Source organism: Vipera berus, assembly GCF_964194415.1.
Source record: "Vipera berus genome assembly, chromosome: 12".
NCBI lineage: Eukaryota > Metazoa > Chordata > Lepidosauria > Squamata > Viperidae > Vipera > Vipera berus.
This window is the reverse complement of record NC_138215.1, coordinates 7,472,292-7,544,380: the sequence shown is the minus strand read 5'-3', so window position 1 is coordinate 7,544,380 and position 72,089 is coordinate 7,472,292.

Genomic DNA, 72,089 nt, shown 5'->3' with positions numbered 1-72,089 from the left:
TACTTGACAATTTCCTTGAAAGTTTTTATAGTTTTGTTTTATTTTTGATCTGGCCTCAGATCCTTCTGAGTGGCTAAAAGAAAGAAAATCAGCAGGCTTTTCAGCACAAGGCAGTGGTGGGATTCAGCCAGTTCGCAACGGTTCATCAGAACCGGTAGCTAAATTTTGCAGCATTCGGAGAAACGGCTGGCTTCCAAAAATCCAGTCTAGGCCTCGGAGGCCTGCAGGAGGCCTCCCAGGTCTAGAACGGCCCACTGGAAGTTCGTGGATGCCACTTCCGGAAGTCCGTTCTAGGCCTCTTCTTTATACTAAAAGTATGTCTGAATGCTGCACAAATGTTAGCTATACAAAGGTTTAGAAATTCCCCTTTAATTTTAGCTACAAACAGTCTATACAGACTACAGACAGTCCTTGACTTTCAACAGTTTGCTTAGTGCCCATCTGAAGTTACGACAGTACTGAAAAAAGTGACTTCTGACCACTTTTCACACTTACGACCGTTGCAGCATCCCCAGGGTCACGTGATCAAAATTCAGACACTTGGCAGCAGACTCATATTTATGATGGTCGCAGTGTCCTGGGGTCAGGTGATCCCCTTTTGCGACCTTCTGACAAGCTAAGTCAAGGGGGAAGCCGGATTCACTTTACAACTGTGTTTCTAAGTTAACAACTGCAGTGATTCACTTAACAGCGGTGGCAAGAAAGGTCGCAAAATGGGGACAAAACTCACTTAGCAAATGACATGTTTAGCAAAAGAAATTTTGGGCTCAGTTGTGGTCATGAATTGAGGACGGCCGTTACGGAGCTTTAACTTGGCTCTGAATTTGTACCACTGTCCTAACGTTCCCTAATTTTTCTTTTTCACGAAACAACAATTTGGAGCATAGTGACTTGCTTATAACAAATCTTGGGTCTGGAGGATGCGAATGATCAGTGGGGCTTCTTTTAAAGGGTCATAGCAACCTAGACATGGAATAGATTCTGAAATCAGAAGCTGGAAGATTGCACACAGACCAATCAGTATCTCACTGTTGATTGGTAAAATGTTGGGCAGGGAACAAGTGGAATTCCTACCAGTGTCTTGTCTTTGAAAACTTCAGGGAAGGCAAAGACTGAATTATGAGTTCCAGAAAGAAATGGTGAACATAATTTGTGGGAAAAAACAAAATTTAGCATCCTCTCTAGTTTTGGGGATCTAGCTGGACATAGCATGGATAAGCATGTTTTAAAAGGTTGAAAAAGTGGATGACATGATAGCAGTCTTCTAATAACAATAGCACTTGGACTTATATACTGCTTCACAGTGCTTTGCAGCTCTATCTAAGCGGTTTACAGAGTCAGCCTATTGCCCCCAACAATCTGGGTCCTCATTTTACCGACCTTGGGAGGATGGAAGGCTGAGTCAATGTTCAGCAAGGGTGAGAATTGAAGTGCTGAACTGCTGACAGTCAGCAGAAGTAGCCTGCAATGCTGCATTCTAACCACTGCACCACCATGGCTCCTGGGCTGAGGGGTTTTCATTTTTAAACTTTTAAATTTTTAAACTTTGGGCTACTAATTGTTATTTAATCTTATTTTAATTCTATTTTAACTCTTATTTTGTCTTTTAACTTTGCCCTGTAAACCGGCCTGAGTCCTTCGGGAATAGGGCGGTATATATAATAAAATAAATAAAATAATACTTGAGGAACTGCCATAGAAAAGAGGGAGCCAAGCTATTCTCCAAAGCACCTGAATACAGAACAATAAACAATGGATGGAAACTTATCAAGGAGAGACCCAACCTAAAATTAAGGAGAAATTTCCTGACAGTGAGAACAACTAATCAGTGGAATGGCTTGCCTCCAGAAGTTGTGGGTGCTCCATCACTGGCGTCTATTAAGAAGCAATTGGAGAGCCCCATAAAACGGTCCTTTTAGGACAATAAAAGTGATCGTGAAGAAATTGTCGATATGTCCAAGCAGAGACTGGATAGGAATCTCTGAGAGATGCTTCAATTTTAATTCCTGCACTACACGCTGATATCCTTGGCCTCTTCCAATTCAGGATTTTTTTTGTTCTGTTCTTCGAGAAGGTTCCAAAATTCCAGCTACAACTTGGAAATTTTGGCTTCAGAATGTGGTTCTAAGAAACAGCTATAGAGGACAGTAAAGCTTGCTTTGAAATTAATTTGCAGCTAATGGAAAAATAGTGGTGGAGCTGTGTGTGTGTATAATTGCTAGAAGAGTACAACAGTCGCCCTGATGCTGCCTTACAAATTTAATATGCTACATCAGTAGACTCTGACAATCTGACTCTCCCGTTAGCGTTCCGCCCTTGGGAGATCCACAAGCAAGTTGCCTATTTGAACAACTCTCCTTTAGGTACTTAGAAGAATGACCTGCATTGCTCTCCACTTTACCTCTGATATAATAGTGTCACTGTAGTGCAGATGTGTGCTTCTTTCCCAATCATTAAAGCTCTCCTTTACCAATCTGGGCTCCTGAGAGCTTTGTGAGAATGCTCACTTTCTGAGAATTCCTTCCTCTGTTTTGAAACAGAGATGCTTCAGGCTGGGTCTGTGTGTATCTCCTAGCAACTCTTCATCTTACATGTGTTTTGGGATCATGATAGATATTGATATTGGCTTGGGAGGCATGTATGCAGAGAAGCACCAACATAGCAACTTCTGGAGGAAGCAGTGGAGTCACTTGCAAACTTTCCCATAATGGTTTCAGCTACTGACGAAATGAGCAAAGCGGCTGGTCAGAATATGCTGCTACCAGAAGCTCATAGTTCCCACTTTGGAGCATCATCAGAAATGGCCCAAAGTAAGACAGAGCCATCTAAATTTCTAAAAGTTGCAGAGGTCTAAAACACGAGCCTATTGGGAGCTTGCTATTTAAGGGAAGATGCAGTCAGTAGCAATAGCACTAGCATTCATATACCACTCCACAATGCTCTAAGCTGTTTACAGAGTCAGCATCTTGTCCCCAACAATCTGGATCCTCATTTTACTGACCTTGGAAGGATGGAAAGCTGGTGGGAATCGAACTGCTGAACTGCAGGCAGCCGGCAGTCAGCAGAAGTAGCCTGCAGTGCTGCATTTTAACCACTGCGCCACTACAGCTTAACATCTATTCCTTGGCTGATGCCAACCATGTGTGGCATGCCTTACAGATTAAAATATAAAATAAGAAATTCCTTGCTCAGTCATCATCAGATCTGTGCCAAACATGTTTTCTCAGCACTGTCTGGTCTCTCTAACTCCCCCTCTTCCACTAAACACAGTTGGATGATTGATCAGCTCTTTCTGCAAAATGTTGGTCAGAAATAGCACCTAAGTCACCTAAGGTATAACTTGATAGGAGTCATGTCTGGGCTGGTGATTAGAACTGGGGTTTTGTTCCATAGAAAAAGTCATCCACCAAATTCAACTTCAGGTATTGAGGGAACTGGACACTGGACATTGAGCCTATCAGTCTGCAAAGTTCTTTGACCTGCAAAGGTCCTTCCTTTCCTACTTCATTGGATAGAAAAAAAGTAGACGTTGTTCATGGGAATGAATGTGTCCAGAGGATACTACATCATGGAGCAAGGAGGAAAATAACCAAGCTCAACATGAGAGGTCCTCGGTGCTCTCTGAGCTTGGTTGTTTTCTTGCAGACATTTCATTACCCAAACTAGGTAACATCATCAGGGCTAGTGATGTTTGTTTAGCATGAATGATGTACCTAGTTTGGGAAATGAAATGTCTGCAAGAAAGCAGTCAAGCACAAAGATCACTAAGGATCCCTCATTTCAACCCCCAGCTATAAATATTCTCCTTTATTGGACTCAATATAGTTAAATGCTCCTTCCCTACAAACCGATTTTTTTAAAAAATATATAACTTCCTTGCCAACATAGTAAGGGCAGAAATAATGTCTTGAAAAGGACAAACAAATCAGAGAGCCTCGGGTGTGGCCTTGGCCTCCGCTACTCTTACAGAAGTTGTCAGTCAGCTCTAATGTTTAATAGGGTGGAAGGCTAAAATGAGGAAATGCATGGGGAAATTACATTAATTATGTTTTAATTTCCATTCAGTTGCCTTTGCATATTTAGATTTCCCCTTTCTCAGCTGTTCTGGTTTCAAAGACTCCTCCCTTAACACACATGAGAAAAGTCCTGGTACCCCAGCCCCCCGCCCCTGTTTTTTTTTAAGAGTGTATATTTTACTTCTGGTCTACCCTGTTCCCTGATCTGCTAGCTTTCTATACAGGTGGAAGACATGGATATCCTCAGATGCATCCTCAACTTTTGTCTGCAGCCTTGCCACAAGTCAAACTCCACAGGCAGATTTAGGTCAGATTTGTGCAGGAGTGTGACCGAATGCAACCAAAGAAAGAGGCTATTGGAAACTTGAATATTGTATAAACAAATTCCTTCTCTCAAACCCATTTATATCCGGGAGGTAGGTCAATAGGTAAAATAGTGAAAGTTTCAATATGCCTCTGTGTTTTTCTCTGTCTGCCAGACGTTTTTGCTTCTTGATGGATCAAGAGGGCAGTGAAACAGAAAACAATTCAGTGGAAGCAGCAGCTTCTGATGAAGTAGCTAATGGACTTTGTCAGACAGCCTCTGCTTGCTTGCTTGCTTGCTACATAGGAACGACCTGTATCGCATCTTGTGTCCCATTCATTGTGTACTCTGTGCCAAGCTTTTGCTCCGAACCCCGGTGTGTGTGTGGGGGGGAACCAAACTCAACAAAACAAAAAGCTTGCTTTCCCAGCGCTGGTTTCACCACCCACAAGGCCTTTTTCCTCATCTCTCCCCCTGTCGTTCTCTCCTTTAAAAGGTGCAGCATTGTTACACTTGGCTGGCTGTAACAGACTCAACTCCTTTGAAAGTAATGGAATTACATCGCCCTCACAGTTCACTGGGCTGCCTCATTTTGGAAAAAAAATCATCTTTCTTAATGTCTCAGCTGCAGCAAAAGCTCCGTGGTGGCTACTGACATGCAAGATTTGCTGGGAATGCTGACCCAAGAGGCAAAAAGCTAGGTGAGCGGTCCATCCCAGTTCAAAGATGGGTTCATTGGGTTGGAGATGATGGAGAGGGCAAGAATAAGATTCAAGTCCAACTTAGAGCTCTGCCTCTTGTCGGATAACCTTCTAGCAGATCGTTCTGTAAAAAAAAAAATAACATTATGGAGATTTTTTCCCCCTGACTTCTTCCTGCTTCAGTTTCTTTCGAAGTCCCTAAAGACTTCCAATCAGGTTTGTGGAATTGAGGAGAAAGTAGTTGAGTTTTTTTTTTTCCTGACCACTATTCTAGGTTCTGGGGGAAAGAAATTAAAGGTGCCATTCTACATCCTTTTATTTGTCCTCCCCCCCATCAGCATTAGAGTTTCATTGATTCAGACTTCCACCTAGAGGGAGGGAGGCAGAGAGGATGGGAAGAAAGGGAAGAGAGTAAGGAAGGAAGGAGGGAAATTCAATTTGAAAAATTTAATTAGAACATTTAGAAATGGAGAGATAGTGTGAGAGAGAAAGAAAGAAAGAAAGAAAGAAAGAAAGAAAGAAAGAAAGAGAAAGAAAGAAATAGAAAGAAAGAAAGAAAGAAAGAAAGAGAAAGAAATTAAGAAATTAAGAAAGAAAGAAGAAAAGGAGAAAAAGAAAAAGGAAGAAAAGAAGGAAGGAAGGAAGGAAGGAAGGAAGGAAGGAAGGAAGGAAGGAAGGAAGGAAGGAAAGAAAGAAAAAGGAAGCAAAGAAGGAAGGAAGGAAAGAAAGAAGGCAGGAGAAGGAGAAAAGGAAAAAGGAAAGAAAGAAGGAAGGAAGGAAAGAGAAGGAAGGAAAGAGAAGGAAAGAAGGAGAGAAGGAAATGGATTGAATATCTAAGGCACATTTCTTTTAAATGTTCTAATTAAGTCTGACAAAAGAAACTCTGCTTTTGAAATGGACGGAAATCAGTTTCAAATAGTTTCTTCTAAGTGCAGGGTATTGGAGATTCAGCAGAGGTATGAGGGGTGTCCTGCAGACGAGAGTGGCACCCTCAAGATGAAAAGCAAAATAATTAGGCACGGGAGTGGAATCCGAGAAAAGGAGAAGATGGGCAACACCTCTTCGGATAATTGTTGAAGTGAAACTGGAGCACATAAGGATTTGGGTAGAGGTTTTGGTAGGTTGAGCCAGTTGTGGTGTCTCGTGATGACCGATGGAGGTGGATTGGATGGGGTGCAGCTTTTTGCACTTGGGCTTGAAGACGAGACTCCCTTGGTGGGAAAGCAGAGGTAACTTCCAGATTGAGAGAATGAGGGGAGATAACTTGCTTGAAGAAGTGACCTGCAAATTGCAGATAGGGAACGGCAGAGCCATTTAGGCAAGAAAAACCAAACATACAGGTATAGTATAGGGGCTACCTTGCTCAAGGCCACACTTGGAATACTGCATCCAGTTTTGGTCACCACGATGTAAAAAAGATGTTGAGACTCTAGAAAAAGTACAGAGAAGAGCAACAAAGATGATCAGGGGACTGGAGGCTACAAGATTCAAGGAACAGTTACTGGAATTGGGTATGTCTAGTTTAATGAAGAGAAGGACTAGGGGTGACATGATAGCAGTGTCCCAATATCTCAGGGGCTGCCCCAAAGAAGAGGGAGTCAAGCTATTCTCCGAAGCACCTGAAGGCGGGACAAGAAGCAACGGATGGAAACTAATCAAGGAGAGAAGCAACCTGGAACTAAGGAGAAACTTCCTGACAGTTAGAACAATTAACCAGTGGAACAACCTGCCTCCAGAAGCTGTGAATGCTCCAACACTGGAAGTTTTTAAGAAGAGACTGGACAACCATTTGTCTAAAATAGTATAGGGTTTCCCACCTGAGCAGGGGGTTGGACTAGATGACCTCCAAGATCCCTTTCAACTTTACTATTATGATTATGATTATGAGCCAAGTGGAATGGGAAAGTGCAGATTGTCTGTGATGGGGGTGTGGGGGGCAAAATAGCAACCATGATAAGAGAAGAAATGTAGGGTAGGAACTCAGTTCTAAAAGAAAGGGTGTAAGTGTCACCTTCTATCTCAGTGCCCATTGAAGTCAATCCAGAAGCTGCAGGTGGCAGCTTGCATGAAATGCAATGACCAAAGTAGCAAACCTTTAGACCTTGATATGATTTGGAATGAGTTATTTGAAAGATTGTATTAGCACATGCCTTCAACATTTCTTTTGTTTGGTTATTTTATATAACCACCTTACCCCAAACAATTCAGCACATCATACAGAGGAATAAAAAAAAGGTAGAAGTAAACCACTGTAATAATTCAACAGGTAATTTTTAAAAACCCTTTGATGGACTATCTGGATGGTTACTTTCAAGGTCTGAATGAACACACACACACACACACACACACACCGCCAAAGAAGCTGGAACTAACTCTATTTATTTTGTCTACCTGCCAATAGCTAAAGAAGTATCAATGCAGAGAGAATTGAATATAGCCTATGTGTTTATTCCCATTGATTCATTTTTAAGCTTTAATATGACTTCCTTTTAATCTGTATTTTATTGTTGCTGGTTTCCATGACTACTGCTTTTGAGCAGAAAGACAAACAATTAAATAATGAAATGTCATTCAGTTACAGGCCTTGAGTTGGCATGATCATCAAAGCAAGGCTTCAATTAAATGGAGGATTCCATTGATTAGATGGTGAATTCCAACAAAATGGGAAAACCATGATACTAAACCTGACCTCATAAACCCTACATGCCATTGGTATTTCCCAACTTGAGTTGCATGAAATCCTCCTAGAAGCTACAATATTGAGGCTGGTCCTTTTGAATTTTGTCCACTCTATTAAGGTGGTCCTTTGGCTCATCAGAACAAGATGCCAGCACCTCCTAGAGCTGTCCGTGGTCCTGTAGATCCTGTTTTCAACCAGTACTCTCTTGCTCATCCCATTCTCTACTATCTAGTCTGTGGCTGTTCCCTGCTTCTGATCAGCAGTCATTTATTTAAGTATCTCTGAGTAAGAGTGAGGCAATCAACTTAGAGAAAAGGAGGCAGGCCACAGATGGAGATTTCAGAAGTTGTGGATGCTCCATCACTGGAAGTTTTTAAAGAAGATGGATGACCATTTGTTTGAAATGGTATAGGATCTGCTGCTTGAGCAGAGGGTTAGACTAGAAGATCTCCGAGGTCCCATTCTATTCTATTCTATTCTGTCCTGTCCTGTTCTGTTCTGTTCTCTTCTGTTCTGTCCTGTCCTACCCTTCCCTACCTACCCTAACCTTACCTTACCTTACCCTACCCTACCCTACCCCTCCCCTATCCTATCCTATCCTATCCTATCCTATCCTATCCTATCCTATCCTATCCTATCCTATCCACACAGATTTGTTCCCCTGGTATTTCTAATAAGGTTGGACAGAACCATTTGAAATCATTAAGTGCTGGGTCTCTTTTGCATAGCAAATATTACATTAGCTAGAATAATTTGCATTGATATAAGAAAAAGGTGAGATGGTACTTCCTTCCCAACTTTAGATGGCCTGAGTGACCCTGACCTTAAGATAGGGAGAAAGCTTTATAGAGGCTTATACCAGAACTCAATTCATTCCATGCAGGGCAAAATTCAGATTAGTTTCCATTCCTATTTGTTTGCATGATTAACCACTGTCCATGCTTCTGGATGTCTAAGCTGATTACGGTGGATCTGTGTATCATTTCCTAAGTAGGCTGACTGATCGATTGATCAAGGGCAGATGGGATGTGACAGCAGAATATTATGGCAGACTTCTCATAGTGATGAATGGGCCCACCTTGACACAAACTCCAAGGCTTTGCCTCTCAGTAATAAATCTCAGCTCGGAGTCATCTATCTCTGACCTGACGTATGGAATCAACAACTTGGGATACTGAAAATTTCATTGTCTTTATGAACATTTAAGTTGGCTCGGTGGCATAAATGCACACCTTCAGCTTTCAATCTCTTTAATAGTGGCAGGCTTCATATTATTACTTTCTTCTTCTTTTTTTGGTGTGTGTGTGTGTGTGTGTGTGTCTCTCTGTGTTTGTGTGTGCATGTGTATGTCTCTATGTGCACATCTCCATCCTCACCAGCTAGCGGGCGGTGAGATTTTTGCTTATGTAGAGGTTACCCTATTCTAATGAGCTATCATAAGGGAAGGCTGAAATGGTGAAAATAGCATATAAGATTGAATTTAGTAAAGGTAAATTTAGTAATGATATAGCCAATGTCCTAACAGCAGATGCCAACAGTAAGCTCTCCTCGATATTATCAAGTCAGGATTTGAGTATCTTGGGTTTCATTGCATGGGCACAAAATCAAGTAACTCAAGCAACATTTTTCCACTTAGGGAACTCTTTCATTTTTATAAGCAGAGGGGAAAATTGAAATTTTTTATCTAGTGTTATCTGAGAGGTCGACATCTTGAAGCCTAGTAGAGAGGTGGGTGTAGGGATTGGGAAAGGAGACAGGGCTTAATCCAATAATGTATTTCTATTTTAAAGATGCTATTATTTGTGCCTTTGAAACAAAGTTGATGCCTAGTGACTATCTCAGTTAGTCCCTGAAGTCTGTGTCACAGGATTTTCAGAAGTGGTGTGCCATTGCTTGTGCAAAGTGATCGAGTTGGCTTTATGCCTAACAGAACAACAGACTAACGGAGTTGGAAGGGACCTTGGAGGCCTTCTAGTCCAACCCACTTCTCAAGAAAGAGACCCTATTCCATTTTAAACAAATGGTTGTCCAGTCTCTTCTTAAAAACCTCCAGTGTTGGAGCACCCACAACTTCTGAAGGCATGCCGTTCTCACTGTTAGGAAGTTTCTCTTTAGTTCTAGGTTGCTTTTCTCTTTAATTAGTTTCCATCCATTTCTTCTTGTTTCACCTTCTGGTGCTTCAGAAAATGTTTCTTCCCCTCATCTTTGTGGCAGCCCCTCAAATGTTGGAATAATGTTATCATGTCACCCCCAATGCTTCAAACCCAATTCTTCATATGTTTTAGCCTTCAGCCCCCTAATCATCTTTGTTGCTCTTCTCTATGCTCTTTCCACAGTCTCAACATATTTTTTATTTATTTATTGTGAGGTGAGACATGTAGATCATGTTCTCCAAGTTTTTAGCCTGATGGTCTAACCACTATACCCCATTGGCTTCCATTGGGCATGAGTATAGCTACAACTTTTTCCAAAATTTGAATCACAAATCCCTCCCTTCCTCTATTCTGTCTTTAAAGGGGGGGGGAAGTAGTTACTAGGACAGAAGAAGTGCTAGGTTCCATCTCTAATTTGGAATGCTAGATACCAGAAAAAGCAAGAAAATGTTATTCTCCCCCCTTCCCCCCCTCAAGCTACTGTACTGTGAATGCTTTGGAGCATCCTAAACAATGAAGATCCTTAAAGAGAGAGCCAAGCTAGAACGAAGGAGAAATTCCCTAACCGTGAGAACAATCAACCAGTGGCAAATGGCTTGCCTCCAGAAGCTGTGGTTGTTATATTATTGGAGGTTTTCAAGAAGAGACTGGAGGTTTTATAAAAGAGACTGGATAGCCAATGTTCTTCTGCTTGAGCAAGGGGTTGGACTAGAAGACCTCAAGGTCCCAAGCCTATTATTCCAAATCTTGTTCAAAGGGGTGCATTAGAGGGCATTTTCTTTCTAACATTCTCCAGTGCAGTTGGCCACACCTATAAGGATACCTGTGGAGCAGGAGATCAAAGTGGAAGGGGAAGTAGATCAAAGTGAAGGGAATTCAGCTCTAAGAAGGGAACAGAGAGTTGCATTCTTCCATGATGCTGATTTTAATCCATTGAAAAGACTGGGCTTTATGAAATTCACTTACGAGTGTTGTTAGTTTCAATAAAAGCTCTTGAGGCGTTTCTGATAAAGCATCAGGATCACGAGCTGTTTTATTTATTGGCTGATTACCAAGGAGAATGGAGCAAATATGCAAAAAGGAAGGACAGCGTTGCCAATGGATTCTCTTGGCCCATAGAAGTCCATTATTGAAAGCTAATCAATTGGCAGGGCACAATAATTTTCCATCATTTGTACATTCAGCTATTAACCGCTGAGAACTCTTTCTGCTCAGCTTCAGCTCCCATGCACGGAGTCTAAAGAAGCATGTACTGTACAGGTGTTCATTTACAGATTATGCACATTCAACACAGAACAACTGGGTTCAACGGAGAACAACCAAGGAAATGTGTGCTTGTAAGCAACACATTTGTTCCCTGTAAGCTTTATACAGGCAGGTCGCCGAGTATAGAGCACAGTAGTCTTACGGCCACAAGTGAGCCCAAAATTTATGCTACTAAGTGAAACGTTTGTTAAGTGAGTTTTGCCCCATTTTATAACTTCTTGCTACAGTTGTTAAGCGAATCATTGCAAATGTTAAGTTAGTAACATGATTGTTACGGGAATCTGACTTCCCCATTCTGATTTTGCTTGTCAGAAGGTCACAAATGCTGATCACGTGAGCCCTGGGACATTGCAACCATCATAAATATGGACCAAGACAAGCATCCGAATTTGGATCACATGACCTTGGGGATGTTGCAATGGTTGTTTGAAAAACAAGATTGAATAGCCATTTGTCTGAAATTGTATGGGCTTTCCTGCCTGAGCAGGGGGTTGGAGTAGAAGACCTCCAAGGTCCCTCCCAGCTCTGTTATTCTGTTCTGTTCTATTCAGACAACTAAATGCCTGTGTGATGGTCTTTTCAGTACAGGTTTTCACAAATTGACGGGTAAAACACTAAACTAAACTAAACAAAACTGATGCAGAACAGTCTGCTTTGCTACAGTGTTTATGCGGAATATACACCCAGCAGAGACAAAGAAATGAGAAGGAGAAGAAATTCAACAAGCTCTGAGCCACTATGGAAGCTCCATTCCCAAGCCAATTTTGGAATTTTTCCTACTTCAACACCGTAGGAGCAGAATGCAAGGTAGGCTCAACCCCTCGATAAATGAAAGTGCAGAAAAAACATCCAACTCATATGGATGTTATCATTTGGATGCTTGTTCTATTTATTTATTTTTTTATCAGATGTTTTTGATCTATACCCCTGCACATAAGCTCACCCTGCCTCCCCCTCAAGTTAGTAACAGATATCAAGTGCAAGAGTATTTTTAATTGAAAACCATAAATTTGGCCTACTAAATCTACTAACGATTCATTTTAATTAGGGACCCAGCTGCTTCCTGAGATTTTGCAGCCTGGGTGTTAGAACTTTAAGGCGACTTAAATGAGTCTCCAGTGAGCCGCTCCGGAGCTTTTCAGAAAAATCAGCATTTTCTCCAATGGTTAGGGAAGACTTTCCAAATGGAATTGATTGACGGTCCTCTTGTCTCTTTCAGTACAGGGTGCCTCGACAAAGCATGGGCAAGAATTCTCCTTCAGCCCTTTGGATGCTGTAAAACTGACCGAGCTTTGAGGAGAATTCAGATGCTTTGATAAATGTGCCAAGCGAGGTTTGGCTTTCATGATTCTCTCCTTCGATTTTTCTGACATGCTGAATGAGAAAATGAAAGAAATGCGGTGGATACACAGGACTTAACCTCTCCTCCCTCTAGTGGTTCGTCAGAGGAACAGCAACCTTTAAGAATGTTCTTGCAGATAAAAACAGCCCATCATGCCGTACTTGAAAAGCACAGAAGGAAACTGTTGAGTTCCAAAATGATCCTTGGATTGTGTACAACAACATTTGGAAGCAGGGTTTGGCCGAATCTTGGGATACAATTATGCCTTTTGGTCTATTTCTGTATCTGCATCCCTCTCTCTCTCTCTCTCTCTCCCCCCTCTTTCTCCCTCTCTGTCTCTCTCTCTCCCCCTCCATGTCCCTCCCTCTCCATCTCCCTCTCTCTCCCCCCTCTCTCCCCCCTCTGTCTGTCAGTCTCTCCCTCTCCCTCTCCCTCTCTCTCCCTCTCCCTCTCTGTCTCTCTCTCCCCCTCCATGTCCCTCTCTCTCCCTCTCTCTCTCTCTCTCTCTCCCTCTCTCTCCCTCTCTCTCCCCCTCCCCCTCCATCTCCCTCTCCCTCCCTCTCCCTCTCTCTCTCCCCCTCCATGTCCCTCTCTCTCCCTCTCTCTCTCCCCCCCTCTCTCCCTCCTTCTCTGTCAGTCTCTGAGAGATTCTGCGTGGCTGGAGTGTGAGGGATGAGCTGACCAAGGCTTGTGCATGAGAGACAGTGCCCTGTTTCCATCACGCATCTGGTTTTTGCAGAGTCTCTGGATGTTAACACTTCCAGGCAGAAGGAAGATGATTGAGGGAGCTAGGCAGTGCTTTTTTTGTAAAAGAAAAAGGTGCCGGAACTCACACATTTCATACAACCCAACTTGCCTACCCTACAAGGTTCCATCCAAAAAAGGTGCCGGAACTCTGTTCTGAACGTTCTGTGACAAAAAAAGCCCTGGAGCTAGGTATGTTTCAAGCTAAGCCATATGATGAACAATTGGAAGAACGAGGTACGTCTAGCTTAATGGAAGAGTAGAATCAGGAGTGACATGATAGCTGTCTTCCAGGATTTGTCACCAAGAAGAAGGGGGTCAACCTATTCTCCAAAGCACCTGAAGGCAGAAGAAGAAGTGACGAGTGGAAGATCATTAAAGAGAGACCCAACCTAGAACCAAGGAGAAATTTCCCGACAGTGAGAACAATTAGCCAGTGGAACAGCTTGCCTCCAGAAGTTGTGGGTGCTCCATCACTGGAGGTTTTCAAGAAGAGGTTGAACAGCCAGACTTAATTCCCTCAATCATGCATTGTATGTTTTAGCCTCCAGGCCCCTAAGCATCATTGTTACTCTGCACAGTTATACTCATCCTTGGCAAAAAGTGGGCAGCAGGTAAGGTCCCAACTCAGTGGACTGCCAGAAGATGGCTCTATTGCAATGCTGAAAACATCTTCACTTTTCCCAAGGGCTTTTTGCAGGACATGAAAGGAGGCAAGGTCAGCCCACCCCTGACAAAGAGACAGATGGAAGAATTCCCCCCCAACCCCCCCCCCCAACAACCAGGAGTAGGAATAGACAGACAGAACTTTATTTCAATCATTGAGCAATAAAAATACAATTAATAAAGCAAACAAGTCTGTAAGTCATGAGTAGGAATACACATCCTTTCCCCTTTTCAACTTATTTGGTTTGTTGGTTTATTCACTTCGTTTGTTTGTTACCCATCTCGCCTTCTCTATTTTATACTGTTGCAGGCAATGGACCCCTTCTACTCATTCAATTTATATGACCGTCCTTTGTGATCTGCCATAATTTCAGGTATAATGGGAAAAGAAGAAGAGGACATATATGGCAGCCTTCTCTAGTTGGAGGAGTTGCCACGGCTATGATTTTTCTGCAATTTATTTATTGATTGATTATTTATTAAATGTGCTGCCCATCTTGCCACAAGGCGATTCCGGACAGCTTTTCAACGTTAACATGAAACCAATAAATATATTTAAAAAAAACCCTGTAAAATCACATTAAAATTGCAATAAAACGCAAGCTTTCCGTTCCTTCTGGATTTTCTCCCGTTCACCACCACCACCAACACAACTTTCTGCTGCCTGAATTGTTTTTTTGTTTTTTGTTTTTTTGTTTGTTTTCTTCTGATAGAGAGAAAGATTTGCAAAAACCTCACCTTAGGAGTGAAGACCAAGATTTTCAGAGAGGCAACCCAAAAGTGAAAAATGGTGGTAAGCGAATAAGCAAAGAAAACATAAGACGGTGATATTAACTCCTGTAGCCGAAACAAGTATTTACAACAGAAGAGTTGCTATCAACAAAATTGTTGATAGATGCTGCATTGAAAGATCAGGAAGAGCCTGGTAACGTCTTTTCCAACCAACAAATGTTATTTACAGCATCAGTTCACTTCATCTGATACTGCTGGGTGCATCTGATGAAGTCAACATAGAACATAGAAATGGAAGGGACCTTGCAAGTCTTCTAGTCCAACACCCACCCCCCACACCAGCTCAAGCAGGAGACCCTATGCCATTTCAGACAAATGGCTGTCCAGTAGCTTCTTAAAGACATCCCGTTTTGGAGCACTCACAACTTCTGGAGGCAGGTTGTTCCACCGGTTAATTGTTCTCACTGTCAGGAGAGAACAATTAGTTCTAGGTTGCTTCTCTTCTTGATTAAAGCTCATGAAAGCCTTGGATTATGAATAAAATTTGATGTTTGTAAAACATTCTGTCAGACTCCTGATTTTTAGCTATCATAGGCAAAACTGCTTCTCTTCCTACCATGCCCCCAAGGGCATGAAATATATTTAATTTTCCTTCCTTTGGTTTACTCTGAAGGCCAAATGATTTGGAAAGAGAAGCATAAAAGCTATGCGCTCTCTGAAACACCAGATCAATACATTTTGTGTTGGGAAAGGCGTAAAATGTGTTTGTTTCCATTTTAATAGAACCCAATTTGTACTTTTTGAATTATACACCATTCAGAATTTATATATGACAAAGCTGATGGTTCCCCCATTTTGCGGTGGAAGTCATAACTCCAGAATGACATTAAAATGTGTAAATTAAAATGACCCACAAAACACGCTCTGCATACAAATGTCCATGCCTTTAAAAAAAAACCCTGACTGAACTGGGATGGAACAAGTTTAAAGCTGAAAAAAGTAGAACAGCAAAATCTAACATCCAGATTTGCTCAGATCTAACTTTGCACAGAAATTAGAGTAGAATACTTTAGATAACATGATTTTCAGTAATCTTGTATCCTACAGTGATGGTGCTGAATATAAAGTAGAATTAGTCTGGAAGTCTTCAGATAAAAGTTGGATGCAGTTCTGAGAGACATGGTCTCTAGTGGATCCTAGACTGAACAGAGGGCTGGACTAGATTAACTTTTAATTCTGTGATTCTACAGATTTCTGTCAAATGTCTGTTAGTCTTCAGGTTACTCAGACCTTTCAATCTATCTTGGCTAGCACAGACTGAAAATAGTATGGGTGCAAGCAAGCTACATGCCAGGTATGAAAGACCAGGTCCACACATGAAGGTTCAATTAAACTTATTTAAGAATCTTCTCAACTGATTGTTAGCACCTGACTGGAGTTAAATAAGGGGCAATGGAATGTTGGATTTAATTTGCTTGTGGCTATGTAGGGATTCTACAAAATTTCAATCCTAAAATCATGTGGCACATAGCCAAGTCTGGATGCAAGAATCCAAGAGATCATAGAAAGCTTTTCATACACATCCTTGGATCTTCCATTGATGAAATCTGATCACCCAGAAGCTACAAATGCCCTTTGCCTTCTCATTCTATATATTTCTTACAACTTAACCAACATCTGATTATTTCCTCTCTCTGTGTAGTCAAGATCTTGTAGGAGATGACCAGGCTGAGCCCGAGGGAGGGGTCAAATGTATCATCAGTCTCGAGTCCCTTTGTACCCAACAAGACAGCTAAGTTCAGCCCACCTTGAATTCCACTGAATTTTCTCTACCACCAATTTGCTTTGACCGTTAGTAGTTCAGATTCTTGTAGAGAGCATAAGCTTGCAATAAACCTTTATATTCATTTGAATTGCTTGGGCTTCCTGATTTTCCTGTGCTTGACAGATCTAATGTCCTCTGAATAATAGGAATTGACTGAGATTTCAGGCCTACGTTCTCACAACCTCAGAACAGAAACTGACCCATTTCCTGGAGACTAAACTTCTGGAAGAGAAATGTCATACATGGGACAAATGAACTTGTAACTTTGCCTATGCAACTTAAAGACTAGAAACATAACTGCGATAATAGAAATAAAGGAAAGTTTTAGAAGCTGAACTGTCTCAAAGATTTTGGAACTGATGTTGCATCCAATCTTACCTGGGACAACTGAAGCCATGAAAGGAGTTGGTAGCATACAAATACGAGCAAATATAGGTCCATGTGCACTTCAGTGTGCATGTACACCAACGCACGCACAGAGAGAGAAAGAGAGAGAAAGAGCTGTTTGACCTTACACCACTACTTCAAAATTCTTTCTTGCCTGAAAAGCTGCATTAATTATTACATGGCGTTGGCTTTTGTTGCCACAATCTGATGAACATGCTCAGTATTTCTGGCTCCTTGACCTCTGGTTGCCACTGGAGAAGTAAACATTTCACTGATTATCTGAGAAGGCCAATTACTGTATATATAGGGCATAATATTTAATTGGTTTTTAACTTTTGTACTTTGTTTTTAATATTTATTGCCCTGTACACCGCCCTGAGTCCTTCGGGAGAAGGGCGGTATAAAAATTTAATAAATATAAATATAATATAAAATATAAATATAAAATCAGTTTGCATAATGCCTGCCTAGCCCAGAACAAAACCATTTTCAGAAGTGGGAGAAGATCTGGGACTTCTAAGTTTCAGTTGGTTTTTTTTGGAAAACACACAGTTCTTGAGAAATATCAGATACATCTTTGACGGTGTAAGAAATAATTTACAGCGAATTCATCAGAAAACATTGGGCTGTCTTATCTTCATTGGACTTCTCATTAAATGTTTAAAGAAGCTTGGGTATCAGAGTAGCTGCGTTTCCATTGTACAAAATTTGAGGTCTCACTGACTCATATGATTTGGTCTTGTCCGGCTATGCAGTAACACTGTCTTGGTTACAACTTATAGCCTATGGCTGATACAGTTTGGGACCTAACAGGGAAGAGTGAAAGTTGCCTAAGATCTTTAAATCCAAAGGGTGCAAAATTTGAGAACGATGATGGTGATCAGAATGTTGATGGCAATGAACAAAATCAGTGACATTGGGGTGTCGTGAAAATGGGAAAAGCTGATATCTCCACAGCGAAGGAGATTCTATCGGTTTTTAGGCATTTGAACGTTTCCCAAGGCTTTACAACATTCTTGCATCCAGAATAAGAACAACAGAATCGGAAGGGAGCTTAGAGGTCTTCTAGACCAGCAACTTGCTCAAGCAGGAGATCCTATACAGCATTCCAGACAAGTGACCATCCCATCTCTTCTAAAAGCCTCCAGTGATGGAGCACCCACAACTTCTGGAGGCAAGTCGTTCCACTGGGTTAATTGTTCTCCCTGTTAGGAAATTTGTCCTTATTTCTAAATTGGTTCTCTCCTTGATCAGTCCCCATCCACTGTTCCTTGCCTTGCCTTCTGATGCTTTGGAAAATAGGTTGACCCCCCCCTTCTTCCTTGTTGCAGCCCCTCAAATATTGGAACACTCCAGAGAGGGGGAATTTCAGCAGCAGCATTTCAAAGAGGTGGGTCTGGAGTGGGGGGGGTCTTGTCATTGGAGAAACAGGCTCAGGAATTGCATGTGACAATTGACTTCTCTTGCTTGGAATTCAACCCCCAAGTCTTCTGAAAACAAAACAAAACAAAGCAATGAACCCCAATCATGAGCCTGTCCACAGTAGTTCCTTGTGGAAATAATTATGCCGAAGAGAAATTGGTTTGTTTCTTCTTTTGGCAGATGCAGGGAAAGGGCTGGTTTTTTTTTTTTTTGGCACCAGAAGGCAGAGCCCTGATTTTGAGCAGCCGCTGACAATTCCTGGCATACAGCAGGAGAGGAGACTTCTGCCTTTCCCATCAGGTAGGGCTTGTCTTCTTGACTGTAGCAATGATCGATGCCATGGCTAGAAAGCGTAGACTTCTGGGAAGGGAGCCAGCAAACCAGACAATGCAAGTAAACAGGGTCAGTCTGGACAAGGACTCTGGGTGAGACAGGCAGATGATCTCCGGTGTACTAACAGGAAAAGTGCTTTCTTAATAGATCATCAAAACACCAATCCATTTCTGTTCCTGGCTGGAAAAGCCACCTTGAAAATTTTGCTCAGTGTGCCAAGGGCTTTAGAAGCTGAGGCGAGATCCTTTCCCGGTTCCCCAACTTCACATTTTAATCTGTTCTTTAGCCAGTTGGGAGGTGAGAAACATAGGAACGTGTTAACTCTTCACATGCAGTTACAGAACAGAAAGAGAGTTAGATTTAGCCAGAGACATAAGCTTTAAAAGAGCCCAGCCCATCTTAGTACAGCTGTCAGACCCGTCTCAACTTGAAGCTTTAAGCAAGAAGGATCCTTCACTCCATTTGTTGAGAAAGATGGCAAGAAAAGTTCCAAAATGGGGTAAACTATATGGAAGGCTGTAGGTCTATATACGTATGTTGCATGTGGTATGTTTAAATGTGTGTTATGTATGTGTACACTTTGAGAGCAAGCAACCAAATTTCATTTTTAATGTGTGCCATTCTGCCCACAGTTAAAAAAAAAGTCAATAAAGGTTATCTAATCTAATAAATGTTGGGCTCAATTATAGTCATAACTCAAGGATTATCTGTACCAGTGGTTGTTTGGCAGTTTTCTTCTGGAAAGAGAGCGATCAGAAAACACACCTGCCTCCATCCCACTCCCCACCCACCCCCAATGTAGCCATTTCTGGGTACCAGACTGAGAATGGGTGTCTTGAAGCCAATGCAGACCTCCAAGAAGGAAAAAAAAACAAACTCCTTTTTTCCTACTCATGTTGGGCCAGCATCTGTTTTGAGTTTCTTAAAACGTCTCTTCCCCTCTGAAGAGGCATTTGTTTCTGAAGGTGCTTGAGAATTTAGTTGAAATGTCTCTTGATTTCAGGCTTGTTTTACTGTTTGAAGTGGCAAAATGTGGCACAGCTGTTGCTTAGGGAGACATTTTTGTTCCACCCACCTCTAGCCTCTCGAAAAAGTCCCCAGGGAGATTTCTTATAACGTCTGCTCCGGGGATTTAATGGGAGCGTGGGAAGTCAGGCTGGTTAAAAATGGCGGGTGAGATTATTGTATAATAAAAGAATAGGCCATTTGAGTAAACCCTTCATGCAACCCAGTCCAAATTTTAGAAAAAAAAATCTGTTTCTTCCTAAGAAATCACAAGTAGGAGAAAGAAAGAAAGAAAGAAAGAAAGAAAGAAAGAAAGAAAGAAAGAAAGAAAGAAAGAAAGAAAAGAAAAAAAGGAAGGAAGGAAGGAAGGAAGGAAGGAAGGAAGGAAGGAAAGAAAAAAGAAAGAGGAAGGAAGGAAGGAAGGAAGGAAGGAAAAAAGAAAGAAAGAAAGAAAGAAAGAAAAGAAAGGAAGGAAGGGAGGGAGGGAGGGAGGGAGGGAGGGAGGGGAGTTGATGATAAAGACAAGGAGGAGGAGGTGAAGCAGAAGAAAGAAAGAAAGAAAGAAAGAGAAAAGAAAAGAAAGAAAGAAAGAAAGAAAGAGAAAAGAAAAGAAAAAAAGAAAAGAAAGAAAGAAAGACAGAAAAAGAAAAGAAAGAAAGAAAGAAAAAAAAGAAAAGAAAAGAAGAAAAGAAATAAGGAAGGAAGGAAGGAAGGAAGGAAGGAAGAAAGAAAGAAAGAAAGAAAGAAAGAAAGAAAGAAAGAAAGAAAGAAAGAAAGAAAGAAGAAAGAAAAGAAAAAGGAAGGAAGGAAGGAAGGAAGGAAGGAAAAAAGAAAGAAAGAAAAGAAAGAAAGAAAGAAAGAAAGAAAGAAAGAAAGAAAGGAAGGAAGGAAGGAAGGGAGGGAGGGAGGGGAGTTGATGATAAAGACAAGGAGGAGGAGGTGAAGCAGAAGAAAGAAAGAAAGAAAGGAAAAGAAAAGAAAGAAAGAAAAAGAAAAGAAAAGAAATAAAGAAAAAGAAAAGAAAAGAAAGAAAAAAGGAAAAGAAAAGAAGAAAAGAAGGAAGGAAGGAAGGAAGGAAGAAAGAAAGAAAGAAAGAAAGAAAGAAAGAAAGAAAGAAAGAAAGAAAGAAAGAAAGAAAGAAAGAAAGAAAGAAAGAAAGAAAGAAAGAAAGAAATAATTGCAACCTCAAACCAATGCAACCCATCCTGGCACGCATACATAGAATCTTCCTGCTTTCCTGGCCCAAACGGAACGTTGCTTGCTCAATTTGCTCCCTCAGATTCTTCCCTAGGAAAGGGCCATCCAATGTCAACCCAAGCTCACCCAATCCTCCCTCTCTCCCCTGCCTGGATAAAAGCTAAACCAGCTCAGATCTTCCACTTCAGGAACTGTTGCCGCAAACACCAGCCTGGTGCTTGGAAGCTAACAAATTTGCTGTGTCACAACTGATAATCAATTCAAGTAAAAGAATGTCCAAATCAATTGAGCTTTAGCGAGGGCAAACTGACTGGACACCGTTAGGCCCCTAGCAAAAAAGTAGGCCAAGCTTGATAAATTTGCCCTTATTATGGCTATTGATGTTTAAATTTCTTCAGGGACCCAGCTACATGGGTGCCTGGTGGTGACAGAGGTACAGTGACCTCCTTCGATTCTTAATCTACACCTGTTAGTCAGCTCCCCAGTTACTTGTGAGTGTACTCCTGCTTAAAGGTTAACAAAAAAGAAAAACAGGCCACATTTATGTGGCACAGCTACAGATCAATGCAGAGTAAATAACCTTCTCCATCTTATTTCCCCCAAGCATTATTGATCCTAGTTCTTTGTTCTTTGTCATGTTTCTGTCTTCTAATCCTGGGAGACAATAAACAATCGCCTCATATTGGACATGTTAACTGGTGCGTTATGACAGCTACCATTTTGTCACTCAATGTAGCACTTGCTCTATGAAAAAAAAATCTTACTTCAGGTCTTTGTGAGATATTGGCTCTCCAGACTGAATCCCAAAGCTCAGAATGATGGGGATGGTTTCTTTCAATTCATTTCTTTTCAATAAATAAAATAAAATGAGGATTTTTTTTAAAAAAAGAAAAAAAATAAGTGTCCAGGATGGTTTGCAGCATCTTCCCCCCCAAAAAATAATAATAAAGAAAGATACACCATAAGAGCATAAGGGATAAAAGAGCATGAGATGAAATAGGAATGGCAGTAAAATAATAAAAGTGGGAAATTTTAATGAAGCAAAATTTTGGTAACATAAAACATTTGTCTCTGCTTCCCAAAAGGCCAAGAGAAAGACAACAAATAAGGTTTGTATGGGATCAGATCACATAATTTTATAAGTGCCTATCTATAAATTGTTATTGGGGGCTAGATTTTACTACTCTGTAGTCCCAGGTATTTTATGGGAATTACTCACCTGCTGTCCAACATCCAATGTCACCCATTTTAATGGTCATGCTGACTTCATGCAGAAACAGAGGACCACTCGTTTCGCTGCAAGAAGATTGTGCAGATGACAAAAAAACAAAAAACAGCTTCATAGTGCAGTTCATAGTGACTTCATAGACTTATCCTTAAACTTCCTTGTGAAAGCAGCAACCATGGTGCATTGGAAGATTTGCATGAAATATCATTTGCCTGCAAGGAAGAACTGGTGGGTCCAAAAAATAGACCAAGTAATAGAAAATGAAGAAGCTAAAGTCCTCTGGACCTTTAGAATTCAAACAGACAAGCACCTGCTATATACATCAAAGATAATGTCAGTAGTAATAGGTGCCTTGGGTGCAATCCCAAAACATCTGGATTATGACTTGAACACCATCAGCATTGACAAAGTCACCATCGGTCAATTGCAAAACGCAGCTTTACTTTGAACAGCTTACCTCTTGTGATGATACCTTTAACACCATTAAACAACAACATCTGCCAACATCTCCCAGTTCCTTGCGAAGGACTTGCTAGGTTGGATAAAAATGCCAAATCCAGTCTAAACATCTGGCTGTCAGTGTGACTAACCACAATATTAATAATAATATCCTGAGACCCAACTATTAGGGACCATTGCACATAGTTACAAACAAAGACTTGAATTCTTGATCTTTTTTGGGAGTTCCAGAATTCAAGACGAATCACAGTCCCAAAACAAGAACAAATGTGCCTGGATACCATAAAAACATAAGTTTATCCCTGTTAACAGCAGCACACAAATGGAAAGGACAAATAAATAAATATGTGCATTTATCTTTGGAACGATAACAAATAGCAATGACCTTAATAACTGGTGCAGAGTTTGATAGAGTTTCAAATTATTATTTTTTTAAAAAAAATAATAATACAGTGAACTCAGTTTTACACAACTAATTGATTAAGAAGTGCTGATCCTCAAGTTTCATGCTAATTGTAAAGTTTATTGACTGGTAGTGTATTCTTCTGTCCATCAATTTCTTTTATTTTTTTTATTTTTGTAGTTATTAATTCTTTGCTGTTGTTTTGCAAATGTTTTAGTACATACATGAGGACCCAGATTGTTGGGGGCAATTAAGCTGACTTTGTAATAATGCCGCTTGGGGTGTGTGTGTATGAAAGCCCTAACAAGCAGGCATATACATAGAATGAAGGCTACTGCTAAGCTTGTAAGCCGCCCTGAGTCTTCGGAGAAGGTCGGGATATAAATGGAATTAAAATAAATAAAATAAATTAAAATAAATAAATAAAATTAAGAGCACTGGGGAAAAAAGTGTACGGAGGGTATTAAAAGTAATATAGAGTGGCCAAGGAGGGCGTACAAGTATGGATGAAACCAGCCTATCTAGGCAAAGCCACTCCATAAATCAGCCCCAAAGCAGGCAATGACAAGCCATATGTTACAAAAAAACCCCAACAACAACCCCTATATGGACAGGAGTGAGTCATTTAGGTTAGCCTGAACACCAGATGAGACCTCCTAGTCTGAAGGCATCCCTCCAGGTTCTGGGAAATGATGTATAATTGACATGAATAGATCTGAAGGTGATGACATGGATTGGGCCAAAGCAATAATGCAAGAGCTTTGTGAAAATATTTCTTTGTGGGTGGCGATGCTTCAAGCACATAAATACAGACTCTATGGACGGATGTGGCTGGATGAATAACATCAAAATGATAAAATTGGATGCTTAATAAGAAACAGAGGATGAGAAAAAAAAGTGCAATGCTGTCAAGCAGGACATTTCTCGGTAAAGATTGTAGATCCTGAATTATTGGTGTTGAAGATGAAGGTTAAACTGAAACAGATAATTAAATTAGATGTGCTATCAAGATATGACCTGGAGAATACTTAGTCAGAATAGCAAATCCTTGCAAGAAACACACTCAGTACACTGAACTTCATGTAAATGGAGCTAAGGAGAGGAGATAAGTGATCCCGTGAAAACCAAGGCAGAAAAAAAAAAGTTCCCAGCATCTCAAAGGAGGGGGAAAAAAAAAGATCCAGGCTTTCTCAATAAACCAGAGATAGTTGGAGAATGCTTGACAGACTTTCAGCATCAAACAGAAAAAGAGACCAAAAGATCTCAATTAAGAACATCAATACACAGAGGAAAAATGCAAGAAAAGGAGGTGTGAGGTGTTTTTGAAATTGATCAGAGAAAACAGGAAAAAGTTCACTGGAGTACAAATATTCAAGACAGATGGGATCAAAGGTGGAATGTCCTCAGAACCACTGTAGGATATTGCTGGAGACAGGCGAAGCTGGTGAGCATTTATTCATAAAGCGATCAAGGCTCGACTCAGATCCCTCTGAGTGATCCCTCAGCTTTACAAAACAAAAAAGGCCATTTGTCCTTAATTCATCTCTTGACCTACTTTGGCAGAGAATGGGAGAAATAAGCACCAATCATCTGTTTGAAGGCAAGGCAAGAAGCAACGGATGGAAACTCATCAAGGAGAGAAGCAACCTGGAACTAAGGAGACATTTCCTCAGTGAGAACAATTAATCAGTAGAACAACTGAAGTTGTGGGGGTTCCATCACTGGAAATTTTCAAAAAGAGACTGGGCAGCCATTTGCCTGAAATGGAATAGGGTTTACTGCCTGAGCAGGGGTTTGGACTAGATGACCTCCAAGGACCCTTCCAACTTTATTATTATTATTAAAAGAAGCCGTTCCAAAGCCCCAAAGAAGCAAAGGCCAAACCTAGGCCACAAGAGGAGGGCGAGATCCAAAACAAAATCTGAAGAGCCATCTGTTATTTCCACCGTTTACTTTTGTTGTTTCATTCTTATACTATTGCTATTTTTACATTTTTTAAAATCATTTTTCCCACATTTTATTGTAAGCAGCTCAGAGTAGCTCCAAGGCGAGATAGGTGGCAAATAAATTGAATGAATGAATGAATGAATGAATGAATGAATGAATGAATAGTCCTTGGTGCTCTCTGAGCTCGGTTGTTTTCTTGTTACATAGTTTATCTGCAAGAAAATACCTTGCAGGAAAATAACCAAGCTTTGTTGTTGTTGTTAGTTGCGAAGTCGTGTCCGACCCATCGCGACCCTATGGACAATGTTCCTCCAGGCCTTACTGTCCTCTACCATCTTCTGGAGTCCATCTAAGCTCACGCCTACTGCTTCAATGACTCCATCCAGCCACCTCATTCTCTGTCGTCCCCTTCTTCTCTTGCCCTCCACCTTTCCCGGCATGAGGCTCTTCTCCAGTGAGTCCTTCCTTCTCATTAGGTGGCCAAAGTATCTGAGTTTTAGCTTCAGGATCTGGCCTTCTAAAGAGCAGTCAGGATTGATCTCCTCTAGGACTGACCGGTTTGATCGCCTTGCAGTCCAAGGGACTCGCAGGAGTCTTCTCCAGCACCATAGTTCAAAGGCTTCAATTCTTTGGCGCTCAGTCTTTCTTATGGTTCAACTTTCACTGCCATACATTGCAACTGGGAAGACCATAGCCTTGACTATACGCACTTTTGTTGACAGGGTGATGTCTCTGCTTTTTAGTGTGCTGTCTAGATTTGTCATGGCTTTCCTCCTGAGGAGCAAGCGTCTTTTAATTTCTTGGCTATAGTCCCCATCTGCAGTGATCTTGGAGCCCAGGAAAATAAAATCTGTCACTACCTCCATTTCTTCCCCATCTATTTGCCAGGAATTGAGAGGGCCAGATGCCATGATCTTGGTTTTCTTAATGTTTAGTTTCAACCCAACTTTTGCACTCTCCTTCTTCACCCGCAACAAGAGGCTCTTTAGTTCTTCTTCACTTTCTGCCATTAGAGTGGTATCATCTGCATATCTTAGGTTGTTGATGTTTCTTCCAGCAATCTTAATTCCAACTTTTGATTCATCTAGCCCTGCCTTTCTCATGATGTGCTCTGCATATAAGTTAAATAGGCAGGGTGAGAGTATACAGCCTTGCCAGACTCCTTTCCCAATTTTGAACCAATCAGTGGTTCCGTGTCCAGTTCTCACTGTTGCTTCTTGGCCCGCATATAGGTTTCTCAAGAGGCAAATAAGATGGTCTGGTACGCCCATCTCTTTAAGGACTTGCCACAGTTTGTTATGATCCACACAATCAAAGGCTTTAGCCTAGTCAATGAAGCAGAAGATGTTTTTCTGGAACTCTCTAGCTTTCTCCATGATCCAGCGTAAGCTTAGAGAGCACCAAAGACCTCTCATTTTAGCCCTGATTTCCAAATATTCTTCTTTATTTAGTAAATAAATATGATTGTACACTTTTTATATTAGTAAGCTAGAGAATAATTGTGGATGATGCACTCAGTGAGAAGTGAATTAAACTAAAATACGATTTCCCCATTCCCTGATTGTTTTTGATGTGCCTTGGATAAGATGATCAGAGTTCCATCTGCATCAAGAAGAAGACGGTCCTCTTTGGATAATAAAGAACCCATAAAATTTAAGGGTTCAATACAGGTAGTCCTGGACTTACAATAGTTCATTTAGCGACTGTTTGAAGTTACAATGGCACTGAAAAAAAGTGTTTTATGACTGTTTTTCCACACAACTCTTGCAGCGTCCCCATGGTCACGTGATCAAAATTCAGGAGCTTAGCAATTGACTCATACTTATGACCGTTTCAGCGTCCTGGGGTCACCTTATCCCCTTTTATGACTTTCCAACAAGCAAAGTCAATGGGGAAGCCAGATTCACTTCACAACCTTGTTCCTAACTCAACAGCTGCAGTGATTCACTTAACAACTCTGGCAAGAAAAGTCATAAAACGGGGCAAAACTCACTCAACAGCTATCTCACTTAGCAACTGAAATGTTGGGCTCCATTGTGGTTCGTAAGTTGAGGACTACCTGTACTTTAATTCTGGGAACCCTGGGAGCACTGACTAGATTCTCCTTCTTCGACATCTAAGGAAGATTACATTTTTACCCCAAAATTCTCCAACTAAGAAGTTACTTCAAAGAGACCTGGAAAGTTTTTAAGAATATAAGAAACAGTTGGAGGTGTCAGTCATTGATTCCATCTCCCTCCCTATGGAAAGGAACAAAGGGGAAAGACTAGATTTTTGTAAAAAAAACAACTCGAATCGATCAAATTCTCATCTCCCTCCTAATTTAATATTACTTTTATTTCTGCATGGCGAGCTTTGGGGAATTAAGGTTTCGGGGAGTGTGATCCTTGGCAAACATCTTGAAGATGAAAAGATGGATTTTCATGAAGCCAATGACACCTCCCTTTACAGACAAAGCCTCCCCTTTCATATGAATGTAAGAGGGAGCCTCTGAACGAGGCACTTAAAATCCTAAGTGGAGTGGGGAAAAAAAAAAGAGTGAAGTGAGAAGCAAAGAAGCAGCTGAAGGACAAAGACATAAAAATCAGCAATGCCACCTTTGTATTACAAGGCAATAGACTTCTATTGATTTTTCTGGGCTTACCGTCCCTTCTTTTAGTGACTAATGATTTCTTCTTGGGTTATGATGACTTTGCATTTCATGCTTCTCAGGAGGGGAAAATGCTGCTCTTTATAGTTCAGCTTTGGGCATGAATAACAGAATAACAGAAGTGGAAGGGACCTTGGAGGGATACCTCTTCAACCCTAATCCTAACCCCCTGCTCAAGCAAGAGAGCCTGTACCAGGGTTAGGCAACCTTGGCTCTTTGATGACTCGTGGACTTCAACTCCCAGAATTCTCCCCAGAGCTGGCTCAGGAATTCTGGGAGTTGAAGTCCACAAGTCATCAAAGAGCCAAGGTTGCCAACCCTTGCCCTATACCATTTCAGAGAAGTGACTGTCCAGTCTCTTCTTAAAAGCCTCCAGTGATGGGGCACCCACAACTTCTGAAGGCAAGCCATTCGCTGTCAGGAAATTTATCCTCAGTTCTAGGTTGCTTCTCTCCTTTCTTAGTTTCCATCCATTCCATCATGTCCTGCCCTCAGGAGCTTTGGGAGAATAGGTTGACCCTCTTTTCTTTGTGGCAGCCCCTCAAATATTGGAACACTGACATTTCTTGCTTTGAAGAACAAAACCAGGACTGGTTCTCATGCCTGGGAAATTCTTTGGGTTTTTTTTTCTCTTCCTGACCAGTCGTTAGGCACACTCAGGACAAGAACAGAGACATTCTTAGGGTGATGGAAGGTGCTTACATATATAGTCCATTTTTATTGTACTTAATGTCTCCTCTCTCCACCAGTTTGTAGTTTCCCATTCTTCAATTCGGCTTCAGAGAAGGACTGCATAGTGTATATGGAAATGACCTTGGGACACAGGGGGAAGATCTTCAGGGAATGGTCGATAAGAGTTGAGTTGAACTGAGTCCATAGAAGTAGTGCAGACATCTCAGAAGGGACACCCCCCCCAGTTGTTTCTCAGATTGTAAAGATAAGGGAAGGGGAGAAGTACTTTCAGACTTGCAAGATGCTATTAATGTAATCCTACAATAAAGTAGAATTAGTTTATCTGGCTGTGTTTCATGTCTGATCTACTTTGCGAAACTGACATCAATCTTGTCATAGCACATATTTGAAATGTGATTGATGATGATGATGATGATGATGATGGTGGTTGGTGGTTGGACATACCCAGTCAGCCAGATGTTTAGATTTGGCATTCTTGTCCACCTGTCGAGTCCTTCCTGAGGTCTCAGGATAAGCAGATGCTGTACTTTTAATAACATTAAAGATAGCATTGCAGAATTTAAGCGGTTCCAAGTAAAGCTGCCTTTTGCAATTGACTCGTGGAGAATTTGTCAATGCCGATGGTGTTCAAGTTGTTGCTCCAAATGTTTTGAGATTGCAGCCAAGGCACCTATTACTATTGGTTCTATCTTTGCTTTCTTTTGCCACAGTAATTCTACCTCTATTTGCAGGTCTTTGTATTTTCTCCAGTTCTTTCTCTTCTATCGCCAGGTTCTGCAACATCCAATATCTAGCTTGTTACATCTTTCTCATCAAGAGTTGGTAACTCTGTTTTAGTAGGGCAATATTGGAAGAAGGAAGAACTGCCGACTATAGAAGAATGGACTTTAAAAGTTTCCAACCTGGCGGAAATGGCAAAGATTTCAGCCTATTTGAAAGACCATTCGCAACAGAGATATATTGTGGAGTGGAAAAAATGGATTGATTACATCCAGAATAAATATGGGACTAAAAAGTTTCATTTAGCATTTGAATAAGTATTGAAGTGATATTTATATTGCTTGTAGTTATTTTATAAGAGTTAAAGTACGATAGATTTAATAGCTTATTGTTGTTTGCATATGGTAGATTATGATTGTTTCTACTTTTATACCTTGTATTTAGCTCTGGGAAGTCGGGGAGGGGGGAGGGGGAAGGAGGGAGGTGTTGGGGAGGGTTGGGAAGAGGGGAGGGGGTGGGGAGGGGTTTTGCTTTGTTTTGTTAAAAATGAAATGTACTGTAAAACTTTTCAATAAAAAAAAGAGTTTGTAACTCTGGAGTATAGTGTGGCAGATGCTTATCTGCTTTGAGTTCTAAAGTTCCAGAGCAATTCAGTCTTTTCAGATATCCTCTTTTGGACTTGATTTGCAATAGCAAAGCGGTATTTCTTTATTTTCAGGCTTTGTATATTTGCAATGGATAAACAATTTTTTCTTCCAGCAGCCCTGCAGCTGCTCTCCTGGTTGTTCAGCCAACAGTCCTCAATCCTATAGTCCACTTGTCACCAGATATCCAGGAATTTCAACACCAAGCATGGCCCTTGTTGATCTGGGCATTAACTAATCCAGTATGGTTTCTGTAAGTTACATCTGACCAATTTTTTTTTATGGGAGAGACACTCTTTGTCTGACTCCTCTAATGAGACCTGTCCTGTATGGTTGCACCTCTGGCATAGCTCTCTTCTTCCTCAGAGCACACCAGCACCATGATCAAATCAGGCTAGTGACTGTTGTTATTATTCCTGCTTTCTTGCCCTGTGCGGTATATATTTCCTAGCTAAATATCCCTGCCTGTGTGCAGCTGCAGGCAACATTTCCACTGGGGTTGCTGGTATAATGAAGTAGTCATGCACGCACATGTTTGCAGGCGTACCAGTTAATGGGATTATCAAAAAGAAATGTGGAAGTCATCTTTAACAAATGGATAGTGATGATTTGAGAAACATGACTTAGCTCCACTGTCACAAGGCCTGAATTACTGAGTGCAAAGGCTAATGGGCCAACATTCAGAATAAGAGGTATCTTTATTAGTAGAGTTCCTGCTATTCCTCCAATAGAAGATCTCTGAAGGGGTGGAGGGTTATGGAGATTCTCAGTCATCCAGGTCCTGGTTGTCCCAAAGGTGCTTTTTCAAAAGGCAACTGGACTTTGTTCCTTGAAGTCTTTTTGCTTCTCTTCCAAGAACTGAAGAAGCTTCTTGGATGAGAAGCGAAACATCTTCATGGAAAAAAACGAAGTCCAGTTGCCTTTTGAAAAACACTTTTGGGTCTGGAGGGGGAGAGAAAAGACAGAAGGGGTGGAGACGGGGAGTTAAGAAGGAGGAACTGAACGGGGAGAGAAAATAGGAGCAAGTGGGGTGTGTGTCTTATGGGCTAGTTCCGAGAACACTAGTGAGTTCTCAAAGGTGTCTTGACCCCCAAACCACTCCATCTTTCTCACTAAGGCTAAGGGGAGGAATGTGTGAATGACTTTGGGAGACAGGAAAGACCACAGCCAGGTGAACAGTTGGACAAGAGGCACCTTAGTCTGAAAAAAGTAATGTAAAGTAAGTTTAAAAAAAAAGAAAAGGTACCACTAACATCTCAGAAGAGACTTTCCTAGTTTCTGGAGCTGTAAAATTGACCAAGAGAAATACACTGTCAAACGTGCAGGTTTCCTTAATCTATCTGGCTGTGCTTCCTGTCTGGACTACCTCACAAGATTGAGATCAATCTTTGCAAGTCTGAAAGTCCCACATACCATTACAGAATGTGCTGCAGGGACACAACTAATGAGATACTTGGGAATTTTGTTGAGGATTCTGAGTTCCGCCAAGCTAAAATCCCAAACCTCCAATCTGCTGTTGAGGAGAAGGTCAGCTATGATGATCCTTACCCAACCGGTGGCAGTTTTCCTTCCTTTCTCCTATTTCATAATCATAATCGTAAAGTTGGAAGGGATCTTGGAGGTCATCTAGTCCAACCCCCTGCTCAGGCAGGAACCCCTATACCATTTCAGACAAATGGCTGTCCAGTCTCTTCTTAAAAACTTCCAGTGTTGGAGCATTCACCACCTCTGGAGGCAGGTTGTTCCACTGGTTAATTGTTCTCACGGTCAGGAAGTTTCTCCTTAGTTCTAGGTTGCTTCTCTCCTTGACTAGTTTCCACCTGTTGCTTCTTGTCCTGCTTTCAGGTGCTTTGGAGAATAGCTGGACTCCTTTTTCTTTGGGGCAGCCCCTGAGATACTGGAACACTGCTATCATGTCCCCCCTCATCCTTCTCTTCATTAAACTAGACATACCCAGTTCCAGCAACCGTCCCTTGTATGTTTTAGCCTCCAGTCCCCCGATCATTTTTGTTGCTCTTCTCTGTATTCTTTCTAGAGTCTCAACATCTTTTTTACGTTGTGGTGACCATAACTGGATGCAGTATTCCAGGTGTGGCCTTACCAAGGCATTGGAAAGTGGTATTAGTACTTTACGTGATCTTGATTCTATCCCTCTGTTAATGCAGCCTAGCACTGTGTTGGCTTTTTTGGCAGCTGCAGCACACGGCTGGCTCATATTGAAGGGATTGTCCACTAGGACTCTGAGATCCCTCTCACAGTTACTACTGTTGAGCAAGGTACCACCTATACTATACCTGTACGTTTGGTTTTTCTTGCCTAAATGTAGAACCATACTTTTTTCACCATTTTCCTTTCTCCTTCTCCCCCACCCCCACAAATTAATTAATAGTTGATTGGAGAAAGAGAGAGAGAGAGAGAGAGAGAGAGAGAGAGAGAGAGAGAGAGAGAGAGAGAGAGAGAGAGAGAGAGAGAGAGAGAGAGAGAGAGAGAGAGAAATTCAGGGCTCTTTAGTACAGCGCATTAGCTGCTGCTGCTGCTGCAGAAATCTAAATTTGGTGAGGTGCCACGAAGTCTGGCCTCAGAGCAGATGGCTTCTTAGTCCTGAAGAGCCAGAGACATGGGGTAGCAACTGAGGACATGAGTAAGTGAGAGATGGTAGGAAATGGTGACAGCCGACACCTGCCCAAGTCAAACTTTTCAAGCATTCTCTGCATTGCTGATTGAACAGTGTTATTTTAGCTCAGGGAGAGGGAGTTAAGCGGACATGCACTCCTTCCTCTCTCTCTTTGTGACTAAGAGGTTGAGCAGAATGGCAGGCAGCCCCACTATTGCTTTAAAGTGGCATACAGGTAGTCCTCGACTTTAGTGACTGTTCGAAGTTACAGCGGCACTGAAAACAGCGGCGTGTGACCGTTTTTCATACTTACACCCCGTGGATCACGTGATCAAAATTGGGCAACTGGCTCCTATTTGCGAGGGTGGCCATGTCTCAGGGTCATGGCATTGCCAACCTTCTGACTAGCAAAGTCAATGGGGGAAGCCAGATTCACTTAGCAACGGGCTACTAAATTAACAACTGCAGTGATTCACGTAATAATTGTGGCAAGAAAGTTGGCAAAATGGGGCAAAACTCACTGAACGATTGTCTCGTGTAAGAACATCTATTTTGGGCTCAACTGTGGTGGACTACCTGTACTTAGACACCCCTGGGACAGTGATCAGTTGTCTTTGGGAAGAACACTACTCTATGAGGGGAAAAAAATCAATGGAAAGAAAAGTATGATGTTATTTTTTTTTATTGAAAAGTTTTAAAAATACATTTTTGAATACAAAAAAGAGGGGGGAAAAACCTCCTCCCCCCCCTCTCCCCAACCCCCCCTCCCCTCCCCTCCCCCTCCCCGACTTCCCAGAGCTGAATACAGGGTATAAGAATACAAACAAACATAATCTAAAATATGCTAACAACAATAAAACATTAAAGTCTATCGCACTTTAACTCTCCATCGTCAGAATAATAATAAAATAACTACTAACTAGTTATACATCATATAGCTCCACTACTTATTCAAATGCTAAATGAAACTTTTTAGTCCCATATTTATTCTGGATATAATCAATCCATCTCCTCCATTCCACAATATATCTCTGTTGCGATTGGTCTTTCAAATACGCTGAGATCTTCGCCATTTCTGCCAAGTTAGAAACTTTTAAAGTCCACTCTTCTATAGTTGGCAGTTCCTCCTTCTTCCAATATTGCGCTACTAAATGTCTTGCTGCCGTAATTAAATTCAACATCAACTTAATATCTATAACAGTAGTATCTGTAATAATACCCAATAAAAACAATTGCGGAGAAAACTTTATCCTTTTCTTAAATATCTTTTGCATATTCCACCAAATTTTAATCCAAAAAGCTTTAACCTTTTTACAAGTCCACCATATAGATGTTATTATATTATTATATTATTGTGAATATAACGGAGCATCAACAAGTTTTTTTTCTTTAAAAAAAAAGAATGTAGCAAGGGATCCCCATTCTCATTGTCTTCCTTGATTACAAGCTTACAGACAACTGCTTTAAGGTCAAAGATATCATCGTCCCCAGTATGCACAGCACTGTTTCTTCAGTCTGTCTCTGTCTGTCACATATTGTCCCATTGCATCCAATTTCTAAGCAAATTATTAATAGTAATGTTTGGGAAATCCACAGTGGCTGACAAATGAGAATGAGGTGTATCTTTTTGCAAAATAATCTTTTTTCTTTTCCAATACTCTATATGTGCCTCTTTAATGAAATTTAAAACAAGCCCTTTCAATACATTTTGCTAGGAGACAGCATTTATCTAACTTTGGTGGATGCTAAGAAATAGTTACGCAAAGTTAGACCTTTTCTACTATTGGAATGGAAGACCACCAGGAAATCTCAGATTTAGGCAGCAAAATCAAATCCTCCTCCTCCTCCTCCTTTAGGTATGCTTCCCTTTCCTTAATGTAGATTATTTTTAATGTATTTTCCCCAATATATAATCAATATTTCTTGCTAGATATGATAAACCAGAGGCTTGGTTTATAGTTTCACCCATGCCTTGCTAATGTATCCACTTTTATCAGTTCTACCAACTAGACGAGACCAGGAACTCAACTGCACAGGAAGGCTAAAAGTACTTTTATTGAGATCGGCTATAATGAGAGTCTCTTGCAAGTCTGACTGTGATGCGTCTCCTCCTGCCTCTTAAACTGCAGTGAATCAGGCAGGCATCTGCCTGAGCCACTTCTGAAAGTGATCACCTTGTTCAAAAATGTTTCAGCCCCTTTTGTTGCAATGAACTCTCTTGCATATTTCTGTCAAGGTCATCTTCCTTACTCTGTACAGCTTTAGTGAATGGTGGGATAACTCTTCAACTATGAGAGTCATCTTTAAAGTAAAGCCACTTTCGTGTAGTTGTGCTGGCCCAGAAACCAGGAATCTGTGAGTTCTAGTCGTAGTTCTAGGCTTGAATAATGGATGGGTGAGTTTGGGCTGGTCACTCTGTTGCTCAGCCCAACTCACCTCACAGGCTTGTTGTGTGGGAAGTAGGAGGAGAAGGAAGGACCATTAGAGATGTTCACCTCTAAAAATCCCCCCCAAAAAATTCCTGTCTGCATTTCTCTGTGCTGTGCTTCAGTCTTCCTGAAAAGCAGCTCTCCCGTGATCAAACATGACTATTTGCGTGCTGTCTGCGTAGATCAGCAAGAAAGTCCTGCCAGTATTGTTACACTGGATAGAATTATAATAGAATTATTAGGTTTGTTGTTGACATAGTTTTTTTTTTTAAAGTGATAATACTTTTTCAGGTTTTTAGGTCATCGAAGCACACTTTTTGAAGCACAAATGCATCTGACCAAGTATTTTGCTGTTGGCAAATGGCTTTCTCAGTGAGATGCACAACCTGCCTCTACTTCATTGCTGTTCATATTCACACACAGACAGTGCTAACCCTAACCCTAAAGTTTACATGCCCCCCCACACACATGCACACATGAAGCCTGAATGCAATAAATGAACATATGTGATACGATGGCTGTCTGGAGGCGGTCAGCGGTGTTTGTGTCCTGCAGATGCTTCTATGGGAACAACCTGGCAGCTGTTTTTTTTTTTTTTTTTTGAGATGACACGTTATCTGGAAGAAGAGGCCAAAAGAAGTTCTTGGCTTTTATTCGGATGCGGCTTGGGGTTGAGTCTGCCTTCTCTCTCACTCGGTGAGTTGCCATTAGCACTGCTGACAGTTACTAGATAAAGTTAAAGACTCATGCAGTGATCTGCACCCTAATTGGACTGTAATGTATAGCCTCAGTCAGGCAAATCTCTCCATAGACGGCAATCAAGCCATTTAGGGAAGATGCATCGGCTGCCAGCACCCTGGAGTAACCTTAAGCTACGCTGGCCTTTTAGCAGCAAACACAATTAATTTTGATACTGAAGGGCAATTAGGACCGAGGTTAAAATGGAAGAGGGCTGGGGGGCGGGGGTGGGGGGGCAGACAGAAATATTCCAAACAGAGAATGCCAAAGATTGCAGAAAGGAAAACGTTTTCCTGGAATTCTGTCCCCCTCTGCCCGGTGCCTCGTTTCCTGCAGCATCTGAAGCATTGCTAAAGGTGAGTTCTCGACAGGACGTGAACTGCCCGATTAGCAGAAAGATCGCACAAAACTTTCTCTCCCTGGTGTTCTAGAGAGAGTATTTTAGCACCAAATGAGGTATGAATTTTTTTAGCTCAGGTATAAAAAAAAGCTAGATTTGGTACATGAGAGTTTGGGAAATGTGATTTTCTAACTACATACAATACCGTAGACTCACTACAGGGAATCCTCGACTTCTAGTCACAAGTGAGCCCAACATTTCTTAGTTGCTTAGTGAAACATCTGTGAAGTGAACTCTGCCCCATCTTACGGCTTTTCTTGCCACAGTTATGAAGTTAGTAACATGGTTGCTAACTGAATCTGGCTTCCCCATTGATTTTATTTATTTATTTATTTATTTATTTATTTATTTATTTATTTATTTATTTATTTATTTATTTATTTATTTATTTATTTATTTTATTTATTTTATTTTAATTCCATTTATATCCCGCCCTTCTCCGAAGACTCAGGGCGGCTTACAAGCTTAGCAGTAGCCTTCATTCTATGTATATGCCTGCTTATTAGGGCTTTCACACACACACACCCCAAGCGGCATTATTACAAAGTCAGCTTAATTGCCCCCAACAATCTGGGTCCTCATTTTACCTACCTCGGAAGGATGGAAGGCTGAGTCAACCTTGAGCCTGGTGGGACTCGAACCTGCACTAATTGCAGGCAGCTGGTGTTACTTAAGGAGGCATTAGCCCACTGCTCCACCAAGGCTCTATTTTGCTTGAAGAAGGTTGCAAAAGGTGATCAGTTGACACCGGGACATTGCAGTTGTCATAAATATGAATCAGTTGCCAAGCATCCAAATTTTGATCACGTGACCATGGGGTTGCAGTCACGTGTCACTTTTTTAAAATGCCGTTGTAATTCTGAACAGCCACTAAATGTAATTGTTGTAAGTTTATTTGCATTGCAATCCAGTCCTGTGGTATCTTTCTTTCCCCATTCCCACTATCTGAGGTGGGAATCCATTATCAAATCAGGGTGTGCTCTATCAGAGAGCAGATCTACCAAGTTTCCGCCAAACTGCTGATTCCTGGCATTCTCCAAAGTTTAAATTTTAGGGTGAAGTTGAACAGGGATTTCCCCAATGTTTTTGGTAGAGTCAAACAGCCGCCTTCTACTTTAGCTGTTTCATTCGGCACTCTAATTATTCCTACAGGGAGACTAACTGGTATCTGTAGTTGTATGTTCTAATGATGTCATCCTATGCACTTTTTCAATTTGCAGCAATCAGAGGTCCCTTGCTGTGTTGAACTATGTTTTCCACCCACTCGGACAACAACCCAATCACAGAATTGGTCTGGAATTTGTAGGCTAACACTTTTAAAGAGTGCCAGGTTGGGAACAGTTGCGTAATGTGGTTCTTGACTGACACGGCTAATTAGTAGAAATAACTTAAGAATGAATGACAATCAATAACTGAAATTAAAAGGGGGAGAGGAAGTATTCAGCAATGATAAACCAAGACAACAACAACAACAAAGAGAGATGAAAAAGAGAGATATCTATCTTTCTGTCTGTCTATTATCTCTCTCTCTCTCTCTCTCTCTCTCTCTCTCTCTATCTATCTATCATTTGGTAAATTTTATAAATACATTATTTTACTCCAAAGCAGAGCCCCCAGTAAGGCTATTACATTGAAATGAATGAGCTATTATAAACACACCTTTGAAATGTCAAAATATCTAAATACAGAAATGCCCAAACATCTCAGGAAGATGTTTACTTAAGCAAGATTTGAGCAGCTTGACACAATAGCTAAATGTGGTTTAATTAAATTCCTTACCACAAATGTACTTCTATTGTGAACCCAGTACATATATTATTTTAATGTCAACTGTATAAGAAGAAGAGACATAAATATCTTGCACTGCACATTAGAGGAATGGTCTATTGGGATCCCTATCATTAAAATAACATATTTTATGTGTGGTCACAACCCAAATAATATATATGACATGGCTCATTTATCCGAACAAATTTTACAGTTCAGAACAACATATGTGGGTGTGATTGGGATAAATTGTAGAAATGTCACAGAAATGTGATCTTCATTTTCTTTCTTTTTTTTTTTTTTATTGAAAAGTTTTAAAAATACAGTTTTCCTTTAAAAAACCCCCTTCCCCCTCCCTACCTCCCCTCCCTACCTCCCCCCTTCCCCCCCCTCCCCCCCTCCCTCCTCCCCCCCCACCTCCCCCTAACCCCCCTCCCCCCCCCGGACTTCCCAGAGCTAAATACAAGGTATATATATATAAAAAGGCAATCATAAACAACCATATACTAACAACTATAAATTCTAAAATCCATCACTCTCTAACTTATATAGGATCAAACAAAACTTAGCATTATTAAATATATATAGAAGACAAAATAAAAAAAGAAAAAAGAAAACGAAAGAAGACTTATTCAAATGCTAGATAAAACTTCTTGACCCTATACTTATTCTGGATAAACTCAATCCATTTTCTCCATTCCATAATATAATGTTCTTGCGAGTAATCTTTCAAATAGGCCGAAATCTTCGCCATCTCTGCCAAGTCGGAAACCTTTAAAATCCACTCTTGTATAGTCGGCAGTTCCTCTTTCTTCCAATATTGACCTATCAAAAGTCTTGCTGCCGTAACTAAATTCAACATCAACTTAGAGTCCACAACTGTAGCGTCAACAATTATTCCCAACAAAAAAAATTGCGGACAAAACTTTATCCTCCGTTTAAAAATCTTCTGCATATTCCACCAGACTTTTATCCAAAAAGCCTTGACCTTTTTACATGTCCACCATATGTGAAAATATGTTGCCTCTTCATCACCACACCTCCAACATTTAGGCTGATAATTCGGATACATACTTGCAAGCTTTTTAGGATCTAGATGCCATCTATAAAACATTTTGTAAAAGTTCTCTCTTAAACTTTGAGCTTGAGTGAATTTTACATTCCTCACCCAGATCTTTTCCCACGTGTCCATTGTAATAACTTCCTGAATGTTTTGGGCCCATTTTATCATACAATCCTTAACAAGCTCTGTTTCTGAATCGATCTCTATCAATGCAAGATATATCCGTTTAATATGTGCTGGTCCTTGATTTCTAATTTGCTTTATCAAATTTTCATCAGTCGTTGCAAATCCATTTTTTTGGTCTTCTTTCCACCTGGCCTGTAACTGAATATATTGAAACCAAGTCTGAACAACCTTCTCTTCTCGCAAGAAACTATATGATTTCAAGCACCAAATATTCCTTTCCAAACTTAAAATTTCCTTGTAAGTAGTCTCATCATGTTTGAAACCAGCATGTATATTTTCTATTGCGTGTTTTGGGATTGCCCACAATGGTATCTTGCTGCTTAACTTATGTCTATACTTCTTCCAAACTCTCAGCAATGCCTGTCTTAAAATATACATCCTAAACACAGTATCTACCTTCTTATCATACAACAAATATGCATGCCAGCCAAACAACAGATCATGGCCCTCAAGATTTAATAACCTCGATTGTGTCAAATTAATCCAATCACTTATTCCTACTAGTGCAGCAGCTTCATAATATAATTTAAAATTAGGCATTTTAAGGCCACCTCTCTCACGAGTATCCTGCATAATCTTAAGTTTAACTCGTGGCTTTTTCCCTGCCCACACAAATTTATTGATACCACGCTGCCATTCCTCCAAGTTAGAGTCTTTCTTAAGAATCGGTATCATTTGAAATAAGAATAAAAATTTGGGCAGGACATTCATTTTCACTGCTGCAATCCGTCCCAACAAAGACAATTGCAATTTTTCCCAACTCTCCAGTTCTTTTTGAATTTTCCCCCATAACTTTTCATAATTATTTTTATATAGCTTTGTATTAGAGGGCGACAAAATCACCCCCAAATATTTAACCCTTTTAACAATCTCAAATCCAGTTAATCCTTCTAAGAGAGCCTTCTGCGAAACTGTCATATTTCTAGCCAAAATTTTAGTTTTCTGTATATTTACTTTAAATCCAGAAACCTTCCCATATTGTGTTATTATCTCCATCAGGTCCACAACAGAGTTCTCTGGCTGGGTCACTGTAACAACCAGATCATCTGCAAATGCTCTCAATCTGTAATCCTGATCTCCAACTTGTATCCCCTTAATTTTTTCCGAATTCCGAATCTTAACCAATAGTATCTCTAATGTTAATATAAATAACAAGGGCGATAGCGGACAGCCTTGCCTTGTGCCCTTCTCAATATTACATACTGTTGTCAAACTATTGTTAACTATAATTCGGGCAGTTTGTTTTTGGTATAATGCCCTAATCGGTTGTAAAAATTTTTCCCCAAAATCCATTTTGTCTAAAACTTTCAACAAAAATTGCCAGTTCAATTGATCAAAAGCCTTTTCAGCATCTAAAAAGATTAGCGCAGCAGAGATCTGGTTGTGCCTTTCCAAAAACTCTAACACATCAACTATATGTCTCACATTGGTTTTCATTTGTCTTCCACTAATAAACCCCGTTTGGTCCCCATGAATCACCTGTTGCAGAACCCTCATCAGTCTATTAGCCAAAACCTTAGCAAATATCTTATAATCTGTATTTAAAAGCGATATCGGTCTGTAATTTTTAACTAAAGTAGCATCCTGGTCTTCCTTCGGAATCAAAGAGATAAAAGCTGTTCTCCAAGACGGGGGCACCTTTCCCCCCCTCTGGATTGTCTGGAACAGTTCCTTTAACGGTTTTATCATCTCTAATTGTAAGTTTTTATAATAGGCCGCAGTCAAGCCATCAGTGCCTGGTGCTTTATCCACCTTCAGTTCCTTAATAGCTGTAAAAATTTCTTCTTCTGTAATCAGTTGGTTAATCCCCTCTTTTTGTACTTGCGTAAGAACCGGGATGCTAGCCTTCTCCAAATACGTATCAATATCTTTTGCATTAATGTCCTCTTTAGTATATAATTTCGAATAAAAATCCACAAAGGCATCCTTAATAAGATTCTGTTGATACACAACCCTTCCTTTATGCTCAATCTTATCTATATTAGATGCCCTTTGTTTTTTCCTCAGTCTATAAGCCAACCATCTGCCTGGCTTATTAGCATTGCAAAAAGTATTATGCCTAGCAAACCGCAGATTGGTCGCCACTTGATCAGCCATTAATTTATCAAATTGTCCTCGTAACAGTCTAATAGCCTCCTTGATTTTCACCTCCTCTGGGTTCAAAATCAAAGCCTTTTCTTTCACACATATTTTATGTGTGGTCACAACCCAAATAATATATATGACATGGCTCATTTATCCGAACAAATTTTACAGTTCAGAACAACATATGTGGGTGTGATTGGGATAAATTGTAGAAATGTCACAGAAATGTGATCTTCATTTTCTTTTAGTTCTGCTTTTTACTCCATTTTCTAGCACGTGTTCACATTATGGTTCTGGATTTTACATTCTGATATGGCCTGACTGATCAGTAAAGTATTATGATCAAACAGTTAGCCAGATGTTTAGATTGGATTTGGCATTTTTGTGCCACCTGGTGAGTCCTTCCCAGGGACAGGCAGGTATTGGTGTATATTAATATTAAAGGTATTGTCACAGGAAGTAAGCTGTTCTGAGTAAAGCTGCCTTTTGCAATTGACCGATGGTGATTTTGTCAATGCCGATTATATTCAAGTGGTGCTCCAGAGGTTTTGGGATTGTACCCAAAGCACCAAAGATTAGTAGTATCTTTGCTTTCTTTTGCCACAGTTGTTCTATTTCTTTGAGAAACAAAACTCACTTGTCAGTTGTTTGTATTTTGTGATTTTTTTTCTGGTTCTTTTTCTCTATTTCTAATGACTCTGAGTATGGCAGTGTCCACTATCCAGCCTCTTTTGTCTTTATTATTAACAATTGGTAAGTCGGGGGTGTGATGTGACAAGTGCCCCACTGTGTTTTAGTTTCTTCATTTTCTATTACTTAGTCTATTTTGTGATCCCACCACTTCTTCCTTCGTGGTAAATGGTATTGCTTGCAGATACTTCTATGCACCATGGTTTGCATCATATATTGTGTCATATTTTTGCAGCAGCTCTCCAGGTGATGCACTGTTTCTTCAGCTCTTTGCAGAGTGGGGATTTTGCTGTCTGCTGCTATCTTCTCAATTCTGCCCTAATGTGATTTTTTTTCCCCTTAAGGCCTGATTTTGGATATCCAGAATTAAACAACTTTTCTTGCAGGAGTCCTGTAGGTTTTAGCCTGGTTGCTCAATAAACAATCAGGTTGTATAGGGTCTACTGCTCGAGTAGGGGGTTGGACTAGAAGACATCCAAGATCCCTTCCCAGCTTTGTTATTCTGTATTCTGTAGTCCTGACTCCAGTGGCCCATATGTCATCAGATTTCCAGGAGCTCCAATACCTAGCATAGCTGACTCAGGTTACTACAATCATTCCAGTATGAGTTTCTATGGTTGGAAACTGATCAAAGAGAGAAGCAACATGGAAGGAGAAACTTCCTGACAGTGAGGACAATCAACCAGTGGAACAGCTTACCCCCAGAAATTGTGGGCGCTCCATCAGTGGAAATCTTCAAGAAGAGACTGGACAATCACCTGTCTGAGATGGTGTAGGTTCTCCTGCTTGAGCAGGGGCTGGACTAGAAGGCCTCCAAGGTCCCTTCCAGCTTCTATTCTATTCTATTCTATTCTATTCTATTCTATTCTATTCTATTCTATTCTATTCTATTCTATTCTATTCTATTCTATTCTATTCTATTCTATTCTATTCTATTCTATTCTATTCTATTCTATTCTATTCTATTTCATTCCATTCCATTATTCTATTCTATTCTATTCTATTCTATTCTATTCTATTCTATTCTATTCTATTCTATTCTATTCTATTCTATTCTATTCTATTCTATTCTATTCTATTCTATTCTATTCTATTCTATTCTATTCTATTCTATTCTATTCTATTCTATTCTATTCTATTCCTATCACCATTTTGTGTATGGTAAAGGTACTTTTCTGATTCCTGTAATAAGACCTGTCCAGTAGAGTTGAACTTCTAGGATGGTTCTATTCCATCTCACAACCATGTCAAGGTAGTGCTTTTAATAGAATAACAGAGTTGGGAGGGACCTTGGGGGTCTTCTAGTCCCACCCATTGCTCAAGCAGGAGTCTCTATATCATTCTGGATGATGATTGATTGATTGATTGATTGATTGATGATGATGAATCTCAATAAATAAGACATATCATTGTTCCCAGATTCATCCTCTTGCTAGTAACCCAGAAACTTTGCAAATATGTCCCTGGGAAGCATGAAATGTGACACTTTCTCAGAGTCACTGGAAGACTCAGTTGCAAAGTACACTTCACAGTTGGCTTTTCTATTGCAAGAATGAGGGACAATGTTATTTTTAAAGCCTTTGGACCATCCCATCAATGCTATAAATGGGTTCTCCTGACCTTTTAACATGTGGCCTTCTCCTAATCTCTAGGAAGACTTTTGTCCCTTCTCTGAACGTCAATAAAGAGACGTTGGGGTATATGCATCGCACTTTTGAGTCAGCCCAGTGATGCCATGCAAGCCTTCTGAATATGTCAGAATGCTTCATCATCCAAGGCAGAAGAAAGGTGGTGGAACCTTATCTGTCATGAATATGGATTCTCAGCAGGCTGGCCCTCTAAAGTAACTTCAGCTGTAGCAGCTTCTGCCAAGTGGTCTCAAAGTATCCCTCTAACTCCTGGATGGAGTCCCACCTGCCTCACCCTGCAGCGAGCCAAGTTGGAGACCCCCCATCCCAGGGTAGAAGACGTACGCCTGGCACCGTATCAGATACTTAACCTTTAGCACCTCCCATTTTTGTACAGCCGAGAGGGAGAACTCACGTTGGAAGTGCACCACGGGGGAAAAGCAAGTGGACAAAATAGCCCGCTGCCCTTTGGGGCCAACCAGGAGGTAGGGCCGGAATTATCCCGACAGCTTTGCTCCATTTCTGACAATAATGATATATATTTGAAAGGCCCTTAGCATTGACCTGAGGTCGCTCAATCTGTTTTGTCAGCTGTTTTGAAAAGTGCTTCCCATTCCGCATTATAAGTCATTGTTAGGAGGCTCCGCTTTTTTTGTTGTTTTATTTCTTCTTTGTTTGGCCATGGTGGCTTGTTTTGTTTGCTTTTTTTTTTAAAGAGAGAGAAACAAAAGCAGAAGAAACGAGGGGAAAAAAATAAGCTTTCTCCCTACAGCTCGGGTCTTTGTGCCTATGGGTTTTATTTTTATTTCTTTGAGCATTCACCTCTCACCCTTCTTCGGCAGACTGCCGTAACCTCCCCAGTCAAAGCAGTAACTTTCTGGCTCTTCATTTCCTCATCCGGTGTCCAAAGTTACAGGACGTGGGTTGTGACTTTCTGTACAGATAATCTGACACACGACAAGTAGGAACGGAAGGCTGTGATTCATTTCAACAAAAGCTTGGAGCGTCGGCTTGGCTGCAAGCCGGAAAGAGACACATAGGAAATGGCTTTTGTGTCGCCAATGGGCTAAAGAGGGACAGTTTTGGCACTGGGGGGAGTGTGAAAATGTTAGGTCATCTCTAATAAGGAGGAGGAGGAGGAAACATTCTGTCACACACACACACACACACAGAGAGAGAGCCATTTATCTGAGTGACTAACAATGAAAGTGATTTAAGAACACCCTTCTTTAACACAGATATCAAGAGTTGCACGAGAATTAAATATTTTCATAAAAAAGCAATACAAAATATGTGCACAGATGAACTTTCCTTTTGTCCTTCTCAAGGCCAGAGAAATTGCTTTGCTCTTGTTTGGCTTTTTTTTTTTTTGCTCCAAGGCGAATCTGAATTTTGAATAAAACAGCAATACCTACAGTAGATTTGCTGATCGATTTAAGAAGAGAAAGGGTGAGGTCCTTAATGCTTCATAGGGCTAGGAATCTTGACTCCCCCCCCCCTCTTTTAATTGCAATATTGGTTAGGGATTAGCTGGGATTTGTGTTGTCTGACACTAGTTAGTTCTCTTCTCAAGGAGGGGGAAAGGAACTGTTGCTATCATTGTCAGAACCTTTTCTCTGGACACTATAGAGCAGAAGATGTGTAATCTGTAGCCCTTCAGGTCTTTCAGAGCTATGGACTTCAAGAGGTTTCATCATTGAACATCCTGGATATATCTCTGGGACTTCAGTTACATATAGAATAGAATAGAACAGAACAGAACAGAACAGAACAGAACGGAACGGAACGGAATGGAACGGAACAGAATGGGATGGGAACTTGAAGCTCTTCTAGTCCAGCCCCCTGCTCAAGCAAGAGAACCTATACCATCTCAGACAAGTGACTGTCCAGTCTCTTTTTAAAAATCTCCAGTGATGGAGCACCCACGATTTCTGGAGGCAAGCTGTTCCACTGGTTAATTGTTCTCATTGTCAGGAAGTTTCTCCTTAATTCCAGGTTGCTTCTCTCTTTGGTCAGTTTCCAACCATTGTTTCTCGTCCTGTCTTCTGGTGCTTTGGTGAGCAACCTGGCCCCCTCTGCCTTGTGGCAGCCCCTCAGATATTGGAACACTGCTATCATGTCTCCCCTATTTCTTCTTTTCTTTAGGCTGGCCAAACCCAAGTCCCACAGCCGTTCTTCGTATGTTTTAGTCTCCAGGCCTTGGATCATCTTAGTTGCTCTTCTCTGAATTTTTTACAAGGTCTCAACATCATTTTTGTGATAAGCTGACCAAAATTGGCTACACTATTTGAGGTGTGGTCTTACTAGGGCTTTATAAAGTGGTACTAGTACTTTGTGTAAGTAGTTCTTTCATTCTTAATGGTTGGTAGATTGGGTTGATGTCAATGTCTCCCTTCCAGCTGTATGATTCAGTAATTCTAAGAAAGATGATAAGGGGAACTCCTAGTGGAGCAAAGCTAAGAAGTAACTGTTTAAAGATTAAAGGTAAAGGTTCCCCCGCACATGCGTCCTAGTCGTTTCCAACTCTAGGGGCCAGTGCTCATCTCCGTTTCAAAGCCGAAGAGCCAGCGCTTGTCCAAGGACGTCTCCGTGGTCATGTGGCCGGCATGACTAGATGCCAAAGGCACACGGAATGCTGTTACCTTCCCACCGTAGTGGTCCCTATTTTTCTACTTGCATTTTTATGTGCTTTCAAACTGCTAGGTTGGCAGAAGCTGGGACGAGTAACAGGCGCTCACTCTGCTACGCGGCACTCGGGATTCGACCCGCCAAACTGCCGACCTTCTGATCGACAAGCTCAGCGTCCTAACCCACTGAGCCACCGCGTCCCTGTTTAAAGAATAAAAGAGACCAAAGGAGGATTTAGAGAAGGAAAATAAATGATTGGACAAATGTCTATGGAAACTCTCAATCATCCAAGTCAGGGCTGTCCCAAAGGTGTCCCCCCCCCCCAAAAAAAAAGGCAACTGAACTTTCTGCTTTTTTTTTTCTTTGAAAACATTTGCTTCTCAGTTCTGAAGAAGCTTCTCGGATGAGAAGTGAAATGTTTTCAAAGGAAAAAAAGAAAACCAAGAAAGTCCAGTTGCCTTTTAAAAGAAAACACAAATAATTGGGCATTGGAACTCAGATAATAACCAGTGCAATTTCAATGGTATTTTTCTTGGTTTCTGATATTTGATTTAGAACTTGAATGTGTCCTTCATCCCCATTAAAACTGCCCGCCTTTTTTTTTTTCCTTCCCACCGCTTTCGTTTTAAATGTTGGCCTCCAATTGCATTTGGCCAGACACGATGTATTTTATTTCCTTTCAGCTGCACTCTGTCGCCCTCCATCTCCTGATTCTCATCCCACCTTGGTTCACGTGTGACACTGCATTCCTTATTTATTAGTTTATCTATCAAAAACGAAAACTTTGATATTTTTTCCCAAATGAGAACTGGCATCCAGTCAGAGTCAGGGAGATGAAAGGAAGGGTTAAGTCTACTTTCAATATTATAAAAAGGTTCCAAAATAGATATTCAGGGTTAAAAAGTCCAGATGGTAATTTAACTGCATCCTTGCTATAAAACTGATTTGATTTATGGGAACCCATAATGGTATCTCAGTTTAGATCTAAGCAGCTTTGCTTTCTCTCATCTGTAGCTTTTGAACGGCATTGGGTTTTTTCCCTCCTACCATCAATCCTTCACTACAAAGAGATACCATGATCAAGAATTTGGGAGTTCTTTAAATGCCAACAATTGATAAATGTTAACAATCCTAATCCATGCAAATTACTGGCCTCTTTATTTATAATACAAAGCGGATGTGCTTATTCAAAGTATTCCAAATGAACTTTGACAAGCTGTGCAATTAAACAGCCATCTCTTTTTCCACTGCTGTCTGTTGAGCAGCACTCAACCTCTGTCTGACAACCAGACCCTTTTGGATTTTTGAGAAGTCTGAATTGATCAAATAACCCACTCTGCATGCTTGATGTCGAGATTCTGGAAAGAGTGCAGAGAAGAGCAACAAAGAGGATTAGGGGGCTGGAAGCTAAAACATATGAAGAACAGTTGCAGGAATTGGGTATGTCTAGCAGTTCGAAAGCACGTAAAAATGCAAGTAGAAAAATAGGGACCACTATGGTGGGAAGGTAACAGCGTTCCATGAGCCTTTGGCGTCTAGTCATGCCGGCCACATGACCACGGAGACGTCCTCGGACAAGCGCTGGCTCTTCGGCTTTGAAACGGAGATGAGCACCGTCCCCTAGAGTCGGAAACGACTAGCACACATGTGCGGGGGAACCTTTTTTTAGTCTAGTGAAAAGAAGGACTAGGGGTGAGATGATAGCAGTGTTCCAATATTTGAGGGGCAGCCCCGAAGAAGAGGGGATCAACCTGTTCTCCCATGCACCAGAAGGCAGGACAAGAAGCAATGGATAGAAACTAACCAAGGAGAGAAGCAACCTAGAATTAAGGAGAAAATTCCTAACTGTGAGAACAATTAAGCAGTGGAACAGCTTGCCTCCAGAAATCATGGGCACTCCATCGCTGGAGGCTTTTAAGAAGAGACTTAGACAGACACTTGTCTGAAATGGTATAGGGTCTCCTGCTCGAGCAGGAGGTTGGTCTAGAAGACCTCTAAGGCCCTTCCAACTCTGTTATTCTGTTATTCTGGATTTATATATCCATAAAAGAATAATTTCAATGTCTGCAAATTCCTCCTGCAGGCTGGAGGATACTTTTCCAGAGTGATGTGACCACCTCTCTATAAATTTGGTAAACAGCATTTTAATATTTCTTAAAACAAACAAACAATCAATCTTCAATTAATATAGTCGGTAAATGTCACCACATAGATCTGAGTGACAAGATATCTTGTGAGAATGTGAATGCTCAGGAAGTCTAAGTGGTAGCATCCAAGCAGCATGAAAATTCTCTAGGTTCCTGTGGGAAAAACAGTGAAATGTTTCCTTTCTCTTCTGCAATTGTTAACAAGAGACAATAGCCATAATGTTCCTTCTGCTGCTTTATAAGTCATGTTGGATGCTACCTGATCACAGTCAGTTGGGGATCATGGTCCATCACAGGCTGGAATTACCATTTGATTATGTTACATTGACAGATACTAACATATGAACACATGTGGATCTAGAAACCAGGAGACTGGGAATTCTAGGGCTCTGTTAGTCACTGCAGTTGTTCTTCGTGGAACAGCAGGTGGCTTATAAATTATTCTATATTTTAAAAAATGCCTATTGAGTGAGTGATGGAAAGAAGAGCCATCTCTCCAAGCTTAAGCAAACCTATGTTACATATACCAAATTGGCCATCTCATCCATGATTAAATCATGGATTAGACCAGGGGTGTCAAACTCACAATATAATGTGATGTGCCGCGACGTATCACAACTTTTTTTTGCCATTGACGGCAATGGGGTGGGCACGGTTTTGCTATGATGCATCCGACCCGCGGGCCGGCAGTTTGACAGCCCTGGATTAGATGGAAAGATTTAATTGATCTGAAAAATTTCCATCCCTTGCTTCTTGTCTTGCCTTCAGGTGCTTTGGAGAATAAGTTGACCCCCTCTTCTTTGTGGCAGCCCCTCAAATACTGGAAGACTGCTATCATGTCAGCCCTAGTCCTTCTTTTCATTAAACTAGACATACACAATTCCTGCAACCATTCTTTATATATTTTAGCCTCCACTCCCCCTAATCATCTTTGCTGCTTTTCTCTGTACTCTTTCTAGAGTCTCAATATCTTTTTTTATATCGTGGCAATCAAAACAGTTAGAGAAACTGGAGCATCATGTTTCATGTATTTCACATATCTGGTATGTTGTTTAAAATGTACAGAAATCAGGAACAGCGCTGTAGACCTTTCACTACTCTAAAAATGAATTATTTATACCCATTGCACTAAACTTCTTATCAGTACAGGTACAACTGTTGTTCCTGCCCAGATGAAATGATGAAACTCTTTCACCCCTTTTAAAGAGGTCACAATCCAAATTTTAAAGGAATATGTTTCAAGAGCCCTTAATGTGGTCTTAGCCATGAAGCTGGTTTAACTAAATTCGAATGATTTAGGCATGCACTCTCTCCTATTGGCTACAATTATTCCCACCCCCCACCCCGCTTAACACCTGATATGAGAAACTGAAATGTTATGGTTTCTTAATGCATGCAGTCGTGATGATAAGATATGGACATGGCATAAACATATAGGCCATAAACAACGTGTCAGGGATCTGGGAGTTCAGTCAGTCCTGACTGCCATACCCAGAGTTGTGTTCTTGTGCAGTCATTCACCCTCGTTCAAGCTAGCTAGATTTCAAAGCCAAATTACTGTTCATGAATTCATAAGATCTCCAAGCCTGCCAAGACAGAACATCCTCCCAACAGCATTCGTCAAGAGGAAATTACGGGGTATCCCATTTGAGCAAAGACTTTACCCCTGTGGAGAAGGAGTTCCTGAAACATTAATCTATGTTCTTTTATGTTTCTCCTGTTAGAAAGATGCTGGGTTGCCGTCAGTAAACACAAACACACACCCACACCCCCCATCTAGTCAGATTTTCAGTTGCTTGGATTCATTTAATTCATAGCTGCTACTATCAGATTTATTTCATTTATTTCATACCATGGCTAAGTTTAGTTTTACTCTTCATAACCAATGTCACACCTTGACCATGTTAGTTTTATAATTATTGGGGTTTATTATGGTTTTTGCTTGCTGACTCGTGCTTTGGGGGCCTTTTCCCTCTGTTTCTGAACTGTAATCATCTCTCTCTCTCCCTCTCCCTCTCTCTCCCTCTCTCCCTCTCTTTCTCTTTTCCCCTCCCTCCCTCTCTCTTTCTCTTCCTCTCTTTCTACCTATCAAAACCTATCTCCAACAACACTGTGAGAGGGATCTCGGAGTCCTAGTAGACAGTCACTTCAATATGAGCCAGCAGTGTGCTGCAGTTGCCAAAAAAGCCAACACAGTGCTAGGCTGCATTAACAGAGGGATAGAATCAAGATCAAGTGAAGTACTAATACCACTTTACAATGCCTTGGTAAGGCCACACCTGGAATACTGCATCCAGTTTTGGTCACCACGATGTAAAAAAGATGTTGAGACTCTAGAAAGAGTACAGAGAAGAGCAACAAAGATGATTAGGGAACTGGAGGCTAATACATATAAGGAACGGTTGCTGGAATTGGCTATGTCTAGTTTAATGAAGAGAAGGACGATGGGGGACATGATAGCAGTCTTCCAATATCTCAGGGGCTACCACAAAGAGGAGGGACTCAGGCTATTCTCCAAAGCACCCAAGGGCAGGACAAGAAGCAACGGATGGAAACTAGTCAAGGAGAGAAGCAACCTAGAACTAAGGAGAAACTTCCTGACAGTTAGAACAATTAACCAGTGGAACAACCTGCCTCCAGAAGTGGTGAATGGTCCAACACTGGAAGTTTTTAAGAAGAGACTGGCCAGCCATTTGCCTGAAATGGTATAGGGTTTCCTGCCTGAGCAGGGGGTTGGACTAGATGACCTCCATGGTCCCTTCCATCTTCTTCTTCTTCTTCTTCTTCTTCTTCTTCTTCTTCTTCTTCTTCTTCTTCTTCTTCTTCTTCTTCTTCTTCTTCTTCTTCTTCTTCTTCTTCTTCTTCTTCTTCTTCTTCTTCTTCTTCTTCTTCTTCTTCTTCTTCTTCTTCTTCTTCTTCTTCTTCTTCTTCTTCTTCTTCTTCTTCTTCTTCTTCTTCTTTTTCTTTTTCTTCTTCTTCTACGATGTGACTTCTCATTTCTCGGTCTTGAAAGTTTTTGCCATCTGCTCCTTCTTTACAAAAGAGCTTTTTATGGCTGAGAAGGAGATATTACATGGCCAGTAAGTGTGTCTAATCTTGTTGGGCCAAGACCTCTCAAAATGTCTTTCAAGGAGAAGAGATTTCAGGGAATTTTCAGATACATTCTCATGGATGGAGTGTGATGCTCTTGTCCAAATGGTCAAGAGACATATTTGAATCTTCTACCATCCATTGTATAAACTTTTATAGACTTTCTGCCTTCCCATACTTCAATTAAATCCCAATAAAATATCACAATGGAAATCTTTTTATTGGACTACGTTTTCAATGAACTGGGACCTGTATAGAAGATCGCCACCCTTGAAAAATGGTTGGAGATTCTTCTTTATTTAGAGAAATTTGGAGAAATTATCCACTCAATTTCTCTGCGAACAAATTGGGAGTTTCAAAAAAGCCATTTGTGCCAAGTTTGACCCAAAGGTGCTTTTCCAAAAGGCAACTGGATTTTGTTTCTCCTTGAAGACATTTGCTTCTCATCTAAGAAACTTCTTCAGTTCTGAATTGAAGAAGCTTCTTGGATGAGAAGCAAGACAAACCTGGATGACTGAAAATCTCCATAGACCTTGTGTCAAATTTAAGTTTGCAAGAGGGACTTTTCTTTGTGCGACACATCTGGGGAACACACCTGGTCTCTCCAACACAAGGACAGGAAAAAAATGTTACCATAGTTCCTGCAGAGTTCTCAAATGCTTTGTTGGTTCAAAAATTTCCCAATTTCAATGGAAACGTCGCTTTCCAAGCGTTTGTAAATCTGGCAAGGGAGTCCTGGTTTCTGCTAACCATCTTCTATTTTAAAAAGGGAAATTTCTGTGTTGCCCTCTCTGTCTTCTCCTCTTTGGTTGGCTTCAGCCTAGCCTGAGTTCATCTTAACTCAATTATATCATTATTACAGCGTGTCAGTTTGAGTTGCTTTCCCACTTATTGGCATATGGCTGTTTTCACTTTCATTGCTAATTCTTTTCCAGTGGACTTGTTTAAAACATACTCATTTTCTCCTTAAGACTCCATGTTGTTCATGCATCACATTGCAATGACGCCTCACTAGCTTCATTGGGAGGAGAAGGAGGCAGCTGAGAAGGGAGAATAGGACTCAGGAATTGCCTGGCTTTGCATATATTTGTTCAAGATGAGATGCCAGATTGTCAAAACGCAAACGAGATGGCAGGGAAAGGTGAGCTGGGGATCCTATCTGTCAAGCATTTGCCTAGAGGGCGGGTCCCAATTGGACCTTGTCCAAGGCTGTGGGCAGGAGAGAAGAAAAGAACCAGGCTGCTTATTGAAAAGAATATTCTATTAATACTTTCCCTCAGTGTTTAAATATCTTCCTTTTAACTATCCACTTTCAGCACTTTAGCAATTCTGGAATGGTTGCTGGGAAAAATGACACTTTACTTCCTCTTCCTCACCCTTTCATGGATGGGAGCCTTCTTGTCATAGCACGGGCATATGTTTGACTTGTTTAGCTGATTGGCAGTTGGAGAAATCATTAAAACTGAGGAATTGTTTCACCCCAATTGGAATGGCCAGCCCTTCCATGCTGGCAGAGGTGGCATGCTTCCTAGGTACAGATGATACGTACTGCTTAAGTAGATTTAATTTAATTTAATATTTGCATTTGTATACCGCCCTTTCCCTGAGGACTCAGGGCGGTTTACAGGGAATTAAAAATCAAAACATACAAAAGTTAAAACCAATTTAAAAAGCATTAAATTCACCCTGTACATTAAAACCCCAGTTAAAATTTTCCCCTCAGCCTGGGCCCGAGAGCTCAAAGAGCCAGGTCTTCAGGCCCCGGCGGAATGATCGGAGGTCGGGAGCAGTCCTCAGCTCTACTGGCAGCTGGTTCCAGAGGGCAGGCGCTCCCACTGAGAAGGCCCTATCCCTGGGTGTCACCCGCCGGCAATCTCTCACCGGCGGAACCCTGAGCAGACCCTCCCTGTGGGAGCGCACTGGGCGAAGGGCGTTTGATGCCGGCAGCAGGTGTTCCCTCAAATAACCCGGACCCAGGCCATGTAGGGCAGAGGTTTTGAGTTCAGGAACTTCCAATTACATAACAGTCTCAATTGTAAACTTGACCCTGGTAATTATAAATCTTGAAGATGTTAGTGTATCATTTTGACATGGTCTTTGACTCGGCCCTCATTTTGAATACCATGATAGGACAAAGCTCTAACAGAAATGTTAGAATATGGAGAAATCTCTGGATCAATTTTTATTTTCTTGTTGAAATTCTTCTCTCTTCTTTCAGAATTTGTCATAGTTTTCTTTCCCCGAAAAAGACTGCCAAATTTGCTATTCTTGTATAACCTTAGTATTTTTCTGCTCCTTCTTTTCCATTTTTATCTTTAAAGGCTTTAAAAGATTTCGTGATCCCAAACAAACAAACAAATAAATAATGCTGAATGTAACAGAGAAAGAAAGAAAAAAATGTATCAGAAGAGTAGGCGAAAAGGCAACTGTTTAAACATTGCATCTAGCTCAATGAATCTTTGACAGAAAAGAAATGAAGAACTTAAATCCCTCAAAATCCTCATATTTGACTATTTTGTATAACAAAAATAGAGATGCGGAACTGGGGGTTGGTTTCAAACTGATATGAATCATTGGTTGAGTTTGGATTGATTTGTCTCAGACAAAAATTGCTTTTGTGCATGTGTAGAAAACCTTTCAAGTCACTGACCTGATTTGGAGACATTTAATTGGATGACCTAATCCAATCAAATTACTTGATTGAATTTGGAGATTTGAAGGAATGACTTTTGAATCAAATCTCCAAGACGAAATTTCACACGGTCCTATGAAATCCATGTTAACACTATTTCATTCATTACTTTATTTTAATTACAATCAATGTAAATCCAAATTTTAATGGAGGGGGCTGTTAAAAACACAACGGTAGTTTGCATCAGTGTAAGTACACTTTCCATCTCAGAGGAGTTCTAAAGCACGTTAGCCTTGAAGATTCCTGTTCTGAAAACCCCATTTTGAGGTACAGTATGGAAGTATTGAAGATTTATTTTTTCCATGTATGATGAGAAGGCGATAGAAAAAAAGTAAACATATACATGTAATCTATATACATTCATACAAAACTTATATCTGTACTGTACGGCAGTGGCCTCATAACTGGATGTCAAATTCAGCTATCCAGATGGTCGCCTCGGATGTTGCTTCATGTGGGCAATCTTGCACAATATGAGTTTGGATTGATTTGCATATCAGCACCACAATCACACCAAGGGGAATCTTTTCATCCCCACTGATACAGAGCAGAGCCCATTTTCCCACTATCATACCTAATTCTGTTCAGTTTCATCCAGACAGAGTGAGTCGGGTCAAAATCAGTTGGCTTCGTAGAGGGATCACTAATGGTCAGGCCACAAGAAGTTACCATAGATCATTCCTCTCTCCAGGCATTCTCAGGTTAAACTGGGTAGATGTTATGTGAACAGCTGGTTTCCATGCTGGCCTACAGGATTTCAATCTTGTGATGGACTGTGTATTCTCCTGGTGTATAGAGGGGGCCTTGTCATTCAGCATCCTTGACCTCAACTGGACAAGAGCTTGTTGTCTTCTAATGTGGAACATATTGCTAAGTACTAGTATATTGGTACAACAACAACAACAACAAAATTGGAAGGAACCTTGGAGGTCATCTAGTCCAACCCCCTGCTCAGGCAGGAAACCCTATACCATTTCAGACAAATGGCTGTCTAGTCTCTTCTTAAAAACTTCCAGTGTTGGAGCATTCACAGCTTCTGGAGGCAAGGTTGTTCCACTGATTAATTGTTCTAACTGTCAGGAAATTTCACCTTAGTTCTAGGTTGCTTCTCTCCTTGATTAGTTTCTATCTGTTGCTTCTTGTCCTGTCTTCAAGGTGCTTTGGAGAATAGCTTGACTCCCTCTTCTTTGGGGGCAGTCCCTGAGATATTGGAAGAGTGCTATCATGTCATCCCTCGTCCTTCTCTTCATTAAACTAGGCATACCCAATTCCAGCAACCGTTCCTTATAGGTTTTAGCCTCCAGTCCCCTGATCCTCTTTGTTGCTCTTGAAGAGCAACATGACAAAGATGATAAAGCCTGGGAACTAACTCTTTAGAAGAAGAGACAAAAGGCATCTGGAAATGGTTAACACTGAAAGTGTTTATTGATAGGAATAGGACTGCACTTTTTAAATACCTAAAGATGTATCAAGCAGAAAAATCTTTTTTTTCTTTTTTACTCTCTCTTGGCTAAATTAATTCTAAAAGAGGCTGGACAATCATCTAGAAGGGTTTGGATTCTTGGACTGAAAGTTTTAAAAGATTCCTTCGAATTGCATGGTTTTGTGCTTCTAACTGATTGATTACATGGGGACACGTCCATGTCCCACAGAAAATTATAAAGAAAACCACTTTTCTCAGAAGGAGATTGTTGCAAATCAGCCTTCTCCAACAGAAGTTGGAGAAAAGAAAAAGGAATCTGATAAAGAAGAGAATTTGAAGGAAGATGTAAGTGAAATTTCCCAATTTTGGAAATTAAGCAGTTTGGAGAATTGAATTAATTTGTCAATGTAATTGCAGAAAAATGGCATCACAATCAAAGCAAAACAGGACCTCAGTATACTTTCCCTAATCCAAAACAAAACAAAATAATAAGTAGCCAAACCATCTTAAGTTGCATGCTCTCAGGTATTTAAATGGAACTCTGGGAGAATATGTCATTGAAAGGAATGAAGTTAACATTATATTATACTCTTAAAGAGAATTTTTATAAAATGATGTATGATTGGTACATGTCATCAGAAAAATTTTCTAGATCATATAAAAGTATTTCAAATTTATGTTGGAGGTGTCAACAGCAAGAAGGGACATTTTATCGTGCTTAGTGAAGGTGCAAAACCCACAGAAAATTAATCTCAAAAGAAAGGTCTCCAGTTTCCATTCTATTTTTAAAATCTTCACATTAATATATGCAATAGAGTGCAAAATCGTCCAGCAGTAAAACCTGACTTAAGAACAACAATCACCCACATTCGTACACACACAAACATGGACTGTGGGTTTTCAATCTGGGGATTCTGACAAAGGAATTAAATTAATCAATTCTGCAAGATATCTGATCAAATAATGGAATCCAACTGGCTGCTTCCAAAGCTTTTGAATGATTCAAGGGCATTTTGCATATGTGCATAAATACTTTCTTGCTAATTGAGCTGACTTTTTGACTTTCTTACTAATTGATTTGATTTCTGACTTTCTCACTAATAGAGATGACGTTCTCAATTTTGTTCAGAAATCTAATGCAGAAATCTGAATTAAATTAATTCACAGATTGAATAGATGATTCCAATCAGGTTACTTTGAAAACAGTACTTTGAAAATATCTATCATCTATCTATCTATCTATCTATCTATCTATCTATCTATCTATCTATCTATCTATCTATCTATCTATCTATCATCTATCTATCTATCTATCTATCTATCTATCTATCTATCTATCATCTTTCGCTCTCTCATATCTATCTATCTATCTATCTATCTATCTATCTATCTATCTATCTATCTATCTATCTATCTATCTATCTATCTATCTATCTATCCTTCTGCTGTCTAACCACTCTCTTTCTATAAAAATATATACATATCCATATATAACGTACACACATAGAGAATATACATATTCAAATGTTAGCTTCAATTTTTCCATGTCATTTTTGCAATCCTGCACTCTCGTTTCATTTTGTGCATAGCCAGCAACATCAATGTAGCGTAAACACTTATTTTATGGTGTAGTGGCTATGCTGGAAAGTTGCATGAATCTAATAATTTCAAGCTAGTAAAACAGTTTAAAAGCTTCCATGATCAACCTAAAGCTGACCTTTTAACTCTTGAGCAAAATGTGCTTTTATCAACAGAAGCTGCCTCTGAAATTTTTTAAAAAAGGAAGAAAATGCAAAGAGGGGAAAATAAATCACAACCAGAACTTGAGAGACAAAAAAAAAAAAAAAAATAAGAGGAGGGGAAACAGTTGTGAGGGTAAAATTGTACAAATTTATGGGCAGAAAAAAAAAAGTTTGGATGGTTTCTTTACATTTTTTCTATGGAAGGAAAAATTATCCCATTCCCAGGGAAAAATTTGGGACTGAATGGGTGGGTTATAAACCACTTTGTCTGCAGGGCAGTGGAGAGGGTACTATGCAAAATATGAAAATAAAATATGAAAAATGTGAACAAAAGATATTCACAAGTACCACTATATAACTAATTAAGAGCATGAATAACACAATCCATGCCTAAAGCACTCACGTATTTTCTCTTTCGAAATAATTTCTGCAACTGTGTCTTTTTTATTTTGTTGAAGGTAAATTGGTAGAAAAAATGTGCACGCTTTTCCTTTGTACAGCATGAGATGGGACACACTGTGCAAGAGAAAGAGACTTGATTGGCTCTGCAATGCAAATGGTACAAAAAAACTGAGTGTGTTGTGTTAGCAACATTTGGTTTCTAAGGAAAATCATTTTATTTTCCCCGCTGAGAAATAACCTTTAAATGGACTATAATTTTTGCTTTAGATACAAATGAAGATACATTGCCAGCTCTGGGACTGAATTCTTGGGTTTACCTTTTGCTGTATCCACATCAGAGGTGTCAAACTTGCAACATCACGTGACGTGTTGCGACGTATTGCCACTTTCTTGCCATTGCTGGCAATGGGGTGGGCATGGTTTCGCCATGACACATCTGGCCCACGGGCCGGCAGTTTGACACCCCTGATCTACATGATCTAATTTAGGAGCTGTGGTGGTACAGTGGTTAGAATGTAGTATTGCAAGCTAACTCACTGCTCACTGCCAGGAGTTCAATTCTGAAAAGATCAAGCCTTCGATCCTTCTGAGGTCAGTAAAAAAGAGGATCCAGATTGCTGGTGACAATATGCTGACTCTATAAACTGCTTAAAGAGGGCTGTAAAGCCCTATGAAATGGTATATACCCTGGAGACTAAAACATATGAAGAATAATTGCAGGAACTGGGTATGGCTAGTCTAGAGAAAAGAAGGACTAGGGGTGACATGATAGCAGTCTTCCAGTATTTGAAGGGCTGCCACAAAGAAGAGGGAGTCAAATTATTCTCCAAAGCACCAGAAGGCGAGAGAAGAAATAATGGATGGAAGCGAATCAAGGAGAGAAGCAACCTGGAATTAAGGATAAACTTCCTAACAGTGAGAACAATTAATCAGTGGAATGGCTTGCCTTCAGAGGTTGTGGGTGATACATCACTGGAGGTTTTTAAGAAATGACTGGACTTGTCTGAAATGGCAAAGGGCCTCCTGCTTAAGCAGGGGGCTGGACTAGAAGACCTCCAAGATCCCTTCCAGCTCTACTCTGATGGATTGATATAAATATTATTATTATTATTTATTATTTTATTAAATTTGTATACCGCCCTTCTCCCGAAGGACTCAGGGCGGTGAACAGGGAAATATCAGTGCTATTGCAATTTCTTATTGGCCAGAGATAGATCTTGTACAAAACTTTTTGGAGATCCACATTACAGTAGGAGTAGCTCTGAATCACCCATGGCATGAGAAAAGCCCAGAGATTATTCATTTGCTAGCAGGAATGTCCTTAGGGAGGAGTCAAAAAAGTCAAGATTGCAGCCATAATCATGTGATCAAAGCCCTGGTTCCTTTTTTATGTATGCTGTGATGCATTTAAAACAGTGCAGAGCTTCGATCACATGTTTATGGCTGCAATTTTGTCTACTTTGACTTCCTGAAGATGCTCTTCCTAGCTAGGTAAGTTTCCCAGAGGGAAAAAAAATCTGAGGCATGACGTGCAATATTGAAATGCTGGTCTATTAAATAGTTTTACAAGAAAGGCATCCGCTCCCATCATATGTTGTGTTTGCTACTGACATTCACAACTTTCCAGCATTAGGTGAGCAGTACAGACTGTAGCGATCCATACTCTGTAGATGTCTACAGATCGGACTTCATTTAAACCCCGTGCGTTGGCTCAATAACCTGCTTATTAAAATCACTAGTTTTTATTCGTTTCCAAAACTTCCAACATAAAGAGCTGCAAAAAAGAAGTCAAACGACTGTGATAAAAGGTGGTTGAGGTGGGAGGAAAAATGACACTATGATTTTGGGTTTTACTGATCAGATTGATATAGAAATGGCTAGTTTCTGCTACTATAGAAATGTAAAAAGTTGTAATTTGATCTTAATGCCTTATTTTACTGCAATAGTGGGAATCAGAGGTCAATGCCTTTTGTTTCTTCCTCCCCCCTTCCAAACTTCTCTTTTTCCCCTTTCCTTATTGTTCCTTACTATTTGCTTTTGTATTTTCATATTTATGTTATAAATGAATAAAATTATGTAGACAAACTGAGGTAAAAGAAAGGAAATTCATAACCATAGTCATAGGAGCCTTGGGTGCAATTCCAACGCAGTCATCAGCTTTCATCCAGCAATGTTACTTTTATTATTATTAAACAACAAAATCTGGCTATCCCAGATCTTTGGGAGGGACTCGATAGGTAGATAAAAATGCCAGATCCAGTCTAGGTGTCTGGCTGACTGTGCAACCGACCATAATAATATAATCAGCATAAACATGGCAACACCAGGTTAGGAGGCTAGGAGATTCTTCAAAACAGCTCAGTTGTTAGCCAGTTCTAAAAAAAAACCATTAGAGAGGGTTCCCCCCGCCCTGATTTTCAGAAAATGTGGGATTTGTAGAAATTTCCTCTGTTGGATCTAGCTGATTGGGCCAAAACAGGCTGGAATAGGCAGCCCTGCAGGTGTCTGTATACCAAGTTGTAATGGGCTTTATAGGTCAAATCCAACACCATAAATTAGACTTGGATACCTATCAGAAACTAATGCAGGATTTGCCAAACTGGCATAATGCGCTTCTAATATTGGGGGCTTAAATGTATATGGGCTACGATGGTATGGACCCATTGTACTTTTGGAATACTCTCCAAGGGCAGCCCCAAGTAAAGTGCATTACAGTAGTCTAGCCAGCTAGTTATGAAGGCAGGAAATACAGATGTAAAATCCTTCTGTAAATCCCATGCCATCATGTCAATATAGCCATTCCTATGGAAATAGACTTCCCTTTGCATAATACCCTGTGCAGGTTCTTCATACAGCCTGTTATAATTCTGGTGGCTTTCCTTGATATATATATATATATATTTCTCCCTCAGATGCTTTGCTTTTGAATCCAGTGTTTCCAGTTTTGCTTGAATGCTCCACAGTCACTTTATGCACTGCCTGTAACCAATCACAGGATGGCTATGAAGGCACAACACCATGCATTTAACAGGAAATCTGAGTCAGTGAGTTTCCCTTGGATGTGCATCATGGATCTCTTTTGATGGATCAGAGCGCTGACCTTCAGCTACTCAAAATGGCTGTTGCAACCTAAAAATAAAGTGGAACCAATGTTGGTGACTCTGCTTAGCAACGTTAGCAGACATGGGGAAAGCAGAGGAATGTCTGCGAAGTTTTTAAACCAGTTATTTCTCAACCTGATGGAGAAATTCAGCTTTACAGATTCTTTCCAAACTGACAAAGACATTTGAAGACACTGTCATCGGTTGAATGAAGTGTTCTTATACAGTCAAGGGATATTGGCGAATGTCGTGCCTTCTATTGTACTGTTGAAGGAAAAGCCTTCATCAGCCCAAGCTGGGAATAAACAACATGGCGACTGCTTTAGAAAGAAGGTTGCAGTTTATTGAAGAAGAGAGCCAGAGAGGAAGATGGCTCTGGAAGAAAAGAGAGAGAGCACATATAGGGAGTGGGCTTTTATACCCTCTGGAGCCTTTTGTTTGGAATTGTTTCCTGTTCCTGTTTGAGGCTTTGTGTTTCCTGTGTCATGTATTCTGACCTGAGTCTGGGTGTGCCTTTTGGCATCTGTGGGTTAATCCTATTATGTCCTGTCTTAGAGTTTGGGTGGGGTATGTAGATTTTAGATGTCTTTGTGTTCCTAATCTTCTAGCTGGGGGCCTCCAGCCTTCCTGGATTATTTACATCTGCATTTCTACAGAGCTGGTTTCTGCTTGTGGGAGGGAGACTTGGAACTCTTAAGAAACCTGGGCATGCTTTTCTGCCTCTTTAAGATCCTTTGAGGAAATATATTTTTCTGCCCTTTTAATATTTCCTTCTCTGGGGGGGGGGCTGACTTCCCACAGTACCATTGTCTACAATTGTAGATTCTCAATTGCCTTCAATTGTACTATCATAGACCAAGGGGTCAAACTATTTTTCCAAAGCACCAAAAAGAGAGAGAAATCAACCAATGGAACTTCTTGCCTTCAGAAGTTGTGGATGCTCCATCACTGGAGGTTTTCAGAAAGAGACCGGACAACCATTTGTTTGAAATGATATAGAGTCTCCTGTTCAAGCAAGGAGTGGATTGGAAGACCTCAGAGGTCACCTTCCAACTCTGTTATTCTATTTAATTTAATTTAATTTATTATCATTTCTATACCGCCCTTCTCCCGAAGGACTCAGGGCGGTGTACAGGGCAAGAATAAAACACAGAAATTTACAAAAATTAAAAGATAATTAAATGCCTGCCCGATTAAAATACAATTGATACATAGTAAAAACCCCAATAAAAATGATAAAAAACCCCACCAATCCCCCCTCAGGCCAGGCCGGCTTGCTCGAACAAGTATGTTTTCAGATCGCAGCGAAAGGAGCGCAGATCGGGCGCCGTCCGGAGCTCAACCGGTAACTGGTTCCATAGCTCCGGGGCGCCCACAGAGAAGGATCTCCCCCTGGGGGCCACCAGATGGCATTCTCTGACCGGTGGCACCCTGAGGAGGCCCTCTCTGTGGGAACGCACAGGGCGCAGGGAGCTTGATGCCGGCAGCAGATGTTCCCTGAGGTACTCCGGCCCCATGCCATGAAGGGCTTTGAACACCATTACTAGCACCTTGAATCTCACCCGGAAGACAACTGGCAACCAATGCAGCTCACGGAGCAGAGGTGTCACGTGGGAGTATCGGGAGACTCCCAACACAACTCTCGCGGCTGCATTCTGTACCAGTTGGAGCCTCCGGGTGGTCCTCAAGGGAAGCCCCATGTAGAGAGCGTTGCAGTAGTCTAGACGAGAGGTCACGAGCGCGTGAGTGACCGTGCATAAATCATCCCGGCTTAGATAGGGCCGCAACTGGCGCACCAGGCGAACCTGGGCGAAAGCCCCCCTAGTCATGGCCACCATGTGATCTTCCAAGGTAAGCCGCGAATCTAGGAGGACTCCCAAGTTGCGAGCCCTATCTACGGGGGGTAATAATTCACCCCCCATAGAAAGAGATGGAATATCCGAATAGACCCGGGATGAAGGTATGCAAAGCCACTCGGTCTTGTCGGGGTTGAGTTGAAGTCTGTTCCTCCCCATCCAGACCCGAACCGCCTCCAGGCAACGGGACATCACGTTGAGGGCATCACTGGGGTGGTTTGGGGTAGAAAGAAAAAGCTGGGTATCATCAGCGTACTGATGATACCCAACTCCAAAGCCACGAATGATCTCACCCAGCGGTTTCATATAGATGTTGAACAGGAGAGGCGAGAGGACCGACCCCTGAGGAACTCCACAAACGAGAGACCTCGCGGTCGACCTCTGCCCTCCTGTCAACACCGACTGCGAGCGTCCCTGGAGATAGGAGGAGAACCACTGTAAAACCGTGCCTCCCACTCCCAATCCCCTGAGACGCTGCAGCAGGATACCATGGTCGATGGTATCGAAAGCCGCTGAGAGGTCTAATAGGACTAGAACAGAGGAATGACCCCTGTCCCGAGCCCTCCAGAGATCATTCACCAGCGCGACCAATGCCGTCTCCGTGCTGTGCCCCGGCCTGAAACCCGATTGGTACGGGTCTAGATAATCCGCTTCATCCAGGACCAAAGGGAGCTGATGCGCCACCACACTCTCAACAACCTTCGCAAGAAAGCGAAGGTTGGAGACCGGACGAAAGTTGTTCAATACAGCTGGGTCCAAGGCAGGCTTCTTGAGGAGGGGCCTCACCACCGCCTCTTTCAAGACGGCAGGGAAGCTACCCTCACTCAAAGAAGCTGATATAACTGCCTGGAACCAGCTGCGTGTCCTCTCCCGGGCTGCATAAACCAGCCAGGAAGGGCACGGGTCCAATAAGGCACGGGTCCATAAATCAGGAAGGGCACGGGTCCATAAATCATCTATGTCCTGTGATGTCTTCCAGGAGTTCTTAGTTTCTCTGACTTTCAAAGTTTCCAATATATCCTAAGAGAAGATTTCAAGAACATCCAATAAACATCACAACGTTTAATGCAAAAATCTGCCTTTGCCTTCACTTCTCAGGAGCAAATTCCATCTATGGAGCTACAGTATTTCAGTTGTGGAGCAACCCATCCTACAAAGGGAAGTCTTGTCATTGAGACCTAGTTGCAGAATTTATCTTTTCTTCAGAGAACCAATTACTTGGTCCACATTTTTGGAAGAGAATTTTAAAAAACTGTGCTTTGCTCTAACTTCTACATTGGGAAAAATCACTGCAAATGAGCATTAACTTATCTTTCTCCTTGACCATTTTAGGCCTTCCCTGGAAATCTTCTCTAGAGGATGATAGGGTTTGATCTCCCTCATACCAACAGTAGATTCCTGAAGGCACTAGTCCACGAATCATTTGTTCCAAGCCGTCCTTTCTATGTCATATTTGGAAGATTTTTCAATTGCTCTGCAGGTGGAAGGGTGGGAGGGGAAATGTGTGTTTGTAGCTAAAAGGAAAGAAGGAAGGAAAAAGGCAGAGGGAGAATGGAATTGGAATAGATGTGGAGGCAAGGATGACAATCCTGTCAAAATGCAACAACTGACCCACTGCCTGTTTCATAGAAAATACCAGATTCCTTAAATAGTAACTACACCTATGATGAGTTTGCGGGGCTGAGTATTCTTCATTTTAACATGCCATCAAAGGTAGCCAAAGTTCCAGCAGGCCCTTCTCTGCTTGATCTTTGGTTTCCTAACTGTTAAAATTGGGTAGATCTACTCCAGTGAAAAGAAGGACTAGGGGTGACATGATAGCAGTCTTCCAATATTTGAGGGGCTGCCAAAATGAAGAGAGTGGGGGGTTTCAACCTATTCTCCAAAGCATCTGAAGGCAGGACAGGAAACAATGGATGGAAACTAATCAAGGAAAGAAACAACCTGGAACTAAGGAGGAATTTCCTGACAGAACAATTAACCAGTGGAATGGCTTGTCTTCAGAAGTTGTGGGTGCTCCATCACTGGGCGCTTTGAAGAAGAGACTGGACAGCCACATGTCTGGAATGGTATAGGGTCTCCTGCTTGAGCACCTCCAAGATCCCTTCCATCTCTGTATTCTGTTAAAAGTATAATTCAACAGTGGTGATGAAATCAGTCCAAAAGTGTGTGTGTGTGTGTGTGTGTATGTGTGTGTGTGTGTGTGTGTGTGTGTGTGTGTGTGTGAGAGAGAGAGAGAGAGAGAGAGAGAGAGAGAGAGAGAGAGAGAGAGAGAGAGAGAGAGAGAGAGAGAGAGAATGTGTCTATAAGAGAGAAAATACCTCATTTTGCTTCTCAGATTCTGTTAATGGATCTGCCTAATATTTGCCAAGCATACAGCCAGTCAATTAACAGATATCTTTTCACACTATTTTTATCCATAGCTGTTGAAACCATGAAAATGACAAAATGACAGCTGACAATTTTTTTTAAAAAAAGAAAGAAAATCTCATTTGCCTCATTGGAGGAAATACAGAGAATGCTGTATCTATAACATGACTCAGGCATTGCAAAAATGAGGACAAGGGAGCTGTTGGTATCCTACTGTAGAATGGCATTTCGTGCATTTTTTCATTAGACTGAAAATAATACTGATCCACAATTTGTATCGAAGATTCGAAAACTTTCCCTTCCCTTCTAAAAGAGGTGTTGATCTCATTCTCAAGAGGTCTTATTTCTTCTTCTTTTTTAGATCCTGCAGAATGTATGGAGTCTAATAACAGACTCAACCAAGTAAATGACACTTGTAGCGGCTTTCTTTGCACAACATGGAAATTCGGTTAATTTTAACCTTATGTGTGTTCTTCTATCTGAATCTCTCTCTTAGCATGTTATACAAACTCAACACATATGTTTTATTATAGTTTAATTATCTGCGGATGATGCCAAACTGGGTTCATTTAGTAAGTGATTTAAGATGTTTGTGCGAAAGAAGAACAATTTATTTTATTTCAGTTTAATTTATTTTTCTATGGAGGAGGAGGAGGAGGGGGGGAGGGGGAGGAGGAGATTTATTCACATTGGATTTCTGTATTTTTTCTTTTATTTTTTTTTTTTGGCCTCAAAGAATGAGGCTTCTGCTGGTCCTTTAAATTCTGTCTTTTTCTTCCAGTTAGGAACACACTGGGAAGTCTTCACCTATTTTGGAATTTAGCTAAGAATCCTCAGGTATTATGACAGCTAAATGTCTGAAAGAATATGACATTTGGGTCTGTCCTGTTTGCTTCCTTTTTATTAAGTCATTAAGAATCAAGCAATTTCCCCCAAGTTGGTCCATGAAAATGTATTAAACCATAACAAGTCCTTTTGATCAAACATAAACTTGGCCAAGACGGAATATGGCACATAAATCATATTATGCCAACTGTTTTGCCCTCTTTTAATTCACTCAGTTTGTGAAGTTAGGAGACATTGAAAGGAGATGAAGTGAAGTGAAGAAGGTGAGAATTGCTTTTTGGCTTCACAGTGAAAAGCAAGATTGATTCACCTTAGAGGTGGTCTCATTTTCATTTCTTTCATATTTCAATTTTTAAAAAGCCTTTTGGTTATTTGGGGACTCACAGCAGTGACTGCATTCTCTTTGAGTGTGCAGCTTCATTCCAGGAACCATTGTTTTGCCATGCAAGTTTGGTCATTTGACCTTGCAATTTTGCATTATTAAATGATTATGAGAATGAGAGAATACCTGTGTTATTTGAGGTGGGAGAGGTGTTTTGTTTTAAATTTGTTTCCTTTGTTTAAAATCTGCTTTCCATAGACTGTAGGAGAAGAGCAGGCAGGTGGAGTTAAACGCGTCATAAGCTTAGAGTCATTTCCATAAACAGTCTAAGAGCAATGCCTCTTGAATTCCATTGACTCTTATCTGGTGCCAATTTAGCACTGAACTTTAGTTGACTAGATTCTTATGCCTAGGCTTGAACAATAAATCTTCTTAACTGAGATGACATGATCCTCTGCATTGACCTTGAGTAATCTTGTCCCAGAGAGCCCTATGACTTTTTGCAAAAGAGGCAGAAGGGAAAAAAAAATCCTCTCTCTCCAGGAATGAAGACTATCGCTGATGAAAAGAGCAGGATCTGACCCAGTTTTATTATAAACTCTTTATATTATTATTATTATTATTATTATTATTATTATTATTATTATTATTATTATCATCATCATCATCATCATCATCATCATCATCATCATCATCATCATCATTATCATTATTATTCAGAAGAGATACGTTGCTAGTGTTGCTGACGGCCAGATTCCTCATGCCTGGAAGATGCTTTGTTGAATCAGGACAGCATTCATGGATTCCAGAATTCTGTTATTGACAGCAGCTGGCCAGATGCCCCTGGGAAAGCAGCAGATAGGAGAAAAGTCTCATTTAGTTCCTGTCCAGCATCTGGAGGTATGCCTTCTTTGTACCTGGAGAATACATTCAGCTGCTGCCATAGGAAGTATCCACAAATAAGCTTCTCTCTTCTACCCCTTAAAAGCCATCAGGGCATCCTGTAGCTAGAAATGCAACTTGTCAAGTTAGGGATTTCAGGGGAGAAAAAAAGCCATTCCTTTTCTCCTTACTGTACAGTAGAACACAAAAGGGCCACAACCAGAAGGCTAGAGTGAATCGACCCTTAATATGTAAATGTCAGGAGGTTTTTAAGTCTGGTTTGCCGATCAGGGTTTTGTGCGGCATGGATGCCACTTCCCTGCTTAATCTCCATCCCTCTGGCTTGCTTCCCTTGAAGTTGCTTTCTCATTCACAACAGATTGGCTTTTTCTGCTCAAAACAAAATCGCCATGTGATTTTTTTTTTCCCCTTCCCTTTATTGGGAAGCAGGGCAGGTTGCAAAAAAAGGCCGAGCCAGTCTTTCTTTTCAGCCCTCTTGAAAAGAACAGCCCTTCCATACTGATGGTGCGATGGGAAAACTTCACGCTCTTTTTCTTCTGCCAAGCGGAGCTCACGCTGAGAAACCCTGATGGAGCTTTGGTTGGCCCCGAACACTTCCAAAATCTTGGTGGCCACCAGCTCTGAATGAGGCTTCTTGTTTTGTCTGCGGCCCCTTAAACAAATCGCCTTTGCAACAGCTACTGTATTTTTCTCTCCAAACCAAGCGTGCCAACTTGGGGGCTTTTCGGAGTCTTTCAAGCCAAGCCTTGCCAAAATGTCTTATTGCTGGCTGCTCTCTAAGGTTGCTTGCATAAAAGCAACATCTTTATGTTGCTGTTTCCTGCATCAATAGAGAAATCTCTCCCGTATTCATTAAAAAAAAAGAAAAAAGAAAAAAGAAGAAGAAGAAGAACCAGGCTCCGGGAAAAGTGCTAAGCCAAACTGAACAAATGTGCATTTGTTCAATAGCGGTGTATGTTGAATACGAGACTTTGTCTTCCATCTTGGATGACTATAAATGGCACCATATGTTTCCATTTTGAAAAGGTGAGTAAATGAGGGAGGCCAAACATCCTTTCATTAGGATTCACCCCAAGACAAGTGGGCATTGAGCAGCTGAAGAACGGATATCTTCTCCCACCTTGGAACGATAAGGCAACTTGCTATGTATGGCTTGAAAACAGGGCTACAATTTTATTTGCGAAAATTAAGCCCAGGATAGTTTTGGGTTGGGACCCTCCGCTCTTTCTCTTACTGCATCAAAAATCAAAATAATTTGGATTTCCTTTTTTTTCTGTTGAACTCAACACTCCAGTAAATAGGAGGGTGTAGAGAAATCTAACGTAACAAAACAATGTTTAAAAATAAAATTTAGGTTATTTATTTTACTTCCTATTTAAATATTAAGGAATATCCTTCAGTCTAATACTCTACGGCAAGAATATCCAATAATTTAGGAGCCAGCGATGAAAAGGCTCTATATTTTACACATGACAAGCCTGGTCATTTCTATTCCTAATTAAAACCCCACTGAGTTTTATCACAAAGATCTAAGCAATTGCTACATAGTGAGAAACAGAATTAGGGGAGAGATATGGACTGGGACTTTCACACAGATGGAAAACAGAGAGCAGAGGCTATCATGAAAACAGCGACAGGATCCAATTGGTATATCCTGAATGAACTCTACTAATCATTTCATGCAGATATTAAAAAACAAAGGAGATAAATTAAAAGAATCTGAAGAACTGTGTAGATCAAAAGCCAAGAGGCAAAACAGTAATCCTTCAACTCTACCTTTTAGGGAACGTCAGGCAAATAAAATTGAAGCCACTGCAAAATTGTCCCAAAGGTGCCTTTTCAGGAGGCAACTGGACTTTCTTGTTTTTCTTTGAAGATGTTTCACTTCTCATCCAAGAAGCTTCTTAAGCTGTGACTAGATGGTGGGGAATGGAAGGATTTATATCCCACACAGAATCCTTCCATTCCCCACCATCCAGTCAGAGCTGAAGAAGCTCTTTGGATGAGAAGCAAAACGTCTTCAAAGAAAAGCAAAAAAAGCCCAGTTGCCTCCTGAAAAAGCACCTTTAGGACAACCGTGACCTGGATGACTGAGAAACCTCCATCGTCACTACAAAATTGCCCTATTTTTACTAAATGTCCAAGAAAACAAATATTATTAATGGTGCCGTATTAAAGTGAGATCCAACAGCTCCAACAAAGAGGTGACCAACTAAGAAGGTAAGGATCAGACTTGGAAAGAGATGTCCATAGAGAGGGAGGAGAGAGTCAAGGTAGTCTCCAGAGCAGAGAATCAAAGTCCTGCACCCTTTTTATGGGCATTATAACACTGATAAAAACAAGCAGGTTTTTGATTGGGACTGCTATTTTGGCTTAACTTTTATCCCCTCCCTGTGAACACCATTGCAAATAAGCAGCTGTCCCATGTCCCATGTCACACAGTGGCCAAAGATGCTTTTAGGAAGCTCATAGGAAAAATGGCTCTGCTCCATGATCTTCCTAAAAGCAACTGGTATCTGAGTCAGGAGGTTATAAACAGCCATCAAGAGCTTCTGAGAGCTCAGTCTTTCCAGATTTGTCCAGACCCCTGAACAAACCTGTGCCCATCCCTACACTGGATAGCAGTAAAGCACCATATCTGCTTCAGTCTCAAACCAAAGACATAATGCTCATGGCCAAAGGTAGATAGGGATCAGAGATGACTTATCCAAGGAAACCTGTTGAGCTGCCACTATGTGCTTTAGAACTTTATACGTAGTCCTTGACATATGAAGGGTTACTTAATGATCCTTTGAAGTTGCAAAAAGTTACTTATGACCCCCTCCTCAAAGTTATGACTGCCGCACAGTCAAGTCATTGGATTTAGGGCACTTGGCAACTGGCTCCCACTTATGACTGATTGCAGCGTCCTGTGGTTGCAATGAGCATTGTTTTGCAGTATTAGAATAGAATGCAGCTGGAAGGGATCTTGGAGGTCTTCTAGTCCAGCCCCCTGCTCAAGCAGGAGAACCTATACCATTTCAGACAAGTAACTGTCCAGCCTCTTCTTGAAAACCTCCAGTGATGGAGTGCCCATGATTTCTGGAGGCAGGCTGTTCCCCTGGTTGATTGTCCTCACTGTCAGGAAGTTTCTCCTCAATTCCAGGTTGCTTCTCTCTTTGATCAGTTTCCCAGCCATTGTTTCTCATCCTGCCCTCTGGTGCTCTGGTGAACAACCTGGCCCCCTCTGCCTTGTGGCAGCCCCTAAGATACTGGAACACTGCTATCACGTCTCCCCTATTTCTTCTTTTCTTTAGACTAGCCAAACCCAAGTCCCGCAGCCGTTCTTTGTATGTTCTAGTCTCCAGGCGTTGGATCATCTTTGTTGCTCTTCTCTGAATTTTTCCCAGACTCTTAACATCGTTTTTGTGATAAGGTGACCAAAATTGGCTGCAGTATTCCACGTGTGTTTGTTTTCCCCATTGGATAAACTATATTTTGGATTTACCACCATGTGATTCCCTTAATGACTCTGTGATCCGCTTAACGACTGTGGTGACATGCTTTAATGACCGTCGTAAAACCAGTGGTAAAATCAAGCCCGGTCATGTGGAGACTTGACCTAGGACTGCAATGTCTCATGATCGTAATTTCAGATTTGATCGAAATCGTAGGTTCAGGATTGCCCGTATTCCATTAGAAAGTTTGGAAGCTACAGCTGTTCCTCATATCCCATCTAAAAAAAGACTGTTTTTTTTTAAAAAGGCCCCCAAAAATGGACAACCTTCTTTTCATCCAAAGCTAAGAGTCTCTCTTCCCAAACTATAACTGGTGCTTGAACTTTTCACCCTGGCTTAGTACATCCTTGAACTTCCTTTCTCTCCCCCAGCCCTTTTTTTTCTCTTTCACTGTTTATTCTGGAGCCGTAGGAAGAGGAAGAGAAATTTATACCCATGTGCCCTTAAACTGCTGACATTCCATGTTTACAGAAAGTGTTTACACAGAAAATTAATCAGTTACGGTTTTAAATTTTAATTAAAGAATGCTTTCTGGGGTTATTTGCAAAACAGGCAAATGCCCATAAAAATGTATATTTGACAATCAGGCAGTGTTGTTCTTGGACTGGAGAATAGGCCACCAATCACTTATGCGTGACATTTGTGTGCGTGCGAGGGTGTGAACATTCCTGCTTCCCTCCATTCCATTTAACACAAGACTCTCTCCCCTTCAACGGCAGTATTTTCACGGACCTTTCCAGAGTGAATAATATTTACAGACAGCTGTGCATAAAATGTAGATCTTGAGTGCCTGGGTCTGTTGTCTTTGCAGGAGAGAACAACCAGGAAGTCTGTCATAGGCAAGTTTCTCCCATCTTGACAAAGTTGACCAATCTTGACAAAAGTTATTCAGCTTTGGTCTCGGAAAGACTCTTAATAATGTACCTCTTTCATCCGGGCTGGGTTTTAGATAATCTTCCCATTTGAACCCCTCATTCATTCTGCAGAGTGTAATACAGTCCTTGGTTTACAATCATGGTCGAGTCCAAAGTTTCTGTTGCTAAGCAAAACTTTTGTAAAGTGAACTTGGCCCCATTTTATGACTGTCCTTGCCACAGGTTTTAAGTGAATCACTGCAGTTGACCCCTGGACACTTCATAACCATCAGTACGCTCCCACAGAGAGGGCCTCCTCAGGGTGCCACCGGTCAAAGAATGCAGACTGGTGGCCCTCAGGGGGAGGGCGTTCTCTGTGGGTGCACCGGATTTATGGAACCATCTTCCGGTCGAGCTCCGGATGGCGCCCGATCTCCGCTCCTTCCGGCGCGATCTTAAAACCCATCTCTTTGAACAAGCTGGCCTGGCCTGATGGGACGGGGTTGGATTTTATAAATGGATTTTAATTGTTAATCTGTATTAATTTATTATGGGCACTGTTTAATTACTTTTAATAATTTTTAATTTTTGTATCTTGTTTTTAATATGTATTGCCCTGTTCACCGCCCTGAGTCCTTCGGGAGAAGGGCGGTATACAAATTAAATTAATAAATAAATAAATAAGTATGCCAAGGGTCTGAATTTTGATCACGTGACCCTGGAGATGCTGCAAGGCTTGTAAGTGCGAAAAACGGTCATCAGTCACGTTTTCAGTGCCGTTATAATTTCGAACAGTCACTAAATGAGCCATTGTAACTTGAGGATTACCTGTATGTGCATACAAACTAACTTCCATATCGAATTTTCTATGTCTGTGCAGAGATTACGCTAAAGTCTACAGCCAATGTAGCTATAACCCAGTTCAACCTTCTTTACATTGGTGAAGTTGTCAGAGACTCAAATATATCTTTCGAAAATACAGTTGGGGGGAATATTTGCAGATAGGGACTTACAGCACTTCCAGATCTTAAGAGGGCTTTTCAGAAAGTCATTCTGTCAATCTTCTTTATCCTCAGAAGAGAAACTGCAGTTTCATCCT